This window comes from Larimichthys crocea, chromosome X (genome assembly GCF_000972845.2).
Source record: "Larimichthys crocea isolate SSNF chromosome X, L_crocea_2.0, whole genome shotgun sequence".
NCBI classification, from domain to species: domain Eukaryota; kingdom Metazoa; phylum Chordata; class Actinopteri; family Sciaenidae; genus Larimichthys; species Larimichthys crocea.
In genome coordinates this window covers 12,760,478-12,815,274 of record NC_040020.1, presented here as the reverse complement: position 1 = coordinate 12,815,274, position 54,797 = coordinate 12,760,478, and the positions used below count along the sequence as shown (strand labels likewise).

Here is a 54,797-nt window from a genome sequence, read left to right as displayed (position 1 = left end):
TGTTGTTTTTTGTATAGGTTTACTATTGACTGTCGTTATTTTGTTGATTTCCCCTTTTGACTTCACTTCTATATGCTATATAACAGACTAATAATATTATGGACAAGCTGAAACAAATATCATATGAAGGACAGGTTATCAAAATAATGTGTTCTAAGATAATAACAGGACACATGCTAAACAAGGGCTCCAAGTAGTGTGATGTTTTGATTTTGTAGTCACATCAAACACATCATATATTTTTGCAATCTTTGCAGGCTTATGCTCCGCCTCAATTATCATTTCTGAGGGATATATATTCTGTATCCAGTCAGCTTTTTTTTTGCTTTTGTATTCTCTCTACCTATGCATGACGTGGAGGCTGGGACTCTTTAGCGTTACTTATTCTCTTTTCATCTTGCTCTTCTTTGAGTTGTCAAGGGATTCTGAGGATTTCTCGAGGGTGGGTTAGGATCTTGACTACACACCCACGGTTGAGTCACAGCAGCAGGATTCTGCTATGATACTTTCAGTTGTCATGTCATTACATCGAAATAAGTTCATGTGGTCCCCTTCCCACAGGTTTTGTTTTCTGAGGTGGTATTGGTGCTTTTAATTGTGGCTTTAGAAAGTAACTGACATCGAATAAAATATCCCTCTCTACGTCCATTTTTTTTTCTTACTCTCTGGGTCTTTCTCTTCACACAACTTTTAAATCGATTTTTGTTCTTTTGTTTCGTACTTTAAAACAGCCATACCATTAGATACTACTTATCATTATTGTCTTTGCTTAAGTTTTAAAAATAAATTGTGAAGATAATCAGATTTTAAGCAGATATTCACTTTATTCAATTGACAATTCTGTTAGGGATTTTTTTATTTAATTTAATTAAACTTCTTGCACTTCTTAAATCTGCACTATATTTTTTTAGGTTTCTTGTTTTCTCTCTTTGTGTTAAATGAACGCTATTTGCATTTTAAAAAATGAACATTTAAATGCATTTTCGAATGACCTAATTTATGGCTGGTGCACACCTGTGCCACCATTGGGAAATGTTAGTCTGTGTGTCCCCCTGGCGAACGCAGTGCATGCCAGGTGTGAAACAAAAAAGTAGAGAAGGAATAGTCAGCTCCATTGAGAACACTAAAAACATTCAACACCATATGCACTAACAAAACAACACTTACAGCATGGCACAATCTGCCCGGACAGGTAGTGTTAGTCCTGGTCCTGATAGGAACGAGTCACTGGCGTCAGCCGGGCAAGCCTTATCTATAATTATGAGAACGCAGCCATCCAATCTCATTAATCCTATCACACTAAAGCAAGTGAGGGCTGAGGGTATCTTTAAAATAAAGTTTTGGTTAACAAAGCATACTGATAACAAAGTTTCAAAACCTTATCAGATATCACTGCCAAAGTAAATATGGCTGATATTTGCCACATTCACACTGAATGTTAGTTATGTTGCCTCTGACCTGAACCACTGATTTAATCCATTATGTCAAGGTAAATATTCTATAGTTATAATAGTATAGAAGGTCTTTAAAATCTGGATTAAACATTTAATCACAACAGAGCAGAGTTTTAAACTCACTGATCAACCCTCCATTTTAAATACTATGAGGCTCAGGGTAGTGAGTGCGAATGGAACCTGTTTATCACCACCCAAGTCTAGAACAACCTGTGCACTGCTTTTTTAGGTGTCATGTCACCATGATGTTAAAGTAGCTACTGGGTATTCCACGGTTTGTTCAAGTGGAAACTGCTTAGGAATCCAGTAACAGCAGGTTAATTGGCTTTGTGCATTTGAAATCTGTGACTCACAAAAGGGCGGAGAGGGGAGGAGATTAGGCTTCACACACTCGGGTCATTACAAACACACACACGCACGCACACACACACATGATATGCAAGCAGTTGCAACTGTTTAGCTACTGGGCTGCAACTAACTTCATCATAAATCTCCTGTATTTTTCTATTAATCAATCAAATGTTTGAAAATGACAAAATAAATGGGCAAACAAAAATGATCGGCTTGCTTGTGCTCTCTCAACTATGCGTCTTTGACATCATGTTTCATTCACAGACTCACAAAACGTAAAATCATGCATACTGTTAAAAAAACTGGAGGGAAAATGAAGTGGCTAGGGATGTGTGATGCATCTACGCGATTAAAAATCGGTACAATGCCATGACGCTCGCATGGTTGACAGAAAAAATGCGAAAGAAGTAGGATATGTTCTTTTTTGTCTTCTTTTTATTTAATAGGTTAGGTTATCTTAAAGAAAGTCACTGGTTGGTGATTAATTTGTTCAAATCAGGCGTCAAGTTACGTGACTCACGTCACTCATGGTTGGAGCACAGAGCGAGGGAAGACATGGTGACGGTAGAAAGTAGCTTTGAAAGAGAGGATGCGCCGAGCGTTTGAAATCACCTGTGTGGCGGGCATTTTGGATTCCCTATAACAAAATACAACGTGAGAAATGGACAGACAAAGCCAAAACAGCATGGAAATATTGCAAGAGACTGCAACATATAGCGGCAACACGAGCAACATGCAGCAGCATATTGTTTGCCCCACACAGCAGCATATCAGCTGCTACCACAGTGAGAAGCAAAGTAACGTCATGCCACCTTGTGAGGAAAACTGCACATAACACCAGTTAACACCAGTTTACTGTGAGATTGTTTCTAAAGAAAGGAGATATTTGTCATGTATTTTGTTGTTTAAGATGTAAGTTGCACTTTTTAGAAGAACACAAACTGTTTGAGAGTTTCTGTAAAAAAAGTTTTTTTCCTACAAATAAAAAGATAATTTTATTTGGTCATAATTTGTCTGTAGCTCATTTTGATTTAAAAAAATCGTGAAAAAATCGTATCGTGAACAAAAAATCAAAGTGAGTTGAGTGTATCGTTACATCCCTAAGAAGGCCATCTACATTTCCTGGTTTAAAAAATCTGGTCCAATTGGAATTTGTGACTGAAGGGACCTGCCCTAAAATGAGGTCTAACCATTTAATGGTACTCCTCTAAAGGTCATTTGGGGAACATGAAGTGGGGTTACATTTAAAAGAAAAGAAGCCCACAGTGCCTGACACTAGTAATCCCATTACTACACACTATACAGTATGTCAAATGTAAATAAAACAGTACTCACAGAAGTACTTGAGCGTCTCTTCAATCTGCTCATGTGTGAGTCCCAAAACGACTGTTGGTGGCAGCAGAGGAGTGTGTAGCCAGTCATCATTGTCGTATCCAAACACACTGTCTGCTCGAAGAGTGTAGTTGGGCTGACCCTCTGATAGGAGGCTGACTATCTCCAACTCTGGCAGATCTGAACAAAGGTCTGAGTGGGTGAGAGTGGTTGTTTGTGTGTTTGTATGATGTGTGAGTGTATGCGTTTATGTATGGGGAAAGACAAACATAGAAACAGTAAGGAAGAGGAACAACCACAACTAGGCTGTGTCACCTACAAGGGCACACTGGCCTCTGCTGACAAATCCATGAAGCTACATCGTTCTCTTACAAATGTACAGTATTCAAAATATAACTATTGATGTAATTTGCAGATTGATGAATAAGTAAAGTCTTCCTGCATGTCACCTGTTAAAGTTGACACATCATGGCGGGGTTCTTGTCCCAGGTCCCTGAGGTTCCCTGGCGAAGCAAGATGAAGAGGCTGCGGGGCCACATGCAAGGCCCCCGGCACCTCCCCCCGCCCCTCATGGAGGGAGAAGGCTGACTGGGAGTCCAGGTGGGCCTGTGGGGGCCAGGAGGGAGGAGAAACAGGAGCAGGAGGAGAAGAAGAGAAGGGAGAGGAGGTAGGGTGGGACAGCTTGACTGGAGCTGAGGCAAACTCAGTGCTGGATGTCCCACTGTGGGACTGAGGCCCCCCCTGGTGGCTCAGGGAGAGAATGCAGGCTTCCAGGGCATCAGGATCTGATTGGCCGAGAAGGTAATTACTACAGAAAGGAGAATACAAAGAGAAAGGGGGGAGACAAGCAAGTAGAAACATTAGCATGTTCAAAGAACAGGAAATAAGAGCTGCATTTTGTCAAACAGCAACATGGTGTGACGACAGCTTGTATTCAATCTTCTCTAATCTAATGAACAGAAACATTGTTTACTGTGTATATATAATAAATAGGTAATTTAATAGACCCACAGTTGTTTCAAAACAAGTGTATAACATCTCTCAGTAACTGCAGCCTCATCTGATTTGGAAATTGAAGCTGTATCATATTGTACGAATCTTTTTTTAATTATTTAACACACTATATATCTGTAATAAACCCAGCAGAGTGACAGGAACCAGCAAAGAAAGTGTCATTATTCTAAGACAGAAACTTATGTACATTTATATATATTTTGCTTCTTCTCGTGTTATATTTTAAGGTCATTTCTTTCTCACTGAATCGAAGGTGAACAGTAAAAAACAACACCGGGGAAATAAACATATTGAACAACACTTGTTACCTAGGCTACGGTTTCTAATATATCCAATCATGAAAGTGATGCTCTTCCGGGATCGAACCTTTTGTTTGATCAGAGTCTTTCACTATAAAATAAAGCAGGGCCTGATCTCCTGTCTGCGTTTCAGGGTCACAAAGATACAGTTACCACTGCCTCAAGCTACACACAGATCATGTTCCTCAGCATAACTGTAACACTCCTTCCAACACACACAGCACGAGGCACTACACGCTATATGCTGTATGACATACATGACACTGTTAACGCTAGTAGCTACAGCTGGGAAGAGTGTGTCTTATTGAATTTATATGTAACTAAATGTCAGGCAAGATTTGCATTGATGTGTATCTGATATCAGTATTGTCTCCCGATAATGCACCTAGTATCTAGTATCTTCAACATACAGTATAATGTTTTGTGCAGTACGACAGCATATTTTCATAATACAGTATAAGTATAAAAACACAATGTCGTGTGTATAGATCATAATTATACATTCAGGTGCACAGAGGCATTTTCATGACAAAGATGTGTATGTACAGTATTTTTACAGTGTTTTTACATAGAGAATAAAATATAAGTACTCGTTCCATAAATTGAAGTCACATAAAAGGCTTCATGCTTAAACAAGCTTAACAAAAGGACACTTGATACCTCGACCCATTTATTGCAGTCAATAAAACATGCTGGCCACAGGGCAAAGGGTTAGGCCCAATTAAAGCAACAGCTACTAGCCTGTCATACTTAAGTACATTACATAGACACGCACGACACACACTGCTGAAAACTGCAGCTGTGTTCACATAATAGCACACCCTCCTGATTCATTACACATGACTGACATCTCCCACACACACACACACACACACACACACACACTGGAACATCACCACTCGTATCACTATCACCACCAGAAGGCCTTTATTCCCTTTTATCCTTGTTGGCCTCCACTTCTTTTCACTGCACAATTCATCCAATCAGCTGAGTGTGTTGGTCTGTGGCCAACACTTCCCCATAAATCCTCTCTCTCAACATGACAGAGGGGTCACAGCACCTGCATACACTTCTGCTTCTATATTCACCTCCATCAGACCGACTGTTTCTGACAGCAATTTATGTCTGTTGTGTGGAGAGTAAAAGGTTCTTGTTAGATCTTACTCTAACACTGATTCATTTTAAATATCTTAAATTCACACACACAAAACAACACTACATATCCATAGTGATATACTGAAATGAAGTTATTTAAAAAGCTCTGTATTCATGGAGAAAAAAAAAAAAACAGGCATGTCCAAGCTTTTCACATTAACACTGGTGTCAGTTCCAATTTAGCAGTGAGTGAAACGCACTGCTGGTTTGTTAACCAGGCAGCCAAGTGGGACCCTGTCACCCACTTAGGGGTGACACTAGGGGACATGGTTATTAGCCATCCCTTTTGTATTCTCATCTTTTTTCAGTGCTAGGCAGGAAGCCAGAGCAGAAAAAAAAAACACCAAACCTCTGCTGAGTAATCAGCTCGATCATAATGGAGCTGCAGAGAAGATTAGTGCAGCAACCCCTAAGTTTAGCAACAACAAGTGAATAAATGGCCAAAGCCAAAACAGACTTAAAATGCCATCAGGGCTTTTTAACAGTTTACTGTAACCACAATCAATGTGATGTTTATCTAACAAAGTAATAAAAAAGTGAATCACATGCTACTGTCTTGCTGTCATGAGAGTAAGAAAATCCAGCTTTTGACCTTGGAGCCTGAACGAGGCCGGAGCTGAACTGAACCGTGGTAAAGGGTGTTTGAAAAACTCTACGTTGGTACTCTGTGCAAACAATGGCCTTCCAGGAGGGTGTGTACGTGAGCAGAGGCACACAGGAGTGAAAGAGAGACTGAGAGAGGAAGGGGAGGGTGCATTTGAGAGTACTTCGTCACTAAAAGACTGAGTAAGTTATCTTCTGCAAGGAAGACAGAAAGCTTTTTTACATTGATCTCTCAGATAGATGCATTCCTCCTAACTTTAAGCTGAAAGCAATCAGTTCAAAGGAAGTCAATTTTAATGAAACTTTAATTCATTGAAAGAATATTTAGCAGTCAGCATGATCTTGGTTCTTCTTGTTCATGTGACCAAGAGGGAAAGTGAAAACACACCCTGTGTTTTGTCTTATCTCAACTAGGGGTGTCTCTATATACCGATATTGATGATTGAACTGTAATATTTAAAATTAAATATAACGCTGGTTTCCTGTGTTACAATCGAGTGAAATTAATGTGCTTAGAAAATGAGAGAAAAGACCCTAATAATAAAAGTTGAAGATAAAGTTGACTTGTGGCATTACTTTCTCCTTTACACATTTTCTATAAACATTGCGATAATAACGTTATCGTGACGTATCGTTATCTTTAGGCCACAATAATCGTGTAATGAAAGTCCGATATTGTGACAGCCCTAATCTTAGGCGGTAAATGGTTCCTTTCATAACTTGCACGCCCACGTCCATGCACGGAGCTCATTAATGAGACTGCCTTTGAATTTGTTCACTTCATAAAAATGATCTGTGGGATCGCAGTAACTACGTAGGAGCTCAGCTCAAATAGTTTTAAAAACCTTACAAGAGTACAAATGAATTCACGTAACTACTGCTTGCATCACACTACTGTGGGCTTTCAGGACACTAGAGAATAATGCACACATGGTCTGGATAATTGCAGCCGTTTAATGATTAAATGTCATTAGAGAATTTTATAGACTGAGATAAAAGGCTCTGCATCAAAGAAATGCTTTGAGATACATCTGCACTATTGCACTGTAGCAAAACTACTCCTAATACTGTATGTGGTAATCATCTTACAATACTGCAAAGCCAGCACAACAGCAACTCATCAGAACTTTAATTAGTTCTTCAAAAACTACAAAATCGCGTCTTTGGAAAATGCCAACACTGGATTAAATACTTGAACCTAATCAGCTCAGAGGACAAGATGACCCCACAGTGTGTCTCCAGTATGTGATAGTTCAGAGATAAGCAGACGTGCATCCGTCCATGTTCTGAGTACACCAAGTCCACAAACAATTCACAATACCTGCTACCTGCTTGCACGTGCACGCACACACACAGATTTGTCTATAAATGTCTAGTGATGCAATATGATGTATAACACAAATGTGGCAACCAATGTGATGTTCTGCTGCTCGGGTTACAAAATCTGTGACTCACAATGATCTATTATTCTATGTGAATCCAAATAAGGCAAAATAAACAAGGTAACAACTATTACATAACAAGGTTATTAGTGTTTTTCAATAATTATTATTATTGGGTTTCAAAAGATTTAAAATTAAAAAATGATATAAATGTATTGAATTATCTCTGTATGTGATCAAATTACTGAGCTGCAAACTAGCAGTGATCATCACAAAAACATTATATAACTAAATAACCACACAAATATTTGTAAAAACAAAAGATGCAATGGTATAGGGTGAAAAACAAAATGAAAAAAATAAATAAAAAATCACCCAACTCTGAAATTCCCTTAAAATTATTAAAAACTAATTAGGGAAACCACATCAAAAATCTTTATTTATGTTCATAGGCCAATAGTTATCAGAGTTAATATAGGTATTAGTTTAAAAACCTCATATCAGCTGGTCTGTTGTGATAACTACAACTTCTCCCAGTGACACAGAGCCCTAGAAAAGACCCTGCCCTGCCATGAAACCAGTGTCCGGTTAGACAGGCAGTTATACTCCCATGAATATCACGCATCATGATGTCATTATGGTGAATGACATATGATCTGAAGCACCAGACGTCTGCACAGTGTTGAATTGTTTGGTAAACCATTAACAGTGAACCATAAGTTTCCATAAAAGGGCAGGTTTATTAGTCATTCTGAGATATCAATCATAAAGGTAGCAGAGGGAACAGCTGAGAAATGGGAGTTGGACGTGGATTTTATACACTAATATGCAGCATTACAGCCTGGTGTCAACTCGCCACATGATCACAGATCATGTTCATAAAACCCAGATATGGTGTAAAATGATATCTGCAATACTATTAATAACTCTTTTTATATATATATATATCAAGCTTAGGTCAGCACAATGCACACACAAGGCCTACACCTTGACAAAAGACAGGATATGATGCATGACACAAAACAAATATTGAAGTATACCACATTAAAAAGAGCTGGAAAGGCTCGGCCTGATAAGAATGAGGTGGCTTAAGATGAAAACCTGAACCGTGAGAGGAAAGAGCAGGGCTGCAGCTAATGATTATTTTTAAATAGTGTTTAATCTGTTTTTGAGTATGGTGATGAGATGAGTGGGAGGAGAACAAATGAGAACAGCCGGACATTTATTAGACACAAAGATGAAACAGACAAACAGGAGGAAAAGAGCATGGGAAACAAACAACAGGCCGGTGTACAGAGGACCTCACGTGAGCAAGAATGTCACCCTGACAACTGGGGGAACTATATCTGGACAGTAACTGCATGTGAAGGGAAAGTGGTCACAAAAACCAAAATACCAATTACTCACTCTTTAAAGGGCAATCTGCTTTGTTCGTTCAACATGTGGTCCTTTAAATCTCCTCCGGCAATTCAAATTAAATCATCCTGTACTATCTCAACATTTTCGACAGATTCAGACTAAGAGTTAAAGATTAGGCCTGTGTACAACACAGAGCCAGGCTGCTGACTGCTACGACCTTTAAAACAAAAATAAGACTAAAGATCAAGAGGCCAGGTTGAAATTATTATTGTGTGCTGCAAATTCACATGAATATTAAAGTTCTTATATGTGCCCACTCAATTTGATTTCTTCCTAAATGCATCTGGCTGTCTTCTTAAATTCAAAGAAAATGTTTTATCTGACCTCGGCTACAAAGTTACCTAAGCACTTCCACAAGCAAAACTCTGAATATATAACTGAAGTCTGGAAAAAATAATGGAGGTCAAACCGCACATAACACTAACTATGTCCACACAAGATTAAACTGTAGCTCAGGTGTTTTTTTAGGTTACTATACACCACCACCAGTGTCTTTGAGACACTCTGAAAGGACAGAAAGCATGTCTGCACATACTTTGAGGCCATTCTCAGCTTTATGAAAAGCTTTTTTATACCAAATGGGGAAAATATGTACATCTATATTTGTTTCTCTATTCGTCATTAGCCTCATCTGATAATGGATCAAACGAAACAAGTAGAAAGGGTAAATAACTTCTTAGAGGAGCAAACTCTTTAGTAAGATAATGACAGTTAAAGCATGAGGTCAATGTGTTCAAACATGTATGACAGCGTCTTATGTCCCATAATACAACTGCTGGAATTAATCGCTATGCTGTCTTATGTGTTGTGAACAAAAACATGATGACATGTCATGAACATAACACAACAACAGACAGACTCCCAGGCTTTGTACGTCTGACAATTAAGAGACAAATGTAACACGCAGTCAGAACAGAAAATGAAATTGTCTCTGGTCATCTAATCACGAATCAGGGTTAGTTCAAAAGTACAATCCTGTTCAAAGCGCAACTTAAAAATGACTGAGTGACTTCAACTAAAACAAAATGTCAGACTGAATGTCAGTGAATCCCTCGTATTTACTCTCTACATTCACCGGCTGCTTCAAATATACCTGTGCAATCTAATGTGGTCCACAACACAACAGCTTTCACAGCGTTTCACTGAATTTATCATTTTTGTTGACACTGTCAGGAAGAGAATAATTCTACTTTATGTTTATTACTGAGGTCTGGTGTTGTTGTTCTGGAGTCTTCTCGAGTGACGTTTCTAATATTGTGGCCCCCTCATGTATGTTAATGTAGTGCCCACCTCTCAGTATAATACAGTTCAATTCAACACAACTACAAACTCAATAATAAATATATAGTTACACAAATGAATAAAGAGTCAATCAAAAGTAAACATTACTATCTTTGTAAATTTAAAGTGCAAGCTGCTGGATCACATGAGACATGCACAAGTGTACGTAACAAAGTTGCCGGTGAGTGCGTTTGTATTCCGCATGCATAAAGTAACACAGACAAAACCTATTGAGTTCAGTCGTGTTGACATGAAAAGTATCAAAAGGGGAGGAAAACAAACTGTGTATCTGTGCTGGATCAATGCTGATCTACACAGACTGAGTACAGCAACAAACAGAGCATGCTAAATGCTAATAACACTGAACAAGTCAGCACGCCCTTAGATGAATATTAACAAAACCTGAAACATACTCACTGTGCTGCTGCAGAGGTTATCTCAGCACGTGATGATCTGTGTACGTAGGGTACTGTATCCTTTTAGTGTGTGTCCATCAAATGTAACCCTCACTGCTGCTAGTGCTGCTTTACCGGCCGGCTTCTGTCCTGTCCTGAGTGTGTCCTGTCAGAGAGAGAGAGAGAGAAAGAGAGAGAGAGAAAGCACGGTGAGGCCGGTTGGAGGTGGGGCTGACGGGGTAATGAAAGAGAAGGAGGAGGAGGAGGGACGTTCAGAGAAAAGGAGTGCAGGATTATCAGTGTGTGCCTGAGAAACAATGGGCAGACAGAGGCAGCTTAAAAGATGACCCCGACAGAGGTCCAGCACTTTCACGCGTTATTGTACCACAGCAGCAAGTCAGGAGTCCCTTCTTCCTCATGGACAGAGTCATTTGCATCAGCCACAGGCTCAGGTTTCTACCGTATTATCCAAATTAGATCTTTTATCACAGCAACAATGCCAAGTCTGTTTCCCAGCACAACTAGTCACTGATTTACAGAGAGCAATCAGTGGATAATGACTGCAGCAGCTAACTAAAACTCAACTAAACATTTCTATTTTGTTACAAAGCCACATTTAACAAAGCATTTGTGTCCTCTTTATGCATCCATGGAGGTTTAATTTGTTTAACTGTGACAGTAAAGAGAGTCTACCTCGATATTATTTGGGCCTCACTTTATCTTGCATGTTTACACATGGAAGGGATTTAAGGTTTCAGGATGGGAAGTATAGACTACATCCTGGGGGAGAGATAAAGTCACAGACACTGACTTATAGGACAACAGTAGTGGTGTGTGCAGTAATTAGTTGAACCGTTTTGTTAAAGCTTGCTTAACTTAATGACAGAGGGGGGAATAAATCACAATGTGCTTGTTTAGTCATAATAACAAACAAGAACACTGTCACTAAACAAAGACTAATGCTATTTATGCTACTTGAATTTCCTCCCATGGGCTATAACAGATGATATTTGTAGTTTAATCTGGTCTCGATATTTAGATTGTAATTTTGGAGAGTCTAATTTAAGGATTTTATTTTTACCAAAAAAGGTCACTGCAGTTTCTTTTGGATCTTCCACTTGTTCTAAAATAGCAGCCACAAGACTGCCAACCCCTCTGTTATCCAACATGTAACCCGATACAGTCATGATATCATAGGAAATAGCTAAAATGTCGTCACACAAGACGTTAAAAAAAAATAAAGGAGCTTGAATTTCCTCTGAACTCTGAGCTGAGCTGTTCTCTAAAAAGGAGCAACTTCTACAGTCGACACATTAACTGACTGACAATACAGAAAATGTTATCTTAACTCTGTGGTATTTGGACAAGATGTAAGTACTGAAAGCATTTGCTTTTTAATCTCTATAAAAAAAAGGACAAAATAGAAAAAAGACTGAAGAACAACTACACGATTGTTCCCTTAAAAAACTGAAACAGATTAACCCTCAAACCCGGTTTGAACTCAACAACAAAAAACACTCTCTGTAGCAAATGAATGTACGTTTCTCCCATGCTTTGCCACAAAACTGCGGCCCTTACTTGTTTTTGTTTTTGTTGTTGTTGTTGTTGATCAGCAGAAATACATTTTTAGACAAGAAAAAACTTCTATGTAGAAAGAGTTACAGAGAAATAATGTTTAAAACTACTTTTTTTTTAAACTTCTCTCATAGTTTATAGTCTATGATATTGCAGAAATCGTTGTTATTCATTAATAACTACGACTGTGTGTCAGTTGAAACGACACTAACATTGAAAAAATATAATGCTATGATGCCTGAATTTTAGTGCCAGTGCTGTAATGATGCTTTACTTTTTTCAGTGTCTGTGCTATACAAATGAATACATTTGATAATTGAAAATGACAACAAAATAAATGAAAATCAAAATAAAATAATGAAAGAATAAGTTCTAAAAAGTGTGGATCTGATCAAGCAAGATGCAGACTTACAGTACTTTTGCGTTATTTGCCATATAACGCTCCATACAAAGGTCTACTGATAACAATGCACTTTAAAAATGCATTTTGTTGCTGTTCATGTTTACAGCGTTCTTTTAAACTTACACTATGAAAAGCTGTATGAAGATTAGACGAACGATTCATTATTCTTTCCCCGTAAGGTAATTATGCACTTCTTATTTCATACAATATAAAATACCTAGACCTCATTTTAGTTTGTATTTGGGTTAGGAGTGCTTTTCATCCTGCCTGAGTGATGCCAGCTCCCCTCTTTGTTGAATACACAGTGAATGATGTGAGGCTCACACACAAAAGTGCCATTCATTTCCAACCAGGTTGTGTGTGTACACAGTGTGTGTCTGACTGTACAGTAAAACTAAAGTTATACAGAAGCTATTGTAGGTCCAGGTTCACCACCTGCATGATTAACCACTTCTGTTAAAGTCAAGTACAGACACATCAAGTGTTTAGACAGAGGAGGTTTTTATTCTCTAATGAACGTCTAAAAAGTAACAAAAACTATGTATAAAACTCACAATGTCCAGGACTGAGAGTTAGCTTTACCTTACTCTAATTTCATCAGATAACTCTCACTGTGATAGATGACAATTAGCGAAAACATACCGGAGGAAATATCATTTAGCTAGCTACAAATACGCCTTAAACAGCAAGATTTTTAACATGAGCAACTACTTCATCCACGTCTGAGCAAAGTGACATTAAAGCAATGATTAAATGTTTACGTGTTTATCGAAAGGAAAGTGTTTAGAAGACGCTAAACACGGGACGACTTGAGCCGTAACATCAACACTTCCACCCCCGGAGGAAACCCACCCTGCAGCGTTATGGAAATTTCCCCTCACCAAGTTTGGGCAGTTTTTTAGAAACAAACCCCGAGGCGACAGCTCTACGACACAACTGTCTGTGACATGACGGTCAGAGGTAAAGAGAAAGGGGAGCAGATTAAACTTACATGTTTATCTGATTCGTTCAAGGTCGTAGTCGGCGCTGAAGTTTACCTCAGCGAACTCTCAGCTGTCACAACGGCCGGTCTGCTCCGTGTTCCATTTGATCATCTTGAAAAGCGAGGCATCCTGGGAGATGTAGTTCTTCAACGGGATGCCTATCATCTTTCACACAGCAGTACATGTTTTAAAAATGTAAACCCCTTATGATAAACCTGAGCCACTGACATTGTCTGTTACACACCAAGAAGTGCACATAAAAATGATGGATGAAGTATTCACTGTATTTTTTTATAGCATACTGTAATGTATGTAATGATAGGGTGATGATCTCATGTGGAAATTAAGCATGGCTCTATAGCAGCAACTGGTCACATGCAGAGTATTTTAAGGCAGAGAAATCACATCACACCAGGCTGATATTTTTGGTTGTCTGTTATCTGAGTGTGTGACAGGTGACGAACAGCGCTACAACTGCTGGAGAAATGCACTATATGTAGATGTACATGGATCAACAAAGATTAGCTATCAGTTAGCAGACACAATGCATGTAAGAGACAGAAGTGTTAATCATGTACTCATATTTCCCATTGGCAGCAACAACCTTTACAAGTGTAACATTGGCCCGGTTGTTTTGTGTGCCTTTAAAAGAACATCTGTAGTTATTTTCAGATGCCTCTCTTGCTTTATCTGAATCTTCTTAAACTAGTAAGGTCACCCACATGTGACTGGACCAAATGCTGAGCTATTTTAACCCTGAGAGCCAGTCACCAAGACCGCCTGAGAATGTGCACAGACATACAGTATGCACTCTCAAACTCACACACATCTGATCTGACCCTAACAAATGCCTCCAGTGTTAACTGATTGTGTGAATCTCTGTCTACCTCTAGTGGTAAAAGTCTGAATTAACAGAAATATTTTAACATCTGTTTGGAAGATTTCTTGCTCAGTTATGTAATTTATGAACTAAAAAAATAATCCTCGTTTAGATACAAAATACTAATCTACAATCTAGCTGGCAGACCACTGAATTTTGAGTTTTACAAAACAGTGTTGCTTGTTTTGGCTGATGTTCCAGATCAAGCAAGTAACTGGACATTGGGTGCTGTTTCCAAGTTCAACTTCTAAGCCAACATGAACAAACGTCCTTACAGTCTGCAGAATAATGTAAAGTTTCTATGAGAAGTAAGCAAACTAGATATCCTGGAAGATCGAAAGCTCCAGAAGTGGTGAGCAAGTGAACCTTGAGTGTTGGCTGCTGTTTCCAAGGTCAAAAATTAACTAGCTTGGCTTAGCTTCTCTGTGGGTTTGGAAAAATCCTGCAGCTCTTAGACTGAATCTGGTTAAATCAAAAACAAGCTTTTGCTTCAGTTCACTAAAACGCGTCTTTATACTCTTCTGTCCATTGTTCCAAAACATTCCTCAGTGGACAGCTAACACTACAGTGTCTACATATCTTCCATTTGTAAGTGATGATTAATAATTTACCACAGTCTCCATCAGTCCAGTGAGCTAGTGGTCTGCTCCAGGCCACTTCCTCTCCCGAGGACAATGGGACTATTTCCTGTGGGGTGCGAAGCAGAGCAGTGAGCGAAACAGGCCAGTATTGTAAAGCAGGGACATCATATCAGCGTGTCCTGTCCTTGGAATGAAAGACAGCGTACAGTGAGATTCATGGTCTGTTTGCTGAGAGGTTACAGGGCAAGACTGGGGCCAAATCTGCCAGACACCACCGCAGACATGTTATTGACCCCTAGGAGATATCCAGAAACGTTGCTTGGACATATGTCAGACTTTGTAAATACATGAGAGATATATGTGACATGTTCCAGAGACAAATAGAGAGAATGCTTAAGAGTGTAAGCAAGCAGCCTCTAACATAATCTCAGTGAGTGATAGAGAAATGCTTCTACATACAAATAACAAAAGAAATGGACATCAAACATTAAATACTGGATTAGTGCTAAAGCCAAAAAGATCGGTGTCTTTGGCAAAGTCCTACATGAATCCCACTCTTTTAATTCCTGGCTAATTTTCAAAATAAAGAGGCTGCTGTGTTCAAAACAATGGCACCCATTCATGACATTGCTGCTCCTGTGTCCACAATCCCGGGATATTTGAGAAAGCCAAAACAAGTCAAAGACTCGCAAAACACAAGGGAAAGTTAGAGAGTGTGACATTATAGAGGTTCTGCTGCATTCAGTGAGTAGTCTAATAAAGTCAAATAAACTTCAAGCCCTTCGAGCTACACATGAAAACCTGAGAGTGTAATCTGGGCCTGGAGCTGTTTTTAAAGAGACGGGGGTCAGTCCACACATTCACTCTGACAAATATAATGGCCTATATAACCAGCAGTGGCCCAGCATGCCTTGTCCTCCTCTGTCCCTGTCTCTTTCATTCGAGGAGACACAGATGATGACTGTCACAATGGCCACATAGGAGAGACCCGTGACAATACGCCCCGAGGCAGGACATATAATAGAGTAGCCTGACCTATCTGAGTCCGTCACACAGGCAGCCAGACATGTTTCTGTTACTATCTGACATTTAACTGCACCACCAGTGTCTATATATGGAGTCAGTCTTTTCACTTTTTTTCTCTTTACACCTCTCTTTTTGCTGACTGTAGTGTTTTTTTAAGTTACTCTGTGGTTATCAAGTTTCTGCTTCTTTTTTTTGTGCATAGAGGAGCACTGATATGTCACAGCGGGGCTCAGACACTTCCTACCAACAAAGTCGCCATGTAGCTGTAGTCATTTAAAAAAAAATCAATTTAGCCTCTCTAAATGTTTCATACACTATATGCATTCAATGTAAACATATTTTTTACATGTGTTGGCTCATTATAAACTATATTCTTTATGAAAATAGTATATTCTGACAAAGTATCATAGGCAAAACTCATGGGACGTTTTTACCATATCCTTTAAATGCATTGTAATTAAGCCAGATAGTTGTGTTAAAAGAGAAATTTTGGTTACCTATTGAAATAATTAGTCAATTTTTTTTATTGCTGAAACTAAATCAGCAACAACTGTTGATAATAAGCAAATTTCTAAGCAGAAAAGAAGATGAAGATGAAGCAGATGATTCCAGCATCTTGAATGTTAATTATATAATTATATAATAATAATTTGATTGTTTTTGGACTGCTGATCACAATGTGATGGCCATTTTCAGCATAGTCTGACATTTCATACTTCAATACAGCGATCCATTTATTATTTATGTATTATTATTTGTCACCACACGCAATCATTTATTGAGAAAAGAAAGTAATCAGCAGATTGATCACTGTTAAAAATACTTAACTGGAGTTCACCCTCCCCACCGTCACTTTCCAGAGAAACTGCTGTTGTGTCAAGCAGATGTCACAAACCGGCATGATTAATCGCGTCTGTTTGCCTGTAAGCAGCGTGAACAGTTCCTCCCTCTCTGACAGTGACTCACTCCGTCGTCTGGTTTCGTGTCGTAATCAAGGTGTGGTCGAGTCGTCACACAGGTGCACGGAGGACTGTTAGCACATGGCGTCGTTGTAGACTCTTTGAAAGGAAAAAAAAAACATCAACATAATTAAAATATTAGCATGTTTGAGCTCCTCAAAGTCAATATAATAAATTGCATTTGAACTACGCTGTAGGCTTATTATCCACTGGAATATAGCCTACAGATACAGCAGATCTTTCACTCAGATTCATACTTCGCTCATTCATACTAGTATATGTGGTGGGCCTATTACTGTATATGGGCTATCAGTTTTGTGGCAGATATAAATGTAAACACATTGTATACGTGTGATTTAATGTCTAACTGGTATATTCTCTATCTATCTATCTATCTATCTATCTATCTATATATTCTCTTATAGATAGAGCCACACATAGATGAAAGGTTTTGCTGTGGTGTTGTTGTGTGTTGCCTGAGGCAGTTACAAAGAACTGAACGTCAACTTTGTTGTCTTTTATTTTGTAATTTAGTTTAGGTACAGTTCCTAACAATAAAACAGGCTGTGGCACCTCTCCCAGTGTTGTGTGTGTGTGTGTGTGTGTGTGTGTGTGTGTGTGTGTGTGGAGCTCTGGCAGGGTGGGGTCGGGGTGAGGAGGGCGGAGTCTGGGCTGAGGTGACGCTTCTTTTACTCATTTTTGTTCAGAGCACTGTCGGCTATCAGCAACAGCAGCAGCAGCGGCGGCGGATAGAGTGAAGAGAAGTGGGGGAGAAACACATACAAGTGTCTGTCCTGAAGGAAAAAACAAGTCTGACTTGGAATAAACTAAAACGCATCCGTGTGTTTCGACAGGTAAGAAACAATAAATGTATGTTTTTGTTTACTTTGTCCGACCGTTTTTGAAACTGCTTACACCGTCTTTGTCACCGACGTATGTTTGTTGTGTTGTGTGTTTTTTTCTTTTTTTTTAAACATATAGTACTGTCTCGCCTGCTTAATATAGAGGTGTGTATGTTTATGCGGGGCTTTGTTTGGTTACATTTTCCATGTTTTGCTTACCTGAGTGCAAATCCAGCTTTGTGTGTTTGGGATTCATTTCCGCATGCCTCAAACTGCCCACTTTCTGCCTGCTGTTTCGGAGTAAAAGCGCGAGCTTTCCGGCCACAAAAAGTTTCATTTTTTTGGTTAAAAATATAGTTTTTACTCTCTAAAGTGCCACAGAGCTCTTTCTGCCCAATCATAACGACGTTTTTGGCCCCAGTATCGACCATTAAACTTGACGTCACTTGTCAATAGAGTCCCGCAGCGGTGTTAGTGGTGTCCAAGTGTGTGTGTGTGTGTGTGTGTGTGTGTGTGTGTGTGTGTGTGTCCGCGTGCGACAGAGGCAGGTGAAGAGAAACAGGCTATGAGCACACATGAAGGTAGTGTAGACAATATCTTTATATTATAAGAAAGAAAGCATTTTATCAGTGAGATGATCTCACTCATAATATTTTATGAAGAATGAATTGAGTCAAGTCGATTAATCGATTAGACAATCCACACAACATTGATGAGCAGCTGTTTTTTTTTTTTTTTTACAAAAGCCTAATAATTTGTTATTTTTTAACGTAAAAGTGTCAAAAGTCTTAAAGTTTTTGTCCTATGATTGTGAGTTAAAGTTTTCTGACATTTTATGATCAACTGAAACTAAATAATCATTAGTCGAACTTCTTCGTTTCAACATTTGAGCTCAAACAACAGTATTTTGGCACAATGAGCTAATCGTGCACGAGGGAGTGAGTTTTCGTTCACACATCTGTAATATATGACTGAATAATGAATCATATCTTTCAAATGTGTTGCTGTTACCATAGTTCCCCATCTCGTCCCACGCCGCTGTTCACACCAGCACTGAGGACTCCAGGTGTTGCCAAATCTTCCATGATGTCATTACAGTAGTTTGCAGATGCTCCAAACATGAAAGGACAGCATTTATTTTCAGTCCCGCTCAGAGACTACAGGGGCACAACTTTCTCTCGTTTGACTTCATGAGTAAATCCACGGAAATCAGCATCCATTTTAAAATGACTTTTTTTTTAATCTTATCCGCTTTTTTCTTATCTGATTAAGTTATTTGCGGCGCCCTTCGCAGCCGACTTTAATATCTGTTTAACCCAGTCAAGTTTGACGCACGTCACATTTGCCTTTAGAAGTTAAACAACTTTTCTTAAAATCTGAGCTCCGGTCTCTTTGACCATTAAACAGTAAACCACATCACCTGTTGTTCTCTTGTTCAGTTTATCAGCAAGTTGCACCACCACAAAGCACCAAGATTGGCGCTAAACAAGTTTGTGGTGTCCAACTTGTTTCTAGACCAATGTGTCCAGCTGAGGCTGCTGAATGTGTGTCAGGTTCAATAGGACAGGGTGCCAATACTTTCTGCCAGCCAGGCCTCCACCGAGCTTGCTCTGTGTAATCAAGTAGTGCAGCAGCAGACAGCACCCTGGTTGGAAAGCTGTTCATGTCTGCCCTCGGGGAAGAGGGCGGTTGGGTGGTGGGATAGCAGGAGGGGGAGAAAGGATGGCAGGGGTGACTTACTGTAGATTTTGCAGCTACAGCTGTGGTGGCACGGTGATAATCCCCCCTCCTCCTGCTTAATTCCGTGATACTGTCCTACATTAGTAGAGCAAGAGGCCAGGAGATCCTTCAGTTTATAAATAGGTCTACACTTTGCAAAGGAGATTACTGTATTGCATATGCCCTGACCTCTTTGTTTTGCTTGAAGGATTTCTGTGGATCCACTGTCTTACCTCGTCTGTCTGTGTTCAGTGGTGCCTTGCCGAGGACTTTCCAGGGGCTCAGTTACAGCTACTCGGCGCACACGTTGTGTGACCTGCTCTGTGTTTGCATATCACCCTGCCACAGTGTTTTACTGTTCCCATGGAGAAGGGGACGCATAAGAGATTAAGTTTCCGGTCAGCTACGATAGGGGTCTTTCTGGTTGAAATCGAAAGGGAGGCGTTTTGCCAGCATCAACATCTCCACTGGGGTAACTTCCTTTAAGCTTTAGAGGAAATCTCACAGTTTTATTCAACCCAGCAGTGCTCAAGTATTTATTATTTATTATCACCTATAAATCAAAGAATTGCAAGAAATCACAGTGGTTAATTTACTTTTAAAATTGGTGTTATTGGCTTGGTTAATCAGCGCAGGTGCATCTAACTAGACTTCCAGGGGTTAATTAAATCAAGCCAAAGAATTTCTTTGTTTTGGATAAATACGGTAGTTAAATTTTTGGCAGGATCATCCGAAAGCATCCACTCATGTTTTTCTGCTGTCACTGACAAAGAATAAAGCCTCTAGCAGAGCACAGTAGTATAATGCTGAGCAAGTGAAGCTAGCACTGGCCAGCTGAACCCTACTCATGACAGTCACCGGCATGAATTATTCACCTTCAACAGTTCTCTCGGTTGGCTCAAATGAGGACAAGAAAATGTCCCTTACTTAGAATGTCAAAGGTCTAATGGCTGTTTCTTCCCATGGCTCGCACATAAAAGCTGCATGAATGTCTGCCAGGTCAGTCATTTCAAGTCAATTCCTATCAAAAAAACTCATGCATCCATCTAACAGCATGCTGGAAATAGCTGAATCCTCCTGTTTTCTCCATGAATACATTACCATTGATAATTTTTTCATTACTGACAGCATATCCAAACAGCGAGGGAGTAAACTAGATTCCAGCAGTGACTCAAAAGATAAAGTTTTCACAGTTGGATGATTTGGCTGAGTTGTACTTCTCAGCACAGTGACTCTGATGAGTCCTGTGGTGTCTGTTTTTCTCCTCCTCCCTGTCCCTTAATTACACTTCTATGAGAGATTGAAGAGAGTGAGGACAGCAAGGGTGTGGTTGAAACGGAAAGCCATCAGTGAAGCATGAGTTGTTAGATGCACGACATGAAGAACAGCAACATCTCATAAAGAAGTACATTTTTCTTCACTGTTGAGTGAAAATCTCATAACTCAGTTTTCTGTGTTACTGTGCTTTTGACGGATTTCTTGCTCCCACGGGTTGAGAAGGTTGTGCAACCCCGGGGCCTGTGAATACTTTACTAAACACTGGATAAACTGAAAAATGCATGGGTGTTTTAAACAATCAAGGCTGTCATCCGTCCTCATTTGTTTCTTCTTTGTTCCTTTTTTTTAATTTTTTTTTTAAAGCTGACATTTAAAAGACAGCAGCATATTAAACAAAACACATGACTCTTCACTCATTTTTAAAGCTAGCTTTCACTCTTCAGATACTGTCTTTTATTTTGGTTATAAAGAGAACAAACCATGAACTTGAACTGTTTCCAGAGGAGCGCTGTATTCTTTTGGGTCCCTTTAGACTTTTGCCCCACTCTCCAAACCACCCCCCTCCCACTCCCTTGTGCCTCTAATCTCCCTGAAAAATTAATCATCTGTCACATAGCCTCAGTGCTCAGCAGCACACCGATGCGTAGCAGTGGCAGTTGAAGAAATAACTCCCCTCCAAGCCTTTTAAACAGGGCTTTGGATGCAGCGTTGGCCAACAAACTTGGCTGGCGAACACACGGAGCCATCTTGATGTGCCTCAGCCTTTTTGGTTGTATCCAGTGGGGACACTTGAGACCCGGTTTCCTTTTCACTGTGACAGCAGTTAATGGGACAATGCAGCTACTCTTTTCCTCCCCTACCCCAAACAAAGTAACACAGAGGCTCTCTGTGCTGTATCAGAGACTTAGTTCATCCTCTTCCTTCCTACCGTCCACCAAACAACACAGAGAGGGGAACATCCCACTTACTGTAAAGAGAAAAATCATTACCCTAAAAACACTTTCTAAACCCAAAAGCCAAATAACTGACCATCAAATGCAGGATTTTTTTTTTTTATGTAAAATGAAATTAAGTCATTGGATGGATCTTTATTATGTATTGTTCTTCTTATATGAAAGATAATCTTTGAACATCTTCCCACAATGTCTTGTATGTAATGGAGCACTTTGTGAACTTTGTTGCTTTGCAAATGAGGGTTTATTACCACACAGCATACACCCCTTTTTACTCCTTCCCTCTTCCTTTATCAGCTTCGTGTAATTTGAATCCGGTCTGCACTCGGGCACCTCCTCCGAGACAGCTCACATTTCCTTTGATTCACAGCGAGATCCCACAGGGAGTAAACAACTGCACAGTTTACAGCCACTATACGGCATCCACTGGCTTAATTCAACTCATTAAAGTAGTTGCAGTGAATCAACTGACAGATCTGGGGCCATTATCCATTCTGCTGCTTATTTTATTCATTGGCATGCTGGCTGCGGTTGACTGTGTTGTTGGGACTTTTTCCAGATCAGGCAAGGAAGGGGGAGCACACTGCGCTCTATCTGCCACGTTTAGACAAAATTCAGTTTGTGTGTTGCTCAAGTGCTTACCAGCAGTATCTCATTGTCTGTTCTTTCTCTGTGGGCTCTTGGCATGCTGGCGTTGCTATGGTCTGGATTTTATCAACTGCCTGTTACAGTCAATTGACAAACTCTCAAAAGATTGAACCCTTTTAGCAAAATATGAACTTCAAGCGGTGTTCTTTCTAAACTTTGCACATGACGTGATACAGCCTAGAGTAGTTTGTCACCACAGTTTTGTAGGAACAGTTGTGAAATCACGGTTTCTCCTAATAAACTTCCCCTCTCTGACCGGACAGCCCAACAGTGCTGGTGAGTCAGATAATGTTGACCACCACTTCCTGTCACCAACCGCAATAAATCCATTAGCTGTGCACCACTTCACATCCCTTATTGATTTATAACATAACAGCTATCCAGTTAGCCCCTGCTGCCTCCATTACAGCGCCATCATGCCTACTGTGGGACATGTGGGAGTTGAGGGGTGTGCGGTTGGGGGGGACCAGGAATGTCAGTGGGTGGTGTTAAACTGTATCCCATTGGGACAGCTGAACCCCCAACTCTGTGGAGAAGAGATGCAGGGAACACAGTGTCATCTGCAGTCTGTCTGCTCCGGAGGCTCAGCTGGATGCACTGGCCATTTAATGTGTCAGGAGGATTGGGCCATGTGAGTCCAGGGTGTTAAAGAAACAGTTTATTGTAAGAGTAGTGTGTGTTGCATGTCAGGGGACATATATGTGACTGGGTGCGTGCGTGTATGTGTGACTTAAATATGTGAAATAGTTGATCTGTACAGATGGTGCAGGAAGGTTTACAGATGTGGGGTAACATAATCTGCTTTGTTTGCATGTCAGGCTACACATGATATCAGCGAGTCTGTTATCACAGATTAAGTTTGTAACAAAGGAGAGTGCAGTTAATATACACATTGTTTTTTGTGTTTAAATTGAATTACTGGTAAAGGTATACGTTGACATTTTTCTTGCTGAGTGTTGGATATCAAGATTGATACTTTTGTATCTGTATGATAAGCTTCGCTTAGTGTAAAGCAGCAGGCTGTAGTCGTACAGGAAGTTATGCGCAGGTTTGTTTTTGTATGGATTAAACAAGCAAGATATAATATGGTAATTATGAGCTTCAGAGGTGCTGATAGGTGTGTTTTGTTATCTTTCGATAGAGCCATGCTAGGCATTTCCACCTGTTTCCAGTCATTGTGCAAAGCTAAGTTAACTAGCTGCTCACTCTAGATTCATATTTAACTGACAGACATGAGAGCGGTATCAATCTTCTCATCTAACTCTTGGCAAATAGGGGTGTTTTTCCTCAAACTGTGCCGTGACACTAACTTTGCCAGTTAAACTTTCTCAAGCAGCCGTTAAAAAAGCGTGCAGATCCCCTGTCACATGTTATTTACACGGCTGCCTGCCAAACAGGCATGAGGCTAAACAACAAATCACTGTAATATATGTTAGGAGCCACTCTGGAATATGACCAGAGTGCATCTCCAGCCTCCTGGACCTCTTCCCTGACCTGATTCATTCCTGCTGTGACACAAAGAGGAGCTTAGGCCAGCAAAGTTTGTGTGTTTGTGTGTGTGTGTGTTTATTCATACCTGTCCTGAGTTTATGACAGCATAACATCTTAATTACTCTACAGTTTAGCCCCTCAAGTCATTTAGGTGTATTCAGCCTCACCCAATTCACTCATACACACTGCCACACCCTTGTTGAGAGCCAGTCACTGCTGGGGTGACACTCCCTGTCTGACATGCCCGTGGTGTGGAGGGGGGTTGCAGTGAACCTGCTCTCATAATTGAGAACAGACTTACTCATAGATGGTCACAGTAGCATTGTGCTCAGTATCTGTTATCCTGAGTAATGTATGACTGAGTCAGTGGGGTAAGTTTAGACGAGTTTAGTGTTGGAAGAGTGCTTTTTTTTTTTCTTTTCTTTTCAGAACATGATTTACGCGGGGGGACACAGGACAGGCTGAATATACTGTGTTAGTGTGGAATGTCACACCAGGTTTTCAGCATTGGGCGCTCAACAGCATCCATCTCTGCTATTCTGTTGCAACTCGCTCACTGGCAGCTTTTACTGATCCACATTCCTGGTTTAACTGTGCAGGGTAAAAAAAAAAGTCTCTTGCTTAACAAGATAGTGGGAGGTGATGGGTGTGTTTTTTTTCCCTGAGTAAAAGCAGTCACTTCCATGTTTCTATAGGTGGGTGGATGGTGTTGTAATGATGATGATGATAGAACAAGGTACAGTAAGTGAAAACATGCATTATTCATTAACTGGAAGAGGACAAAGTCCAGTCAGAGGCGCACACAACCTTTAGTCCGCACTTAACAATGGGAGAGGGATCAGTAGATAAGCCTTGACACTCGATACTGTTTTACTTTCACCTTTTAATAAGCATAATATAAATATATTCTGTTTTGCTTTCGCTCAACTTTAGTTTTATTTAAAATCAAATATTTGAATGATTTTCTTGACTTGGACCGCAGTCGTGAACTGGAAAAAAAACAAATTACACGTCGACCCAAGAGGCAAAAACACTTATCAGTAAACAAGCAAGCATAGCTTCAGACATCAGATGGGTCAGATGATAAAACCCCCACAGTGCATAGCCCTCCAGTTACCTAGGCGATATGTGGGGCGTGTCGCAGCATTGCAACAGTTGGCTGAACCCGTTGCCTCGCCCAGGAAAACAAAGACTACACAAACACTGTCCCTGATTTACAGAGAACAGGAACGTTTTGTGTTGACATGGTGTACATGCTGCAGTTCTGCTTAAAACAAAATCATGTGGGCTTTGTTTGATATCAGTTGTATCTGTCCTTTCAGCAGTGGATTAGCGAAATGTTTTTAGTTTGTCTGATTTCTACCGATTTATTCCCAGATTTCTACCGATTTATTGCCAGTTAATGGCCAGTGGATGGCCAGTAGTCGACTGCCATCTTAACAAACAAACCCTCATGATTTCCTGTTTAAAAAAAAAAAAGAAAGAAAAGGGCCACACCCTATACTTTGAAAGGTGTAGAAGAGTACTGGGTCATTATCAGCATAGTTTCTGTCTGTGCTCTTATGAGTCAGTGCATTATCTCTGTAAGGTAGCATGTAGCTGCAAGCACAGACAGTCCTCTGGGGCCAGGTCCTGCAGGATCTTGTGCCAGACCTAATGCAGCTGAAACTTGCTCAGCTGCTGCTCCCTGTTAAAGTGAGAGTCGTGACGTATTGGTACCTGTTCAGACCTTACGAGGACATCAGGCTCAGGTGAGCGTATTTTGAACATCAACAGCAATTGAACACATAAAGGCCCAAAAACACGTTAAGAACTTGCAAGCAAGTTTGTAGTCCATCAAAGGGCCACGGAGAGAAAACTCAGGACAGACACAAACTAATGAGGAACATGCAGTGAACACATTTTGCTGGTGCACGCACTATTGTTAGTTTCTTCTTCATGCTAACTTTAATGGAAAACATCCCCTCCCTCCTGCAGAAGCTACAGAGATGCAAACACAACTGCGTGCCAGTTGATGCCACAATAGTAGGATGCCTAGCAGAGAAAGTGGGCAGGGTTGTGTAAGGGAGTGAAACGCAACACGACACATCCCTATGCAAAGCCAGAGGGCAAAGAGACGAGGGAGTGGTGCTGTTGCTAAACACCATGAACAGCTCCAGTGTAAGGCAGCGAGACAAAGCAGTTCATCTTCGTACAAATTCTTTTCCTCCAAACCCTCAGATCAACTGTGATTACAGTACTCGCCACATTGTTAAGTTGTGCCCAGATGAATATGTTCCCTGAGGTTGTCTGCCAGCATAGGTAAAGGTGATAACTGATGGGTTTATAGCTCATTTTGTTCCAACTCAGCAGCTTGACTTTGTAGCTTTTAGTCTCGACTTGTTTTATTAGTCGTAACGATAGAAGATAAGCATAGTTGTTTATTGCAGGAATCATAAGCTACAACCAGCTGTCATACAAAGGTGATATTCTCCCCTGTGTCTTGTCTGTTGAAGGCTTTGTTTGTTGGCTTTGCTGTGTGTACAGCCCCCCTCTGTTACCTTCAGTGCATCTGCAGAAATCAGTGAACACACTCTTACATGTGTAGCACAAACACGCACACAAAATCACATTGCACCCCTGCAATGTGCTCAGCAGAGAATCCTGTCAGTAACAGTCAAACATCTGAGAAACACTTGTAACACAGCACAGTGAATGCATTGTACTGTATCGGCCATATGTCACACGCAGCGGCAGGCAGCTATTATGAATGCATGATTTTTTTTTTTTTTGTCTCCGTCATGAAGAGTTGTTTTCTGTGGTGGGTGAGTGACATTCAGACTGCAGAAACATAGAGACTGAAAACATCTATGATCTGACAGAGAGAGGTTATTCTGGGTCTGTGGAGCTGCAGCACAAAGAAGTCTGAAAGAACGGTCAATGTTTTAGTCTTTATTTTTAATGTTGCAGAATATAAAGTTAAATAAAGATCTCATCCTATTTAGTTACATTGTTTCACAAATAATTGAATATTTGAGACCTATTGTTCTGACAGAAAGTAAATGCTTTTGCTTTATCTTCTTAAACAATAGGGCACATGAAAATGTAAGCACAGTGAACCAGTAAGAATTTTTTCACTATGAGAGGAGTAAGATGTCTATGAATGATAGATGTGATGAGATAATATAGTGACAATGATTTTTATTAGGAAAATGAGATCACGTAGGAGGTGCTTGACTTGCACCAACAAGTCAGTGGCAGATACTCAGTCTGAAAAAAGCCTAACTACTCAAGACGTCAGATTAGTCAGTGACTACAAAATGAGGACAAGTAAGTGCTAAAGATGGCGTGTGGTAATATTTAAAAGATAGAAAAAGTTGAAGGTTGCAGCTGTTTTTCTTTTAAGGTTTAAATTTGTGTGTAACGAGTATACTTGCGATACAGTATGCGCACATACACTCACTCACTCAAAGGAGTCGAAACCTGACGAGCAGGTTCCTGTTTGCCATGCGTCAGCAGCAGGCTGCTCCTACGGCTGTATGGGTGGAGGCCCGGGGTGAAAGGTCTCTTGAAGTGGCTAGCATTCCTGACTTACAGCTGTCTCTCAGTCTACTTCTCTCTCACTATCCCATGAGCCTCTGCTGCTGCTCTCTGTTGTCATTTTCAGGTCAGGGTGCACGGCAGGGAGGGTGGAGGGGGGTCATCTTGTGAACTGTCGTACTCGGATGGCATATAAAAACTGACTGACGTTTTTTTTGTAAGGGAGCAGAGGCCTCGCTGGAATATTTATTAATTCATGACATGTACTGAAGTTTGGTGTCATTGTTCAAGCAGAAGAAATGTTTGACTGAATCTTGAATTTTTGTGTTTTTTAGGTTTGTCCATCATTGTTTTGATAGCGGGAGACAAAGATGGCAATGCAAAGTAAGTGATTCACAATTCATCTATTTTAAAAACATTTTTATGTGTCTTACTTTCATATTTTATTCCCTCTTCCTATATTTCTGCTTTAATAATATTGTGTTTTTATGTTGTTTTAGATTTAGTTTGTGCATTTTCATTTGTATCATTTCATTCTAAACTACTTGTTAAGGATTCTGTTTTGATCATGACCTTTCCTACTTCCAACTATTGTTTTCATGTATTCATATCAAGGTCATTTCCTCAAAGCATAACGAAAGGTCATGTCTGTAAACCACTTCTTTTGTGTGGTATAGTTCACTTAGGAGAAAAATATCCACGTCCATGTTTAGCAAACTGAATTTACTAATAAATGACTTGGGTCCAACAACTTATACATCCCACAATGCTTCTCTTTGTGTTTGGCAGTGAGTGAGCATGAAAGTGGTGTGTTGAAGGTGGAACAGTGGCAGGACACGATGTATGGCATAGACTCGGGTATCCAGTCTGGAGCCACCACAGTAGTCAGAGATGACGACGACTACACTACATCCAAACACTACACCGTGACCACCACTACTGTCACAAGGGAAGAGCCTGGTAAGACAACAAGCAAGGGCCAAACCAGCCAATATGCACACACTATAACCTTTTCTTAATTACATGTGCCCTGTGATGACATTATCTCACTTCTCGATAGACTTGGAAGCCCTGTGCACTACCAGAGCCCAGCGGGTGCGGGCTGCAATGTTCCCAGAGACTCTGGAGCCAGGCACCAACATCCTGTCGACTCAGATAGACCAGTCCCAGATGACTAATGTCCAGAAGCTGGCCGAGCCCTCCCAGATGCTCAAGACAGCCATCATTCATCTGATCAACTACCAGGATGATGCAGAGCTGGCCACACGTGCTGTGCCTGAGCTCACCAAACTGCTTAACGATGAAGACCAGGTGAGGAATGCTGCCTACACACACACACACACATATATACACACATACACACACACACACACACACACACATATATACACACATACACACACAGTTAGATTTTATGTTATTGTTTATCATACAGGGTCTTATGAGATAATTATAAACGCCACTTGCTGGTTCCAGCTTCTCAAATTTGCTCCTTTTCTTTGTTTTGTATCATTGTAAACTGAATATTTTGAGATAATTAAAAACTTGAATATTCAAGTGTTTGTATAATTTTAGTAAAAATCAACTCATCCTCTCCCCCTTTCATTTGTCATCAGGTGGTGGTCAGCAAGGCAGCACAGATTGTCAACCAGCTTACACGCAAGGAGGCATCGCGGCGCGCACTGATGCAGTCCCCTCAGATGGTGGCTGCCGTGGTGCGGGCCATGCAGAACACAAGCGACATGGAGACTGCACGGGCCACAGCCAGCATTCTCCACAACCTGTCCCACCAGAGGGAGGGCCTGCTCTCCATCTTCAAGTCTGGAGGCATTCCTGCTTTGGTTCGCATGCTCAGGTACCTGAGAGAATGCGAGATCTTTGATTAAGGAGGACATTTGACTTCAGTCACTTATGACGTTGCTCTGGTCTTAGTTTCTTATGTATGTTTGGAAAATATACTCCTCCTTATAATGTGTTTATAAAAGGGAAAATACACCTTTTTAAAAACACTGAAATAGTTTTAGGAAACTCCTTTCTTGCGAAGTAGATTGTATTTCTAGGCCTTTTTTTCATGGGTTTGTTTGTCATAACTCTTTTGGGTTATGACAAACAATGAGGTATTTAACGGTGCAGCTGTAATACAGCTCAGCTGAAGAAGTAGAAATCAAGCCTTTGACTCAACAACTCTCTGCAATGACATTTAATGGATGTAAGAGGAGAAAGCCATTATAGAATATGAGAAGATGTTTATTTCTTCACCAGCATTAACTTTAAACTGTAATATTCCAAGACACCAAAAAGACCTGCTCTGCAAATCCACCTTTTTACTTCTGAAAAACATTTTTGTCCCTGCTACATCAGTTCTAGATTAAGCACATTTTCTAGAGTGTGTTGACTGGCAATGTGCGCGTTGTAGATCTCGGGTAGAAAAAAATGAGGCAGTTGGAAGAAATTTTGTCTAACGAAAAAGTAAACAGAACTTAAAATTGTCACTCATCTTACCCCACCTGTTTCTCTCCTTCAGCTCTCCCATGGAGTCTGTTCTCTTCTACGCCATCACCACGCTCCACAACCTGCTGCTGCATCAAGAAGGAGCCAAGATGGCCGTTCGCCTGGCTGATGGTCTGCAGAGGATGGTTCCCCTGCTGAATAAGAGCAATCCCAAGTTCCTGGCCATCACCACAGACTGTCTGCAGCTGCTGTCCTATGGCAACCAGGAGAGCAAGGTGTGTGTTTGGTGTTTTGGTATATTTGTCAGTACACTTAGTACAATGGTTAGTACACTTCATACTAGCCAAGTAATTCGAGACTGTTCGTGTTGTCAAGCTTGTGTGTGCATGTTTTGTTTTGGGTGTGGCGTGTGAACAAAGTTGTTCAGGTGCTGGCACAGTGGGGGTATGGGTGTGTTTTTCGTGTTGAGAGTAGTAAAATGATTAAGATGAACTGCTGTTTATCTATCTGCACAGGTCAAAGCTTTGTAAGAGCTGTGCATAAGTGTTAAAGAATATAAGTTCTTTTTACTCCATCTGCACTTTGTCTACCAGCTTATACTCACACAGCCTCTCTCTTTCTTCTCTCACAGCTCATCATCCTTGCCAACAGGGGTCCTGAGGGTCTAGTTCACATCATGAAAACCTACAATTATGAGAAGCTGCTGTGGACCACAAGCCGTGTGCTCAAAGTTCTCTCTGTGTGCCCCAGCAACAAACCCGCCATTGTAGAGGCTGGTATGTAATATGTGTATTCTGTGCGAGCATGCACCTGTCTGTGTGTGTGTGCGTGTGTGTACAAAGTAATCCTACAGGTGTGTCAACTTTTTGTTACCCGAACTGTGGATACTGGCTTTGTGTCAACCACATAGCTTCGTGACAGCACAGCTTATGAGATGCTGCTGAGAGCCGAGTGATCTAACTTCTCTGTTCCCTGCAGGTGGGATGCAGGCTCTGGGTAAACACCTCACAGGCTCCAGTCAGCGTCTGATGCAGAACTGTCTGTGGACACTCAGAAACCTGTCTGATGCCGCCACCAAAGAGGTCAGTGTCCACAAAATCAGTTTTTAATTTCTCATAATTTGACACGAGGAGGAACTGATCTGAAATGATCTTCCTGTTTCCAGGAGGGTATGGACAGCCTGCTGCAGGTGCTGGTTGGCCTGCTTAGTTCAGACGATCTCAACATGCTTACTTGCGCCACTGGCATCCTGTCAAACCTCACATGCAACAATGCCCACAATAAAACTCTGGTCACCCAGAGCAACGGTGTGGAGTCGCTGATCCACGCCATATTGCGTGCCGGTGAGAAGGAGGATGTGACTGAACCTGCCGTCTGCGCTCTGCGCCACCTGACTTCACGCCACCAACAGGCTGAGATGGCACAGCATGCTGTGAGGAAACACTATGGCATCCCCGCCATCGTCAAGCTGCTCAACCAACAATACTACTGGCCTGTCATCAAGGTAGAGAAGCAGGGAGGGAAGGGGGAATCTTGTTTGAGCCCATAAGTTATTTTATGTAGGAGAAATATGTGTTTTCCTTCTAAGATGGTGGAAAGGTAAGTTAATAAGTTAAGGACTATGAAACAAACAATTAGGAGTGAATGGATTTGTTCCAAAGAGAAAGGCTGGGGGAAAAAGGGGGGGAACTAGACAGATGGACAGAGGGGATGGCAGATCCGGCAGAAGGCCAGAGTCCGGATCAGCCTGAAAGAGCATGAACTGCACATGACAGCAGGAACAGTATGTTTAACAAGAGCAGGCTTCCAGGGGGGAAAAAAACTTTATATTTCTAATGGAGAAGCTTGGAGTAGTTTATCAGCCTAGTTTTACTTAATGACCAATTACAATAAACAGTATCATGACTGTATCTTTGCCTCTCCTCCGTGCCTGAAGGCTGTGGTTGGACTGGTCCGCAACCTGGCCCTGTGCCCAGAGAACCAGGCCCCTCTGAGGGACGCTGGAGTGATCCCCCGCCTGGTCAACCTGCTGCTCAAAGCCCACCAGGACGCCCAGAAACATGGTTCATCCGCCCAGCAGACATACCAGGTACAACAGTGGACTAGTTTGTGGGGTGCAAAATTAACTGTGTATGTTTTTAAATGGAATTTGGATATTATTAGTTGTGAATTATTTATGAATTGCTGCTCCACAGGATGGAGTGAGGATGGAGGAGATTGTAGAGGGCTGCACAGGAGCTCTGCACATCCTGGCCAGAGATCCCATCAACAGAGCAGAGATCGCCAACCTGCAGACCATTCCTCTGTTTGTTCAGGTAATGGAAGAAACTGATTGTCTCACACTTCCTTGCCATGATGAGTAACTTCCTTATGTTTATTGTTTTAGGTGTTTGGTTGTTTTTTTGTTTTTTTTTAACTCATTTTCTTCTTCCCCCTCTCCAGCTCCTCTACTCTCCAGTGGACAATGTGAAGCGCGTGGCAGCGGGCGTCCTGTGTGAGCTGGCCCTGGACAAACAGTCAGCTGAGCTCATCGACAGCGAGGGAGCATCTGCTCCACTGATGGAGCTGCTGCACTCCAACAACGAGGGCATTGGTAGGACACCAAGATAATGCACTGTGATTACCTTACTGTAACGTAGCATTTAGTCATAGGTGGAACGCAACACAGTCAATTTGCTCAAGTGCTGTACTTACTGTAAGTGCAGTTTCCAGGTACTCCAGGTACTTTTTCAAAAGGATGTATGCTGTATTGCTGCCTACATTTAAAGAATTCAATACAATCATGAACTAGGGTGCAATGTTAGTGAGTATTCTGCCTATACTGTATAGGTAATTTGACGGCTTACATTATTCAGATAATTAGTACAAGTGAATACATTGATAATTTAACAGGAAACAGATATCACTTTACATTTGCATCCATTTACAGACAATAAGTAGTAAAGATGCAGCATTAAGAATTTTGGCTACTTTTAACTATTTTAACAAGGTATTTTTATTATTTCTTTTACTGCACATTTAATGTCACTAATGTATTATTCTGTTGTAGTAGTAGTTTATTGCCAAGAGTTAGCCTGGATGAGAATGCCAAAAGTTGGTTAGCTTAGTTTTATTTACACAAACTTTTGTAGAGATGAAACAAACAAGACATATTAATTATTTAGCGTCAGAGGTACCGGTACATGTATTTTGTTAGCTTTGAAAAGAGCCAGGCTAGCTGTTTCCCTCTGTTTGCGGTCTTTATGCTAAGCTAAGCTAATTAGCTGTTCCAGTTTCATTCATTTACCGTGCAGAAATATTTGATGTTTTCTCCGCAAGAAAGTGAATACACATATTTCACGTATACAAGTATCAAACTGCTCCTTCAAGTACAGTAAATATGCGTTTTTAGGTGGTTATTTTTCACACTAACAAGGGAAATGTTCAAAATGACTTTGCATATTTTCTCGATAACAATAGATATTGATTAATATTGATAATAGACTGAACTAAGAGGCGATTTATTATTAAGGGTTTAACACTCAAAAACAAAAAGATCATTAGGACGGTGTGGTTATGGTTAGATCAGCTGACAACAGCCAGGTATATTTACCAGTTTTTTAAAAAAGTATAAAATAAATATAGCTGATATAAAACTAAATTAATGGGATGGAAATGGCTTTGAGTATATTTACATTCCTTGTTAAATCTTTAGGCCGAGCTACTATGTGTATTCAGTGCACCCACACAATAATGTATTATTATGGTGTCGGGCGTTATTATACATTGCTGAATGTGTCCTGTTTCTTTTCCTCCTCAGCTACTTACGCTGCAGCCGTGCTCTTCCGCATCTCTGAGGATAAGAACTCCGATTACAAGAAGAGAGTCTCTGTGGAGCTCACACACTCTCTGTTCAAACACGACGCCGCTGCCTGGGAGATGGTGAGTGTTTGGTGCCCTCCACTGCCAAGACATGACAACAGAGCATTGAAGTAGACTTTATTCCCTTCAACTTTTTGGGCTTAGATCCTACTCATCTTTGCACTTTTTTTGTATCAATAATACAATTAATAAGCTTTCTATAAAAAAGTGTTGACTTTATTTGACCTTTGCCCTCTCATGACCTCTCTGCAGGCCCACAACAGCGTCCCCATGGATCCATACCAACAAGATGGTGAGTAGCTATGGCTGCAATGTGTGCATGCAGCACATTCCTCAGCACCGGGTCACTCCACCACAGGGAGTGAGGGCAGTGTTAAAATGCTGTAATCTGCTAACAGGTTGCCTCCCCTGCTGCAGTTTACAGAATCCATTTAACACTGTCATCTGGTAGCAAAAGAAATGTTTTTCTAGTTTAACAAGTACTCTGAAACAAGACAATCTGGACTCTTCTCAGCCCTTTTCCAAAAGTGAATTCTTGTCTCATTCACTTCAGCATTTTTCTTTGATTTATTCTTGAGTCTCTCTCTCTCTTCGGATGCATTACCACCTATTCCTCATTGCCAAGTCTAAAAGGTTTTTGTCTCAATCAATCTCCTTCCCGGTGTTTCTTTATCTGTGTTTGAATCTTTCTCTAATTTCCTGTCCTTTCCTGCTCTTGACTTTTCTCCTTGTATGGCCTTGGTATTTTCTGTCTCCTCTCAGAGCAGAGAAACTCTAAAGGAAAACGGATTAGCTTCTCCTCTCACTATGATCACTGCGGTCCAAAAATGTGCCTAAAATGTTAAATGATTTCCATTCCCTTGTACAATTTCCTTTACTGCTGTTTCCGTGTCATGGCAGCAGCACCAAATAAACCAAATAAAAGGGAGGTTAAATGGCATGCTGTATGTTTGTGTGTAATGAGTAAAAAATAAAAACAAATGTCATCTCTTGCAGAGCTGGATGCTAATATGGGGTTCGCAGGTCAGCAGTACATGGGTGGGTACATGCCTGAAATGCCCATGGACAGCATGGAAAGAGCTATGATGGCAGACGAATACCAAGGAAGCATTGCTCACGACAGATACGACGGATACTGACCTAAAGGTAAGGGCAACCAAATGTTACCTGAGCCAAACATTTTGGTTTCTCTATAATGTGAAACATGTGAATGTTAAAAGTTAGTTATAAGGAAATAAATGTGTGTATAAAAATAGATACATTTGTAGATAATGAGGCAAAACTAAAAAGGCACTTAAGTTCTCTGGGTTTTCTTTCAAGATATTGCCCTAAAGTTTCATGAACCTGTTTTATTTGTATTATTATTTGTAAGAAAATATTAGAATATTGGAAACCAAAACACTTGTTTCTAGATTTTTGTCACTGTTATTGTGATGGTTATAAATAATATTTCTGAGCTTAAAGTGGTCGATATCATTAGTGGTATTGAAAACATGAGAATGTTCAGACCTGTTATTTCACATTGAATTTACGTCTACACATTTATGGACAAATCTAAAAGAAGTCACTGGCCAATATTTCTTCCAGTTATAATATTTGTTTTGTCTTTTCTATGATCTGGAAAGCTTCTTCAGTCAAAACATAAGTGACCGCTCACAGAAATACAGGAATCTCTGTAAAAAATAAAAATAAAAAAAAGTTCTCATCACTAATAGTAAGAAGATTGATTAAGTAAGTAGGTTTTAAGGTATTTTAAAGTCTAGTGTTTGTTTTCTACAGCACAACTTTTAGATAAATGACCTCTCTATGGAAGAGCTGTGCTTCAAGTTGAAGTTATTTTTCCTCATCATGCCTTTTTCCTCTTCTTCTAGACCCTGAGCAGAAATAAAGGTGGACAAAGGAAGCCGAGATGCTGATATTGGACGTAATAGGACAAAGAAGAGAATATAGTTGGCAGTAGAGATTGTGCCCTCTGCTCTCAGCTTGATGTAATATATGCAATTATCACTGAGTACGGGACTCTAATATCTGATATCTGATCATCTTAACAGGGCTCAACTTTGTTTTATAGCATAATTTTGCTGATTATAATTCTGACAGTGACGACGCTTGTAGCTTTCTGTTAGAGAACCTTTTAAAAATGCGTGTGTGCATGTGAGTGTGTGTGTGTGTGTGTGTGGGCGAATGTGTTTGTGTGTGTGCGAATGTGTTCATGCTTTTGGGTGGGTGTTCTATGCCAAAGAGATTTTATTTTGTGATGATAATCATGTAGCTTCCTTTTCTTTTCTTTTTTTTGTTTTTTGTTTTTTGTAAGAAAAAAAGAGGATAATAGTTGAAAACACTGCCAGAGGTGGCTCTACGTGCACGGTGCACCTGCTCACCGCTCTGTTTCTTTCTTAACGCCTTTGTAACAGACACTGCTGTCTATGCTGTAGTTTTGACACTATATACTGTCAGCTTTCTCCCGCTGTGACTCAACAGTTAAGAGTCGGCAGCACTAATTCAGTAGGAGTGAACAAACGAGGAGAGTGGAGGTCTGTGACGGACCTTTGAGAGAGCAGTGTAGGGCTGTCCTGCCCCCTTCTCTATTTCTTATGTAATCATCTGACAAGTGGATGACTTTTTTTAGGAATAGTTTCTCATCTTTTATAAGTTATTCACTGGGAAAGGTTCACATTATCCGGCATTACCGGACTATTAACAAAGATGTCTTTCCTTCTAAACTGACTTTTAAATAAAAGATGAACAACAACAAAAACAGTTTTAAGTTTTAGAAATGTGTTCCAACAGACAGACTCATTCATGAGTGATGATGTAGTCACGGACAGCCCTACAGCTGGAGTAAACTACTGACAGGGAAATTTGTCTTTCTACTTAATAAGAGTTTTTACTGAAATTTTGTTTAATAAAAATAAAGGATATATTAAACATATTATGGCGTCTGTGTTTATTGAGTTTCTTGAAAATGATTTACCTATTTTGCAGTGCATTGTAATAATTCCAGAAGCTGTATTTACACCCATAATGAAATAATAATTTTTGTGATCTGTCCCATAATAAGAACCTGCAGTCCATTGATCTGCTTACCATCCTGCATTAATTATTCATCAGATTCATTCTGTAAACTCAAAGATGCACAGTATAGTAACTGCACTACATTTTACACCCTAAGAAAACATCTCACTTGTTTAAAATCTTAGTGTTTCTTTCTAGAGTGAAAGAAGTGATGAAAACAGAATAATATTACTGGCTTACATCTCATAGATGGTGCAGTCAAGTTCATATTCCTTCCATCAGACCTTTTTCTGTCTGTTGAGGCTCTGTATCCTTTAACATCTGCCTTTTTCCTCTTTCTGTATCTCACTCTATTTTCTTTGTTGTTGTTTTTTTGATGCTGCTCTGTTTAAAAGTCAAAAGAATTAGTTTTTTTCTCTAGTAGAAGCCAAAACTCAGCTCAGAGCAGCTGGAAATTTTCCTTTGTTTCTTTCTCTTTTGAGTGCTTGGAGATATTCATATTTATCCTTCAAATTATTTCTCCTTTTTCTAGCAAACCAAATGACAAGAATTAGTATCAGCTAGTTACCTACTAAAGTAGAATCATTACAGTAAAGTGCAAGGTGAAGATGGGTAAAATTAAACCAATTAAATAAATGGGTATTGCAGCTTTGATGTCCAGTATGCATTTTTTCCTTATTACATACTGAGAAAATATATTTTCCTGCACAACAAAACCTCTGTATGTCCATTATGTTTAGCAAAAACTGTAAAATGGCAAATATGATGTTTGAACCTGTGGCTGTAAAATCTGCAAATAGAAGTCAAAGTTAATACTTTTTAAACAATTATGCACTTTTGCATAGGTACTGTGTTGTTTTATTCATCGTCATCATCATCATCATCATCATCATTATCATCATCATCATCATCATTGATTTACCATATCCATATAGAAAATATATTAACACTTTAAATTTCATGGCCAGTCAAAACAGACACATCATGCAGACACAATATACAGTATTACCATAAATGTGAGTGAAGGACAGAGAAGATTTGATAACATGTTGCTAAGATTATTGCTTAATTTCAAACTTCATCCCTTTATTACAGCCGTCCATTGTTGTAGTATGAGTGTGAGTACTGAAAGTGTGTGTTATATTTTTGAGCACAAGTCAGTTACTTCCATGTGTCTGCACATTCATTCATGCAATAGAGAAAGTATGATAATAATATTTTGGATGGGTGAAGAGGCCACAGCAGTTACCTGTTTTTGATCCCTCTCTTTTTATCAGAGCTAATCGTCATTGAGCAGCATTAAATATGCTTGATCTAACTGGTCTGCACAGCTCATTTGGTCATGATCTTAAACCACCAGAATCCAACTTTTAATGCCTTATCGAAACACTTTTATTTAAATGAAACATTTCACAAGGGTTCACAGGGTTCAGGGGTAGATATCCTCAGGTTCATTACACCCTGCACTAGTCTGTTTACCCCAAAGAGACACTGTCCAATCTGGCTGGAGGCCGAAGATCTGTAGATGAGCGTCAGAAAGGAGGGAAAATCTCATGTCTGTGTCCACCAGAGCCTTAAATCACATTGTCAAACATGTGCATGGACTGCATGATGTTTTCGTCCTGGAGGGAGAAACAAGGCGTCAGTTAAATTACTGGGAAAGCTGCTGATGGAGATGAAAGTTTTGTCAGTCCAGTCATTAATCCATAAATGATGCAGAAGACCTTTTGGCATGTCTCCAGGAACTCCTCAATGGTGACCACTCCGTCATTGTTCCTGTCCATTTTCTGAAAAAATGCAAAATACAAGCACAGATGTTTCAAAGGGTAACTTAATGGTACCCTGCAGAGTTTTCTTGTTATGTTTACATTCATGTTTCTCTCCAAAGGGAAAGTTGTGTTAACCTGCATTTTTTTTTTTTACATTCATCCTACATTCTTCTTCACTGCCTTTTGCCAGGCATGTGCATCTTTGTGCATGTGCAAGAGATACAAACAAATCACGGATCTAATTCATAGTATAAAGTATCCATCAGTATAAATCACACCTCACAGTTAATCTAATTAACGGCAAAGACGTGGATCGTCATTGAACCTAAGGAAGGCTAAATGACACCTGAGTGCTCGAACAGGCCACCACAGCTTTTATATAATTTAAATGGATGAGTTATATAAAAAACTGAGAACGCAACTTAAAACAAATTCACTTTGAGTTTAGCATCGGAAGATATGTATTGATTTGACGATTTATGTTAAATTTATGATTTACCTGGAAGAAGTTGTCAACATGGTCCCTGGGAGCACTATCCTTAATGTTAGGGTACGTATACTTCCCCATCATGTCATAGATAGAGTGCATAATGTCTGTCATCTCCTGGACGGACAGAGGGGAGAAAAAGAAACAAGTGAAACATCACCACCACCAAGAGCTGCCAACACAACTTTAATACAAACAGAGAGAGAGAGAGAAAATGGTTTAAGAACCTCTCTGGTGATGCAGCCATCTTTGTTGAGATCATACAGATTAAAGGCCCAGTTGAGTTTATCAGTGACGGAGCCTCTCAAGATGATGGATAGACTTATAACAAAGTCCTACATCAAGACAAAGAAAGCCAAGCAATGTTTAGGAAGCTGTAACATCAGAGGACATATGATATGTCTGTGGTCAATAAAGCTGATTCTGAACACAGTTGTTGCCACATCAACATTTGTGTGATGTTTTGTCACAATCAGTGTATACATTTTAGAGTTAGGTGTTTTGTGAAGTCACACCAACCATGCCGTCCAAAATCTAATCAGTGCATGCTTGAGTCCAAGTGGACATTGATGCCAAATATGAAGAAGTTCCTGTAAGGCATTCTTGAGATAACACTTTCACAAAAATGGGACGGACAACCTGAAAAGATTATGCCTCTGGCCTCACACACACAAGAGGCATAAAAACATTCGGCTGGACAGCAGAGAGTGAAAGTTTGGAAAAGTCACCTCAAAGCTGACAGATCCATTATTGTTGGTGTCAAAAGCTTCAAACAGGAAATGTGCATACATACTCGAATCTGTAAGAAAGATGAATACGAATACAGATAAAATAAGTGCAGCAAAGTGCAGTATGACATGCAGTCAGAGTGTCCTGCAGGGATTGAATAAGAAACAGTAAGGTTTTGAGTTTAAAATTATGTTTAGTGATAATCTTGAAGCCTGTAGTTCATCTATGTATGTCTGAATAATTTGTGCATACATTTTATCAACAGTGACACATGAAAAGTTGGCTACACACACATATTTAAGTTACAAACATACATTTGAGTCATATTTGTTTAAAGACAAATTGCACCTTTTTTCTACACATTCATAAATTTGTGTGATTATTAACCCATTCGTTTGCAAAGGCTAACATACAATACAGAGGCTTTTTGTGAAATCTCAAAATTGTCCCTAATTTGACTACTTCTTCAAAGATTAATGCAGATGATTTCTCAGACGAGCACATCTAAAAGGACCAGTGTAGAGAATTTAGTGTTCTGTAGCAGAAGGGTCGTTTCACAGTCTCCTTCAAAGCATGAAGGAGAAATTCTGGGCTACAGTAGAAACTTGGCACTTCAACATGGTGGACTCCATGAGAGAGGAGGTGCGGCGGTTGTAGATATAAAAGGTTCATTGTAAGGTAACAAAAACATAATGATTCTTATTATCAGGTGATTATACACCACTGAATACATAGTAGCATATTATATTCAGATTCAGCCCTGAATCTGACACATTGGACCTTTAACATAGAAAGTATGGACTGAAACACATGATCACCTGTCTCTGGGTATAAACATGATGAAGATCTGGCCTTATACAAAGCTCCTACTGATTTAGAGAACAGCTCATTTTTGGACTCTAGTATTTCAATACCAAAAAATGCTGATAAAATGTTAAATAAAGTTTAAAAACATGAGTTAAAGGAAGATGATCTGACAGACCTCCTTGAGGGAAGAACTTGGAGTAGATGCTTTTAAAAGTCTCTTCATTCACCACACCACTGGGACACTCCTGCGGGAATAGAAAAACAAACTAAGCACTCCCTATTCATACTTTGTAAGAGGAGAAAAAACAAATCACAAATGAAACTTGACTTTGACTGACGTTTTTGAATCCACGGTAGAGGACCTGCAGCTCTTTCTTGGTGAATTTGGTGTGCTGAACGAGACGGTCGAGCCCCTCCGGTCTGTAACACACTGTCGATAGTTCAGCATCACCATCTAAACTTCCTGCGTGGAGGGATGGAGAGAGAAGTTAAATAGTTACTTCCTGAGACAAACGCACAGTGGACAGGAAACACGTCATCCCGAGAGAAAGGAGAAAGTGGGCAAAATAAGGAAGAGGAAATGACAGAGTGGTTGATGTGTGAAAGTATCACCGTTACATTTTTTCAGTGACTAAATAATCTGAGTGACGATAGACTTGTGTGTCCTGACACTTGCTTTGATTAGATGAAGAGCTGGAGCCAGAGCGATAGCAGGGGAGCAGTTTGAGGAACCGCTGCTTTATGGTCTTTTTATTGGGTTTGGATGGTGGATTACCTGGAAACAACCAACCACAGCAAAGATTAGAGGCAGACAGAGCGGCCCACATAGGGAAACATCATGTTAAATGGATAAAACACTGGCCAAACTACACTCAAATACTTTGAATGACTTCTCCATGCAACTTATTAGTGCGCACAAATGAGTTTGCTGACCTGGCTTTAAACCATGTTTGACCCACCAGATCAAAGCTGTTTGGAGAGTGTCCAGCATGAGAGGGCTGAGTGAAATGAGCTCTGAGATACAGAGGTCATACTGAGAGTTCACAGATACACGAGGATAGACAGCAATGTTTTTTTGTCAATGTTATCCAAAGGTCTACAAGATACTTTAAGAGATAGACCTGTCCGCTAATAAATCAATGTGGATTTAGTTTTATTTTGAATTCATTTATTTAAACTAAATCGACTTAAGAACTCTGTTGAGCGATGTCAGTGAAACAAAAAAAAAGGTCATTTTTGAAATTCAGCAGGTTCAACCTTATAAATACAAGCAGATGACAACAGATTTTTTCTAACGCGAAACTTTTGAAAGAGGTTTACAGCTACGCCAGTAGCTCTGTAAGGCTGTACTATGAGCTGCTAGATGCTATGAACATGCTCAGGTGACTGGTGACTCTGCCATTCTCACTCTGCCCTCTGTACGCCTGTTTCTGCACTGTGTGTCACACAACACTAAATATTTCACTGATTTTGGTGGAACTGATTTTCTCTCTGATGTCTTCTGGCGGCTCCGCATGAACTCTCTGTGATTTACAGAGTTTCCCGATGGACAGCAAAGTATACTGTGGTGAACTGTAGCTGCTGTTAGCTAATGTCAGTTCAGTATTTTGCTGTTGGACTAGTAAGCAATATTAGCTGGCTGCTACAGTATGTCTTGTGTTTTTGCACTTGCTGATGTCACTTGATCTTAGTTTAGTGTGTGTGCATGCTAGCATTTGCTAATTAGATAATAACAAAGTAGGCCTACAGATGACGCTGATGGGAATGTCATCAGTTGTAAGAGTATCTGGTCGTTCTTTATTATCTCTTTCCAGCTCTTCATTGAAGTTTAGACAGTACTCCATGTTTTTGTTTATGGCTGCACCATTCAGTCAAATGAAAATAAGATGAAATAAATAAAACAACAACACTTCAGTGAGGTTTTAAGCTAAAAAAAGAAAAAAAAAGAAAAAGAAGAAGAAGAAAAGGATCCACACCCACAAATATTGTGATTACTCTAATAATATAGAGACCAGACAACCACCATCTTGGTCCACTGTCCTTTACACACACAATAAGACAGCACCTACAATAAGCTCTATGTCTGAGTGAGTCAAGAAGCAGCTACAACTAATTATCGACCATAAAGCTGAATGTGGGTACCACTTAATAAACATGTATTCAACAACAACACATCAGGACTCCTCAATTATCAACGATTATCTAATTAACATGTTCACACTCAATTATTCATCTAACCTTCCACCACTAAATATCATACATTATTCATAACTTCTCACTCTGTGATCTTTAAATAACAATCTCTGCCATTTTATTAGTCAAATAAACTATATCTTTGCAGATATTTCAGTATCAGACAGAATGAGATGATACTTTTTTAGTATTTATTTCCAGCTCCTCATTCAACAGTACCTGTTGACAGTGTGCCAGTCAGCCAGCTGCAAAAGTGTCTGCCCTTCTTCCACAGACTGTGGTGTCTCCCTTTTCTCTTCTCCATGCTGAATGTGGTTGTGGTTCAGCTCTGGCTCCTCTGCAGGGCCTTGGGATCAGTTTTCAATCATCTTCAGGGTGCACGATGAGCTTCTTCCTCTGACTGTCAAACCTCTTCTTGATGCCTTTGCTGTCTTTTTATTTTTGTTTGTTCTCTCTCTTAAAAGTTCCCAGCTGATAACTTCGACCAAAGCTGCATGTAGTTGCAGCAAGCGTCTTCATCAAGCCGTTTACTGAACAGAACATTTGAATGTCTTCCCTTTCTCATCCCAGCTCTCCTCCTCCTCCTCCTCCTGTAGAAGCACCAGGAGGTTGACACGCCTGTTACAGTAAAACACAAACTTCCCCTTCATCTATCATTCCCGCATCTGTTCTAAAGCTTTGCCTGCTCCGAAATTCTCTTTGTGTCCTGTTTGAGGGTCTAACTTGCTGAAAGTATCTTGTTTTGTAGTCTCTCTCATCCAAAGCCAGACAAAGAGGCTTTATATTGATCCAAAACAACCCACAAACAAAGTTATGCAGTAGATGTGAGGACCAGTTGTTGATTTATTTTGTTTGATTTCACATTTAACCTGCGGCTTTACTCCAGTCAGTTGTAAGACGATTAGTGTGGATGTCTCTCTCTCTCTATTATTTATTTTATTTATTGTTCAGATAAAGATCACAGCGTTGCAACCTTTTACAGCCTTGCGTTCTATCAGCTGAGAAAGAAAATATATTTGAAATTATTCCCAAATGTATCCTGTAAAGATGATGGTATACAAATTTAGCTGAGAGTATTATTTTGTCAAATATTAAAGGTGCATCACCAGACAGTTATGTGCCCTTCCTGCCACTAGATGGCAGCGTTGAACTACAGTCAGATTACACTCAGAGAGAAAAGATGAACAAGTAATCAGACATGAAGTTACTAAGGAGGGACAGTATTTAATGTTCCCTCATAATATGTTCCTGTCGACTATGCAGTAGTGTTCCTCCATCGTGACCCCAGTCTGGTTTGACTTGTTGGACCTTGTTGACCCCTCTCTCTCTCTCTCTGTTCCCAACATTTCCCTTTTGTCAGTGAATGGGATGGAAGACCAGAGCAAACTGCTGTCCAATCTGAGCAGGTTCCTCTTCTTCCTCGGATGATTCATCTTCCTCTTCAGTTGAAGCAAGTTCAGTGTTGTCTTCCGTTTCAGACACATCTTCCTCTTCTTCTGACAGTTCCTCCTGGTCGAGTTCCTCCTGGTCAAGTTCCTCCTGGTCAAGTTCCTCCTCAACAGGATCCCAAATAAACGAGAGCCTCTGCTGCACTCTAGCTTCTCTTTAGGATGGTGTCTCAGACTTAAATGCGAAAAGCTGACGTGTGTGTGCGTTATCAGAAGCATTTACATCCCTCACATTCCTTCATGTTTTATCACGGACAGAAAGAAATTCAAATCTGCATACAACTTGTTAAAATAAGCATGAATTATAAATTTAATCTTACCAGTTGCTGCCTTTATGTACAATATGTAAATCAAACTATCAAATACAGCAGCTGCACAACTATGGAAAAACAAACAAAGATTTTCAGGACCTCACACACTCTCTCTCACACACACAGGCAGTGAGGATAACACAAACACTTCAGCTTTTTTGATGCTTTTTTATCTGGAGAGCCATTTTGCAGAGACCGAGACAACAAAACAACTTCCCTGCTGTTTTCTTTCTTTCTAGCTGATGCTTTTAGACGTGACAGAGCACAGTGATCAGTCACTGAAATACTTTCTCTTCAGTTTGATGTGACTCATGTGCACAGTAATCCCATAAAAATGTCAGGAGGTTGTTCTTAGAGATACAGTGCATCTTATAAATGTCTTGCTCAGCTAAAGGGTTGTTCCATCTGCTTGTACGAGGTGTATAAGATCATAAACATTAGCTGGACAGAACATAGGCAATATAAAAGATTTTGTTCACACTGTTCATGATACATGATCGCAGGAAATGCAGCGTTGTCCCACGCCACAAAACGGGCATCAAACGCCTCAAACTGATAAACAACACTGACTCTGCACTTATTCCAGCAGGTGCCGAGTTCATCCAGCAACCTCTCCTCAGTTCTGGAGACCCTCTGGGCGTCTTTGATTGCGTGAATCAATTTCAACAAATGCAGCCCTCTGAGGCAGATCAATACACTCCTCCCCCTCTGTTATTAACACACTTAAAGACTCTTTTATCCACGTCCTTTATCCACTGAGGCAAACAGCTCAAACAGCGTATGGAGAGCAGTGAAAGACTCTGAGAGAAATTCATAAAAAGGAAGGCTGCAAGGTGTTGAAAAATACCTCTTTTGATAAATCTGTACAAGAAGTTATACTTGCTAAAGTGAACCCCTTTAGCAGATTTAGGACATTAGAGCATAAATTTGTGAATTTCAGTTCATTTTGAGGGCAGACATAATCAGACAGAATATTTGCTGCCATTTCCAAGCCTCAAAAAGTGAGATGAATGACATTAAAGCCTCCCAAAGTGGCAAATTACCTACTTGTAAGACTATGCTTTCATTAGTTCATGCTTTTCAGACACATTTCTCAAAAAAAGATCTCGCAAATCCACAAAGAAAATACAAAGTGGGACAAAATCTTCTACCCGAAAGTTTATTTTTCTTCTTCCCTATGAGTTAAAAAAGGAAGCATATATTAGTATTCACTCAGAACTTGTCAATCCATTGTGATAGATTATTATGAATATGTAAAGTATAGCAAATGATTTATGAACTATAAATCCAAAATATATTTCCCCACTCACTGGAAGTATGTTTACTTGGGAGGTCATGGCAGTTTAAGTAGAGTCATGCAGCACTAAATGAATGTTTGTAAGCTAATAGTGCTGGGGCAACAGCCTCCATGCTTAACATAATCCTCAAAAGGACAGATTATAGACGTCCATCTCATACAAACCATGAACACACACACACACACACACACACACACACACACACACACACACACACACACACACAAACTAAATTCACACACTCTCCTCCACTGACTTCATGAGCTTACATAGGTTTTCAATTCATTTCACCGCGTGTGTCTTCACGCAGAGGCAGACATCCCGTCATCCATTACATATAATCAGATTTCATTATTTCTTACACAACGTTAATCTTTATACAACACTCCATCAGTCCAGACTAGACTCAATTTGTTTCCTACAACATGAAATCTATTTGAACCCAAGGGGCTTTTATGTTGAAATCAGCCATGTAACCACGTTATATAAAGGTAATATCTGTGTGATCACTGTTGACAGTTTTTGATTAAGAGTGCTTCCCTTGAGTGCCCTGCAAAAATGTCATGACTAAAAATCTGCCTAAGTGTTTTTATGCAAGGACACACATATAAAAAAGCAGGTTTCTCTCCAGACATGAAAATGCAGCTTCACTAGACATGATTGTCCAGTGTGTACAAGTGGAGGCAATATTAGTTTACAAATCGCAGTAACCAAGAGATTCAAAGCTGAAATGCCAAGTTAGTACAAAAACATCAATCTTAAAGGAAAAGTTTTGGGAAATACACTCATGATTCACTTTATTGTCGAGAATAAGAGAGAGGTTTTCATGTCTGTCCAGTAAATATCAAACTACAACCGGCAGCCAATTAGCTTAGCTTAGCACAAAGGCTGAAAACGGAGGGAAACAGCTAGCCTGATCTGGTCCAAAGGTGAAAAAACTTGATTCTTCAACTCATGTAAAAACCTTTGTCCTGACCAAGAAATAGTCTGGCACATAACACCCTTCAACACCATAATGTGTTGTTTTTATGCTAAAGGATTTTGTACAATTTAAACAAATAATTTGCAGAGTGTGCTAAAGGATTTTGTACAATTTAAACAAATAATTTGCAGAGTGTTGATTAAAGAGCTGTTAAGCCCCATTTGAGCCTTTATATTAGGCTACAGCAGCTTCCTGATTCCAAAAAAAAAAAATAATAATAAAAAAAAACCTAGGCAAAATTCCAAAAATGTCGAGCTATCCCATTAAAGAGAAAATAGAGTCTTTCCAGTCTTTCCACACAGAGTCATGGTTGAGCTGCAGCACAGCAGCAGTCAGTCAGCTTCATCGTAAGATGTGAAGTGTAGTGTGGAAAGTGATGACTTGAAAAACATCCAGTATGTATAATGCATGAACACAGTCGGGAGTAAACAACATGAGGTTTTCAGCAGATTTACAGCAGAGCATGAAGACCATTTTCTGCTCAACGGTCTGCATGGTTATTAAATAGAGCTGATAAATCTTTTAAATCCATTTTTTACAGACTTTTCCCATAAGCAGTTCTTACATTTAACATAACATGTCGGTGTATATTCGACAGATACATTATTGAGCTGAACAGTAAAGGCTGCAGTTAGGCAGGTTTGTGCCACAGGCTGTTGAGCACCATGTCGCCTCAGCGCTTCACTCTTTATTAAAAAGGTTTGTTTGTGTCTCCTGAACGCCCCCTAAAGCCTCTGCGTTCATGCACCTGTTCACTGTTTGGTTAACCTGCAGCTGAATGGATATCACACTGGCTATTGTGCCAGTAAGAACTATCAGCTATTAAGTATACCTGCATCTTTATACTATCTGTACATTTCTGTACCACAAGGGTTTGGAAATATCCTGCAAACTCAGTGACAGCAGACGTGAAAGCAGTTATTTTTATACACTTATTTCATCTTTTAACGAGAAAAGACTATTTTGGGAAGTTGTCATAAGATTGTGTGCATGCTTGTGTGTGTGCTTACTGAGCGCTAAAGAGGCTGGTCTTTGCAAGCACTCATGAGGAAAATAAAACAACGAAAAAGTCAAAGAGAGGAGTCTCACTGATCTAATTGAGACTATAAATACACACACACACACACACACACACACTGACAGGTATAACATTACAGGAAGCAGACAAGACTAATATTTTATGATATTACCTCTGATCTGTTCTCCCTCCCCTCTGATTCAGGCATCTTTGTGACTCTTTATCACGATATGAACTTGTTCTCAAGCTTTTTGTAAAGCACATTAAGCTTTTCTCTTATTCAAGTGACCACTGCAATATCAATTATCACCACAGTCAAAACCTCTTGATGTAATTGGACCAACATTCATATAATCTGCAAATAATGATTACTTTTATGATCAATTAATCAGTTGAATAATGTTACAGCCTTACTAATCAGTTAGTTAGTATCAAATGTGAGAACATAATGATGTCTGATGCGGTTTTCAGAGAGCCTAAAGTGACGTCTTAAATTGACCAAAAGATAAAAACCAGCTGGAACCAGAAATCGTTTGCCTTTTAAATGCTTGCCAACTAATTGATTAATGTGTCAGCATTAATGTTACTAAAGATCAATACGGAGAAACAGTAAAACAATGTGTTTTCATACTAATTATCATGTTACTGCAGTCATTTCAGGTGAGACGCTCAGTCCTGACAGGAGCCAACACACAACTTTAGATATAATGAAATGGTCACTGCAGCATCTTTCACAAGGAACCATCCATAATCCAAAAACATATTTCACAAAGCTTCCTGTGTTTTTAGTGTCCTGTTGATCTGACCTGCATCATGCTGTAAACTGATCTGAACATCTGTGTTCTTATAGTAACGATCTAAAGTGTCAATCCAGTTCCAGTTCATGCATCTGCTGCTGTAGTGTCCACATCCACACACACACACACATACACACACACACACACACACACACACACACACACACACACACACACACTGACTTTGAACCCTGGTTTGCAGCAGATGGTTGATGGTTGACTGATGATGAAATAGGTTTGTGGTGTATTAAATCCTCCTTTAGTGTTTTTTTTTTTTTTTTACAGAGCTTACCAAACTTTCATGAGCGCACACTATCAGGAAATCTTAAGCCAGGTCAGCAAACAGCACTAAATCAAACAGGTCTTTCTCACAGATGTTTTAAAAAGATGATAAAAATGATACCTGTAAGCGGGTCGTAAGATCTGTCCAGCTCTCTGGAGTCAGACAAACTCTGGTCCTGACTCCTGGGTTTCATGTTTGCTTCAGTTCTTACCAAAAACCTGCCGGATCTGTGTACACGTCGGAGCCGCAGCTCATCTATGATTTCATCCCTGTTTGCATGCCACTTTTCTGCAGGCGTCAGCCTCTGGTCGCAGATAGAGGATCGACAGAAAGCGTAAAAAGTCCGTGCAGAAAGCTCTCCTCCCTGTGCCACCGCTCGCCTCTATCCAAACTCTCTCCTCCTCCCGCTCAGCATCAGCGCGCACTCACATCCACAGTCTGCGCCTCACGGTCACTTTGAGAGGCTCCCGTGGGTTTAAGGCTCAGATGTAACGTGGATCTACTTTGCTGACTGAAGAGTCTGTCTGTCTGCTGCAGCATCTGCATCTGTCCAAGAGCCGAAAGTGGGAGAGAGACAGAGAAACCACCAGTGGTGGAATGTAACTAAGTACATTTACTCAAATACTTTAGTTACAAATTTGAAGCACTTGTACTTCAGTTTGTTCTTTTTATGTCACTTTATACCTCTATTGCACTGAATTAAAGAGGCAAATGTGCTTTTTTTTACTCTGCTACAGCTTTAGTTACTCTACATGTTAATACATTTTACATACAAAACATGTAAAGTCCTCATAATAATATGATACTTTGTCATAAATGAAACTACCCAACAGTAGCCTATGTATACAGCTGAAACAATTAGTCAATTGACATAACTAAACATTTTTTTATGTCAAAATATTTCATGTTCCAGCTGCTCAAATATGAAACTGCTGCTTTTCCTTTAAATTACTGTCATTATTTAAAAATATTTAATACTTTTACTTTAGTAAACAGTTAGTGACATTTTCAATGCAGGACTTTTACTTTGGTAAAGAAAAAAATTGAAATACTCCTTTCATCACTGCAAAGCATCACAGCTGAGAGGAGAGAGGAAAAGGAGTGATGAAGAAAGACAGACAGACAGACAGACAGACAGAGAGACAGAGGTATTTGGGAGTGTATATCTGCTGATCTATGCTTCACTGATGGATGGTCTCACCTTGGCTCAGGACTTGAAGCTCAGTAGGGAGAAGTAATACCTGTGGATCAATACCCTGTCAGCTCCACGTCCTTGAGCGGGTTGAGCAGAGTTAACGAATGACTCACTCATATTTCAGAAATTGTGGACATCAAGGTCGTAAATATATATTTAAAAAAAAAAACATTTCAATATTAAATCCATAAAAACAGAAGCTGGATGGAGACAGAGGAGATCCCAAAGTGATTTATGGGATAAACTTCAACATTTTCGCAGCTTTGTTTCTCATAATACACTTCAGTTTTAAACACTCAAACTTGTAATACTTTGAGCTTCTCTTGTACATGATCAAGGTTTAAAGTAAGACTTTTTCATGTATATTTAAGTTCATTTAAGTACTATCCAACTTCAGTTACAGGGTCACCTTGTTAGAGCACTATTAGAAGGATAGTCCATTGAAGTTTGAACCGCTCTTTTTGGCTCATATTGCCTCAGGCTCATATAGAAAAGATGATCATTAAATTGATAAGGGACAGGTTGGGAGCTACTTTTGGACTGAACATCTCTAGTTTTCTCTTTGATGTTGTAATTTCCCGTTTCCTGATCTAAAATGATCAAGATTGCCTTTCCACCTCAAGTTCAATATTTTCTTTGCATAGAAATCGTGCTTTTAAAAATCACCCACAAGACGTTGAAAGCTTAAATAACTTGAATACTGGAAGCACACAAGTAACATAAAGTATTGCTCCTCCATGAAGGATTTATTGTGAGAGACGGACAAACAGTCTCTAAAACAACAGAAGCTTTGAGATAAATGCTAGCAGTAAGTAATGACATTGCTGACATGCTGATGAGTTTACCATATTTTGCACATTCCTTTTCATTTCATTTAAATATTGTACATAGTTTCTTTTTTATTATGGTAAACTTACATGGTAATAAACCCAATTCTTTGCTTATTAGCACTAAACGCAAAGTACTGCTGAGGCTGATGGAAATGTCATTCATTTTCAGTCATGAAGTATTGGACACAATTTTGACCTAATGATGACATTAGTTAGGTTATGGGATCATCATGGCGATCCATTAAATATATTTTTTTAAATTACAAAGGTCAACCTGATAGTGAAGAAATATCACCAGAGTTATTAGGGTTCATCATCTTGTTACCTTAAAGTACCAAATTTTGATGTTGAGATACAAGTGGAAACTTTAACTTGCTCAAGACACTAGAAAAAAAATGTAGGGTATCACAAGCATGATCAGGATTCATCCTCTTGAGACCATGAATGCCTGTACCAAATGTCATGAAAATGCAGTTGTTGAGACATTTCACTGAAAGACAAAAAAGTCATCCTCGTGGTGTAGCTAGAGGAAACATGGAATTTATCTTACGGGGAACATGAATGTCTGTAGAAAATTTCATGGCAATCCATCCAGTAGTTGTTGAGATATTTGAGTCTGGACCAAAGTGGCGGATTGATTTGCCATCCATAGAGCTCCGGTGCATTGCACAGAGGAGAACTCCTATTGCCAAGAAAAGCTAAATAATGCTTGTCGGGGATAAAAACAAAAAGTGTGGGGAAGCTTCTTTAAAGACAGACAAGCTGGGGTGAAGGATTATTGTGTCCCCCATCAGAAGACTGATGGGGAGGAGAGGAAATATCTATCAACTGCTGGAGGAAAGGACAAAGAAAAAGGAAATGCAAGGGAGGACACAAAATGAGGCCCGGTGGAGTAAAAAGAATCAAAGAGAGAGATGGTGGTGGATCCAAAAAGAAAAAAGAGGCAGAGAGGAGGAAAAAACAAGACAGAAGAAACACAGTGCAGAGGTATTTGAATATATGATGTGCCATGGGACAGTTAAATCTCACAGTATTGATGGTGTTTATCTCCCAAAGGGGTTTACAGAGGAGTTTAGCATCACCGCAGGCTGGAAAGTGGAGCTGACAGATAACCAATAATGAGCTCTGATTGATGCTTGAAGTTATGCAGGGTATGGAGCGGTGACTCAGGTGACAAATAACACACACACTAATAGATACAGTAGAAGTACACACAAACAGGTGAGCTGGCACTGGCTGTTCACGGCTAAACAGATGATAATATTCAGTAAAACATGTAAAAAAAAAAAATAGTGCCATATGTCCTCAGGGAGTGTCTTTCTGCTTTCATGTTTCAGTTTGAGATGATTTAGTTTTTTCATATTTTCTGCAGATACTGGAACAGGTGAGGACACAGATAAAGAAATTAAGGGACAATGGAGGGGGGCAGGACTCAGGCTAGATAAAGTAGGCAATCTCTCCTCAAATGAATATTTGATGAGAAAGCTGATATGCTTAAATGAAACGTTATAAATACACAGCAGCTTTAATGGGTTATCACAGTAAAACACACAGGCTTGGCTCTGTCAGAGCATCTAAGCTGTCATCAGCACACACACACTGTACAGATTATATCAGGGAGTTGATATAATGCCCAATACAGCCACCGAAATGAGAGGATTTGGAATAGATTCATGTCAGGGGATTGAAATCCACCACATTAAAAAGACATTGCACAGAGTGATCCACAGAAACGGTAAAAAATCTCACTTCTCCACCCTCACATACACAGAAGCCAACACACACGTTCCACTTTCCATGTCATAGTATTATTCCCAGTCTATCCAAAAGCACATTATCATCTCTGGAAATGGATCTTTGCACCGACATGATGCGTACATGACTATTAGAGGGTTATCAGTGTAAGTTTCCTCAACACTAATTCCCACAGTTCTAATTAAGTCTGGGAAAGATACAGAAATACAAAGAGAGAAATAGAAGGAGAAACAGTGTAGCTGTGAGTACTAATGTTTAGTGACCAAGCATTTTTAGTGTGTTTTGGTCATGAGGAGAAAACAGCTTCTTGTTGGTGCATTCAAGTGCTTAAGGATTTGAGTGCCGAACAGTCAATTATATATTTATTAATTATATTGTTATATTGCTGTTATATTGTCTTATAAGAACAAATAAAGAAAACTGGAGGTAGTCTCTGTCACCCACAGGTTACTGAAGAGTCTGTGTGAAGCACAAAATTATGCATAACTTTAGTCCTTTATGAATATAATTTAATGATATAATTTAAAAAATCACCCTCAGTACAGTTGTCATGAATGGGGAAATCAGCTATACTGTAGAGACCAAAACTGTTTTTTGTACCAGGCTGTGAACATGTTGGTTTCTGCTGTGAAGTTGGACATTTTAACATAGAGGCTTATGGTGATTGACTTGTTTTGTAGCCAGCCTCAAGTGGACGTTTGAGGAACGGCAGTTTTTCACACTTCGGCCTTGGCTTCATTTGCCAGCCACAGAGGTCGCCACTTAATTGGAAGAAGACCAAATGAAGGATGTGGATCCAGGAAACATTTATTTCACCCTAAACTCTGCTGTTGGTGGTCTCTTAGGTACCACTCAAACAAGCCAACACATTCTTGGAGCAGGACTGTTTTATTTTAGGCTCAATTTTTGTGCAGCATCTACATTTTTTAAAAGAGTTTTTCTATCTGAATTTATAAATCCTCTGCTGTTCAACAGTTCTCTTATTAATAATCATGATTTCCTTTTGTCTTTATCCTTCTTTTGGGATAAATTTGTTCCAACTTATCAGTGACTCAGAGAAGATTTAGACCAAAGGCACATTAGTGTTAATTTGAACCCTTCTGCGTTTATATTCATTGTGTGTTGGATAGATCACAGTATCAAAAACATGAACATGTTTATAATGTCATATACACCATGAAATCAATGGACTCTCACAAATATTTCAACACCTATTGTTAGCAAAGGTGGACTACTGCAGTATGCAGACGATGCACGTCTATCTACCACAAAATAAAACCCAGTGGCAATCCTCCTCCAAGCATGTGTAAATTGTTGCAAAATTAACTTGACTTTTTAAAAAAAAATTTTATGTTAAACTATCTTCCAGAAACACAGGTGAAATTTGCAAAGAAAATCCGACATTTTGATCACTGACTTGTCCAGAGCCCATTCTGACTTCTGCTCGTTATTTCAAGCAACTTCTGACAAAAGATTTAGTAGATATTTGTGTGAGCCTGAGGGCGCAGACATCATTAGGAAGTAACTTGAGGACAAAGTTTATCAGAGATATTGGCTAATTAGTTTTACAGCAGGAGGGGGAAGGGAGAGTAGATTGAGCAAGCAAGACGGAGGGAAAACACAGAGGATTGGAACAGGATAGTTTCTGTTTTTTCAGAGCGATTTCAGCAGTTTCAGCAAACGGTTCCCATTTATTCACTTCTCAGATAAATATTTAATTTATCAATTCAAATATTTAGTCAATGTGCATTTACAACATATTGATTCTTGTTCACACAGTTTAGTGGATCAGACCTATGTATGTGTGTCCAGACCATTTTGTGAATGTATAGAAAAATTTGATAATGAAATGTATCTGTGCTTTACAATCTGATGTCATTACATTGTACTGACTCGTCACTCAGATTGACTTTCATAGATGTCTTTAAAGTCCTGAAGGAATCTGAAAAATCTTTGTTTCAGATGTAAGGGCATCTTGATTATGTTATGCCATTATTGTGGACTTTTTCGAAAGATGACATTGTAA

General features: G+C 39.7%; 3 protein-coding genes across 4 annotated transcripts in view; 1 reads left to right on the top strand and 2 right to left on the bottom strand.

Annotated features, from left to right (window-relative positions):
- The window catches only part of hap1 (huntingtin associated protein 1), a 22,653-nt gene extending 16,780 nt beyond the window's left edge, over positions 1–5,873 (bottom strand). The window contains exons 1-3 of the mRNA XM_019260148.2: positions 5,851–5,873; positions 3,587–3,945; positions 3,141–3,329 (exon numbers count right to left, since the gene is read on the bottom strand). Coding sequence (XP_019115693.2) covers positions 3,141–3,329; positions 3,587–3,945; positions 5,851–5,873 — 571 coding nt within the window. The remainder of the gene's footprint in view (positions 1–3,140; positions 3,330–3,586; positions 3,946–5,850) is intronic.
- Positions 5,874–17,785: 11,912 nt separating this feature from the next.
- On the top strand, positions 17,786–36,786 carry jupa (junction plakoglobin a). The gene is made up of 16 exons (XM_010735073.3): positions 17,786–17,946; positions 27,878–27,926; positions 28,332–28,502; positions 28,603–28,853; positions 29,159–29,397; positions 30,067–30,268; positions 30,625–30,769; positions 30,972–31,075; positions 31,159–31,497; positions 31,930–32,082; positions 32,189–32,308; positions 32,436–32,586; positions 33,793–33,914; positions 34,107–34,146; positions 34,851–35,000; positions 35,726–36,786. Exons 2-15 carry the CDS (start codon positions 27,914–27,916, stop codon positions 34,991–34,993), a joined length of 2,193 nt encoding a protein of 730 aa, XP_010733375.1. The 5' UTR covers positions 17,786–17,946; positions 27,878–27,913; the 3' UTR covers positions 34,994–35,000; positions 35,726–36,786.
- Positions 36,787–38,243: 1,457 nt separating this feature from the next.
- LOC104922296 (Kv channel-interacting protein 2) lies at positions 38,244–49,540 on the bottom strand. Of its 2 annotated transcripts, XM_019260152.2 has the most exons (9): positions 49,112–49,540; positions 41,338–41,436; positions 41,000–41,124; positions 40,837–40,906; positions 39,854–39,924; positions 39,353–39,460; positions 39,138–39,242; positions 38,594–38,656; positions 38,244–38,491 (listed from the first exon to the last, which is right to left on the bottom strand). In XM_019260152.2, exons 1-9 carry the CDS (start codon positions 49,182–49,184, stop codon positions 38,444–38,446), a joined length of 762 nt encoding a protein of 253 aa, XP_019115697.1. In that variant the 5' UTR covers positions 49,185–49,540; the 3' UTR covers positions 38,244–38,443. The 2 variants fall into 2 exon arrangements, with proteins under 2 accessions (XP_019115697.1, XP_019115698.1); XM_019260153.2 differs by lacking the exon at positions 41,338–41,436.
- Positions 49,541–54,797: the final 5,257 nt, after the last annotated feature.

What these genes read in the sequence shown, in the direction of transcription:
- jupa (XM_010735073.3), top strand. An exon ending in GCTTTGGTTCGCATGCTCAG is followed by an intron (nt 29,398 to 30,066) that starts GTACCTGAGAGA and finishes TCTCTCCTTCAG; the next exon opens with CTCTCCCATGGAGTCTGTTC. An exon ending in ACCCGCCATTGTAGAGGCTG is followed by an intron (nt 30,770 to 30,971) that starts GTATGTAATATG and finishes TGTTCCCTGCAG; the next exon opens with GTGGGATGCAGGCTCTGGGT.
- LOC104922296 (XM_019260152.2), bottom strand. Translation starts at nt 49,184, where the DNA reads ATGAAACCCAGGAGTCAGGACCAGAGTTTGTCTGACTCCAGAGAGCTG. An exon ending in ATCTTACGACCCGCTTACAG is followed by an intron (nt 41,437 to 49,111) that starts GTATCATTTTTA and finishes GGTTGTTTCCAG; the next exon opens with GTAATCCACCATCCAAACCC. An exon ending in ATGGATCTGTCAGCTTTGAG is followed by an intron (nt 39,461 to 39,853) that starts GTGACTTTTCCA and finishes GTCTTGATGTAG; the next exon opens with GACTTTGTTATAAGTCTATC.